A 72,089-nucleotide genomic window follows, 5' to 3' on the forward strand; every position below is an offset into this window, starting at 1 on the left:
CCCGCGAGGGCAGACAAAATTAGCAAACATATACACAGCAACTCAGAGACCAATTCTGAACCAGGCGCTGTGAGCGTGCTAAACAACACGCTTCACCGCGCTTTTTCCTGACGCCCAGGTACCACGCTAATTCTGAAGTCGGCCTGGGCGTCAGCGCAGTCCACAACTCTGCCTGCAATCCGCTGTCTTTTATACATAACGGGTGGATTGCAAGTCTCGACAGCACTTTTGTTGAATAGCGAGCTAATCGCAATTTAACTAAACTGTTGCCGAGAACACAGCATTTTTGATTCAGAAGTTTGACAAGGCTTTTGCGTTTTAAAAATATAACTTGTGATAAAAAACAAATGAAGGGTCACAAAAAATACAGGGTTTTGTGTGCTATGTAGAGAGTTATTGATGACTGTTGTGTTCTCGTGCTGCTCTCGTGTTCCCTGCCTTGCTTCAGTCACGCGGCTTTTGTTGTTGTTATGGTTTGAATGGGGGGGCCGCGTGACTGAGCGAGGGCGGTTGACAGATGGATTTGTGCGTGGCTAGTTGTTGGGTGCTCTGGGGGGGCTCTCTGAATAAAAGCTTGGTTTAAAGCTTACCAGGCCTACGAATCTCTTTATTGGCGACGGGGATTTCTTCGTTATGGAGCCCGCCATGGAGTACGAGCACCTGAGGGCACGCCCAGCCTTCGTCAGCCTCCGGGAAGCAGAGCGGACACCGAGCCGTACCACAGTTCTTGCCTCAGAGGTACACCCTCATCGCTCTGTGATCGATCGGAGTGGCGCTGACAAGAGCGCGAAGTGGCGCTGCAGGGAGAAGGTCTCCCTGATATTTCCTCGAGCTGCTGGTGCCGACTCATGGAAGTCACTGTTTGGTGCCGCCAACCCCAGCTCCCATTGGACATTCAGGTGAGGAGCATAAAGGGGGTTGGGCAGGCCTTAGCTGCAGGGGGAGGTCCACTCTGAGATTGGCAGGCTGCCTCCTTTTTGATGGACAATAGAGAAAAGAAGGAAGAAAAGCCCTATTGGCACAAACCACAGTCAAGTGCAAAGTGGAAAAGAAAGATAATCTACTGATTGGGAATCTGGATGAAACAAATGTTGTGAATACAGTGTGGGACTAGCACAAGTGTCCTACAGATTTACAGAACTGCAAAGTAGTGCATAAAGCAGAGCATATCCTAAGTATGGCTGCAGTTAGTATGTCCCCACCACCACCTTTTCTATCAGAACCAGGCACTCCACCGATTAGATGGGACAGGTGGAAGAAACTATTTGATATTTACCTGATTGCTATAGGGGGTGATAAGTTTGCTCCGGCAAGAAAGGAGGCAATTTTGCTTCACAATTTGGGGACTGAAGGAAGAAGTGTCTATGATGGTCTGCCTGAGCCTCCCCTGGAGGGCCAAGGGGATTTGGATCTATATACTGTGGATCAGAGGAAATTGGGAATTCATTTTGAAGCCAAGAGAAACATTACTTTTGAGAGACACAAATTCTTTCAGAGGGTGCAGGACCTGCAAGAGCCTGTGGAACATTTTATTGCAGCTTTAAGATCCCTTAGCCACACATGTGAGTTTGGACAGCTAACAGACTCCCTCATAAGGGATCAGTTGGTCAGGTGCACTAATAATATAAAGATACAGGAGGGACTGTTATCGAAAGATATGTCACTGGAATTAGCTGTGGAGACTGCTAGAAGCATGGAGCAGACTCATAAGTATTTGTCGTCTATGAAAAGTGACAACAAACAGGAGGGAGAAGTGGCTGCTGTGAGAGGATATTATAAAGGAGTTCAGAACAAAGAAATTAAATGCTACAAATGTTGGAGCAATAGCCATATTTCCACAAGTATGTTCTGTCCTGCAAGAAAAATTTCATGCTTGAAGTGTAAAAAGAAAGGACATTTCGCGAGGGTTTGACGAGAGTCAGGACTGGTGCAGAACATTGAGTCTGGTGGTAGAGTACCTGAACAGGAGGAGAATCCGGCAATGTTGCAAGGCAATCAAGCAAGACACGTGCTGGAGGAGTCAGAAGTCTCACACAAAGGAAGTGCACCAATGGATGTGTTCATGGTCAACGGAAGGGTGGTAACTATGAAGGTGGATAGTTGTTCACCTTGGACCCTGATATCGAGAGCAACATTTGAAGGTTGCATGCAAGGAGATGTGCAGCTATTAGAGGAGCATTCAATAGAGCCTTATGCATATGGCAACGTAAGAATTGGAGGTTTGGGGAAGTTCCGGGCTTCTATTTAGTACAAGGGGAGAAGTTGTGAGTCGGAGGTGTATGTTACTCAAAAAGGCTCATCTCTCCTTGGTTGGGGTGAACAGCGTAAATTGGGCATTAGAATACACGCAAGTGCTGAAGACCCTGTTGCAGTAGCTGAGCTGAGAGACAAGTGGGAAAAAGAGTTTCTGATGGTGTTTCAGGAAGAGTTAGGGATGTTGAGGGGGTTTGAACATGAGATCCGGTTGAAACCTGGCGCCCGCCCTAAGGTGCACAAGGTGAGGCCTGTACCTCACAATTTGAAGGAGAAACTTAAAGTGGAAGTGGAGTCATTTTTACAGAAAGGAATTATAGAGAAGAGTGAAAGCTCAGAATGGCTTTCACCTGTTGTGGTTGCTGCTAAAGGCAATGGAGACATTAGACTTTTTGTAGACCTGCGAGATCTCAATAGGAACATCTTAGTAGACAGACATCCTTTGCCAATTATTAGGGACAGCTGGTAATACTTATTGAGGCCAATGTGTTTTCCGTGGTTGATCTCTCTCAGGCATATCATCAAATACTGTTGAAAGAAGACTGTCAACATTTAACAGCTTTCATAACTGTATTTGGAACATTTAGATATTGCAGGATGCCGTTCGGGCTTGCCTCAGCGGCAGCCGTGTTCCAAAGGGCGATGGAAACTGTGTTGGAGCGAGTGGAAAATGTTCTGGTGTTTCAAGATGATATATTGATATATGCAAGCTCTATAGGAAGACATGATGAAGTTTTGAGGCAAATGTTAACTAGATTGAGTCAGGCTGGGTTGACGGTGAAAGGGAACAAATGTAAGATTGCTGTAGACAGAGTGGGGTATCTGGGACATGAGATTGATAAACATGGAGTGAGACCCAAAAGAAGTGTGGTGGAAGCTGTGAAGTGTGCTCCTGTGCCAACAGACAAGGATCAAATGAGATCATTTTTAGGATTAGCTGAATATTATCACAGATTTGTGAAGGATTTTGCAAAGGTGTCTATACCTCTGAGAATGACTCTTAAGAAGGGTGCTAAATTTGAATGGACTTCAGAGTGTAATGAGGCCTTAAAATTTATTAAACAGGCAGTGTGTGAGGCACCATCCATTGGAAGGTTTGACCCCAGAGACAGGATTGTATTAGTGGTTGATGCCAGCATGTTTGGGTTGGGTGCGACTTTAGTGCAATATGACAGAGACAACAAAGAAAGGGTTATTGCGTTCACATCTAGAACGCTAAGGGGTGCAGAGTGTGGGTATTCTGCTATTGAAAGAGAATCTTTGGCCATGTTTTGGGCAGTGAGTCATTTTAAGTACTTCTTGTGGGTGAAAAGATTTATGGTTAGATGAGACCATAAACCCCTGGCACAGCTTTTTGAGAGTGGGAGGTGGGCCATGGGTTCTCCCAGGATAAGTAGATGGGGATTGGGACTTCAAAATTTAAATTTCGATGTGTATTATCTACCAGGAAAGAAAAATGTGGTGGTGGATTACCTGTCGAGGCTGCCGGTTGAGGGTAGTCCAGTGGATAAGCCCGAGAGAGAACTAGAAGATGAGTCTGTGGTAGCGGAATTGCAAGGGACCATTAGTCATGAGAGGTGGGCACAGGAAGAGGATTTAGATGAGCATCTTAAATTGATCAAAAGGTGGACAGTCATGGGGTGGCCAGAAAAGAAACAGCTTGACAGTAAATTCAATTTGTGTTGGGAGATCAAGGAGGAATTTAATTTGTGTGAAGAGAAGTTAAGGAGGGGACGTTGTATTGTTCCTCCAGAGTCTCTGAGATCTGTATTGTTAGAACTGGCACATCAGGGACACCCAGGGGAAGGTGCTGTGAAGCGGCAATTGAGACAGAGCTATTGGTGGCCGGGGATTGACAAGAGGGCGGAGAGGTATGTCAAGGATTGTTTGGCCTGTCAAACGAGTGATAAATGCAAAGTGATAAGAGAGACTCCATTAGTACCCAATGTTATTCCTGACCAGCCTTGGAACAAGTTGGCAGTGGACATTATGGGTCCGGTGATGGCTTTAGGGGAAGGCTTGAGATTTTTGTTTGTGGTGGTGGATTTTGACTCTAAATGGATTGAGGGGGATGTTGTCAAAGAGGTCACAGCTAGAGAACTGATTAAGTTTCTTGAGAGAGTTTTCCTTAAAGGGGTGCCTGCAGAAATCGTGTCAGATAATGGTGTACAATTTGTGTTGGTGGCTATGAGAGAGTTTCTCAGGGGTTATGGTATAAAACACACTAGGACAGCATTGTATAATCCCAAGGCTAATGGTCTTGTAGAGAGAGTCAACAGATACCTGAAGGGAGGATTACAAATGGCCATGAAATTGAGACAGCCTTGGAGGGAGGTGTTGAACATGCTAACGTGGAACTATCTTGCTACGCCACATTTGGTGACCAGGGTTTCCCCATTTGTGTCCATGAAAGGTAGACAGCCCGGGACTAGGCTCTGTCCAAAATAGCTAGGAATGGCCAGGGTTGTCCAAGTTGATCGGGAGCATATTATGAGTCTCATCAAATTGAGTCAGGATAGGAACAAGGAGTTGTTTGATGCCAGGATGAGTGTAAAGGATCAGGAGTGGAGAGTTGGTGAAATCGTATATGTTAAAAATCCTAGGTTGGTGAATAAATGTGTGGAGAGTAAGTTCCTTGGTATGAGGAAGATTTGTGCAGTAAAGAAGAGTGTAGTTGTCTGTGAAGGGGGTGTCATGATCACTGCTTCCAAGGAGCCAGGACCAGCCCAACGTCCTTGGAAGCAGGCTCCTAACCCTAATCCTAGGCACCAGCCGGTCCCTACTGGGACCTTTTGGACCCTGTCCTGGCGCCGGTGGCACCAGGCTCATCAAAACCATCGGTCCCGGCACTGGAAGCGCCGGGCTCATAATTGGTGTGAAAGTGCTTGGGTGGACTTACCTGCAGCAGACCATGCTGCTTACTTACCAGCCACTTAGAAGCCCTCTGTGAACAGGAACTACTTTCTTACCTGGGTGGGGCAGCTCCACTCCCTGGATACAGCACTGGAACTCTTCTGGAAACTGGAACTCTTTTCTTACCTAGGCGGGGCCGTGGAAGAAGACGCCTCATCACTCCAAGGCTATTTAAACCACACCCGATAGATGAAACGTGCTTTGCGTTATTCTGCATCTGCAGCAGAACGCTCACCGAGTCTGTTCCAGCCTTTCTTCTTTTGATCCTGAACCTGCAAGAATTATACTTACCATTCCTGTATCCAGTCAACATCAGCACCTGCAAAAGACAAAAAACAACAGGTTAGCAAGACGAACTTTACACGCAGTGCTTACTCACCTGATCCATCGGCAGCGGCCGTGTCTCACGCTGCATCTTCGCCTGCAAAGACAACAGCATTGTTATACTGTAAGAGGATTCAATTCAACACTACAGCTAAGTCAATGCCTAGTCTGGGATACTGAATGGAAACCCTTAGTGATATATCTTTATGTCCAGTTCATGCGTTCTGGATGACTACCCCTATATAACACCACTCTCTTGGAATCCTCCTGACCCCACTGAGCCAAGAAGTAGTTCTGTTTTGCAAGTTTAAAAGGTTTATTTGATAATTTAAACAATAGATATATATATCACACTTTATAATAAATTAATAATTGGATATCACACTTAACCTGATATGATAAAGATTAACAACGGAGAATCTGGCACTAGCACACTTGTGGATAGGAACAGAAGAAGAAGGTGGTAGAGAATGCTTTATATAAGTTCAGATGGATGTAATGTTGAATGAAAATGCAATACAGAAAATACTCAATATGATTTCAACAAAACAATGTAATCACTTTTCTCTGGCAATCCCCTCCCCCCTTTATGCAATGCAAGGAAATGGAAGGAAAGCACACAGTTCTCAGAAATGCAATCAAATGTAATTCAGTTCACCCCAGCAAGCTTAGACTACAGAAGTTGGAAACACAGGCCCAAAATGCTTTTATATGTGCTGGCAATGAAGTGAAAAAATATGCTAAAATGCTTTTAATTCCCTCTAGGAGGTTCAGGGTGAGTGAAATATACTTGGGGTGAGTTCAGGCTCACTTTAGCAAGGATCTAGGAGTAACTAGCTGGTTAAACGAATTTTTGGCAAATGAAAGCAAGAAGCTTCTGTTTTCACACGTGGAGAAATTTGCAAATCGCGGCAAATTCGCGAGTGCGTTTTTCGCGATTGCGGCAAAACTATAGGGACTAGCACTATCGTTTTGGGGTCCTAGGACAGCCTAGGATCTCAGCTTCCAGATGAAAGTTACTGCAAGTCTCTAGGACAAACGGTCACGGAGATATGAGCGATTAAATAAAGGTCGTTTTTCAGATTTGAAATTTTAAAGTTCAAAAAGACAAGTGACAGCTAGCAACTAGAAAAGGACAAGTGACAGTTTTACTCAAGTTAAAATAGCTTGCATTAGATTATTTTAACTAAGAGATTGGGTTCTGCACAGTTTGCTGGGTACTCACAATATATTTTTGAAATAAATGGGCCTCGCCACGGATCTGGTCAGATTTTAGACTGGACTCTGGTCTGGTCTCTGCACTTCACAGTGATCTGGGTCAGCTCTCTCTGGTTCTGCTAACAGCGGTCTGGTCTGGGTCTGCTCTCTCTCTGGATTCTGGAGATTGATGGATTTAAAGTCTGGATCTTTCTGCACAGCTTTCTCTAGAGATTGATGGAGGTAAAGTATGGATTTTCCGGCAGAGCGTCCCGCAGCAGATGGAAATGAATGTCCCTATCTGTCCTGTCTGTCTGCTTTTATCTGTTTATAAAATGGGTGGGTGTGCAGCATCACTAGACCCTACCCCTCTACACTTGCCATTGGCCCAATTCTCCCCTCTCCCATGATTGGGGAAGGAACTGTGAGTCAGAGTGATGCTGTAGGTTTTATGGGTCAGAGGATCCTCCCCTGTCAAATTGCACACAATCTATATTTGATTAAAAAAAACATATTTGCACAGGTACACATTTGTTTAAAATTACACGCACCCATCACATATCACAGGAGGTATACCCTGTCCAAATCTGCTCTTCCTGGGGGCTTGCATTCAGAAATGGCAACATTTGCACTTTTTAACTGATTTTGCAATTTCGGACATTAACCCAAATTTACACACATGTGCGCAAGGAGTATGGACATTAGTTGATGAAGTGTCAGATTTTTCACATGCAAACATTTTGAGTAATATCCTCTTTTCCGCTAAAACCCCCCTGAACATACCACCGGGTCCTAACACATCTTAAAATGTGCACCGAAAAATCACAAGAATTATGGCATCATTTAAATAATTATGACAAGTCCGTACTATGAGTTATTCATCTTTTTCTAAACCCATATTCTTGCTGGCAGGGGTGGGTCTTCTCAGGTCACATGGTACAGAAACCAGTCTTTCCAGTTTCTGCCAAGCTCAGAGACCCTGCCCCTCCCAGCTTCTACCAAGAGGAAGCTGTTTTACGACATCTGCAATAAACCATCTGCCTGGGTGAAGGGGGTTGCATTGTTCAGAGCTCCTGTATTCTGTGGGGGCTCCCCTTAATTCAATTATCAGAGAGATGGCATATCCTTAGTGTGGCCAGCAGGAAACAGCCAGGCCTGGGAAGTTACTTGTGAATCAAGTTTCACTCCTGATGGGGGTAGTTGCCAGGCAAAATTGGAATCTCTTTAAGACAGTTTTTAGCCACATGTCATTTCTGTTCCCCAGTTTTCTGCATTCAAATAACTAACAATTTTTTACATATGCAGCTAGAATGCTGATTCTAAGTTTAAAACTATGACATTTAAACAATTGCAGCCTATGTGACACTCAAAAGTAGGTCACTCATTTATTTTAAACATTTGGATTTTTAATGTCTGTAGTTCAGTTAAACTTAAAACTGCTGACTCCATAGCTCAGCCAGTTTTGTGATGAACATTGTTTTAGGCTCATCCTCTTTCCAGATTTCGTATGCCCACAAGACTTTATTCTGCCAGATGTCCGCTGGTGTTCAGTGAGATTTTTGGATGTGTTGCAAATAAGCATTTTGAGCTGGCATTCAGAGAAACAAAAGGTGATTTTAAAGTGCGGTTTTTCCTTTGGCACACATTTCACTCATGGCACCCCGGCCCATCCTGCTCGCACTGGTGGGTGGCAAGTTAGGCAACCATTTTAGTGTGCACAACTGCGCGGTTTTCATAGATTCTGGCGCACATGTGGGCTTTTTCGGCCATCTTGGATTTCCTAAGCCCACAGCACCAAATGTTGTAGCCTAATAGTCCAAACGTGGGTCAGGACACCCAACAATACTTACCGGCACGCTGTGCATTCCGGATTTCTTCATTCTGCATCTTCGCCTGCAAAGACAAAAGCATTGTTATACTTACCGGCACGCTGTGAATTCCGGATTTCTTCATTCTGCATCGTCGCCTGTAAAGATAAAGAGAAAGACATTAAGCAGGTATTTACTCACGCCCATCATGCTCGTCGCAATAAAACGCCTGCGAATACTCCGGCGTCTCTTTAACACGAACTAAGCTGCAAGGAAAGAGACAGTTAGAGCGCTTGCCATACTTAAGAATTTCCAGGCGCTTCACTCCATCTTCCATCTCAAGAGTCCTGCAATACATAAGGGAAAAGCATTATACAGAGTCTTCAATATTAACGTGCCACGCATTTAAAAGACTATAAAGACAAAAGGTGTCCAGAAACTTACCGCTCGTGGAGATAACGACGGTAACCATCCTCTGAAGTCAAGAGGCCAATGTTTCACCAGTGAAGGAACTGGCAACGGCACCCTGCACCAGACACAGATGGAGAGCCCAGCATTCACCTATCTAAGGTGAGCACGTGACCTGGGGGGGACTCTACAGAAAAGCTGGGAAGAGAGAGAGAGAGAGAGAGAGAGAGGGACATTCAACAACCCAGACCATTAACCCCCATATTCTTTCACCTGCAGAAACCTCACCCTTCGAGTTCGACACACAGTGCGAAGAGGTTCGACCCCAGAAGCCAATCGAGTCCTGCACATCACTTTTCGAGTCACAGACACCTTCCTGCCAAGAGCCGCGCCTCCGTGGGAATCAGGTGAGCGTTACAGAACGCGGAGCCCACCACAAAACTCCTACCCAGGCGCAATGGAAACCTCAGACACTGATCAACTAGCCCCGTTGCTCGGGGAATTAAGAGCAGAAGTACATGCAGCTCGTCAGGAAACAAACTCTTTAAGAAGAGAACTGATAATTTCCAAGGAGCGAACTGAGGACCTCGCTAGGCAGTTGCTACAAACGCAGGCAGGACAGACACCCTTGCCCGGTCCAGGAGGAAGTTATCCTTCTGCATCATCTTTAAATCCAGTGCAAATCAATCTGCCCGGTAATGTGCCCTTGGCTCCGCCCGAACGCTTTTCTGGTGATCCAAAGAAATTCGCGATGTTCATCAACCAGTGCCGCTTACACTTCTTATGTCGACCAGCTGCTTTCCCAACAGACCAAGGTGGCTTTCGTGCTTTCTTATCTCAGTGGCAGCGCCGCAGATTGGTCGATCCCTTTAGTCTTGATCCGGTTTTACATGATTTCCAGGCCTTCCAGTCCAGCATGGAGAAACTGTTCGCAAGACATGCACAAGGGCAGGCCTTGGACAATGAACTTCTTTCATTACGACAGGGTAATCAAGACCTCTTGACTTATATAGCCTCATTCAACAGACTTATAGTGGAAACTCAATGGCCCGAGGATAAGAGAATACCGCTTTTCTACAGAGACCTGCGTGGAGAGCTCAAGGATGTGTTAGCTCAAGTTGTGAATGCTCCACAAGAATGCTCAGACTATATTGACTTAGTTGTCCAATTGGACCACAGACTACAGAACAGGAAGGCAGATCGTTCCAAATTTGATACCCGAGTGTTTTCTAAACCACCAACCTCTACTAGGGGAGCTGACACGGTGGAACCCATGCAAATAGGGGGCATGAAAAGACCTTTAACCCAGAAAGAGCGGGAAAGAAGAAGGCAGCTGCAATTATGCCTCTATTGCGGAAGCCCAGGACACTTTCTTCAGGACTGTCCAGTGAAACCAGCTAAGAAGGCTGTAGGAGCCGCAGATACCTGTACCACAAATTCTGAGCAGGGAAACGACCTAGCCCGACAAGAGTAGAGGTCCTCTTGCCGAGCGTTAAGATCTGTCTCGTGACCTCGCATTTCGTGGTACCCATGGTCCTCATTAGTCCTGACCGTCCGGATCGTTTGCATGCAATTGAAGCTTACATCGACAGTGGAGCAATCGGTAATTATGTGGACCGTGAAATGGTATCAAGGATGAATCTACCCCTTGTCCCTAAGGCTGTAAAAGACGTCATTACTACTGTGGATGGCACGGAGATAGCCTCCGGACCAGTAACGCATGCCACCCAAGAAGTGACGCTAGTGAGTCAAGATGGACACCGGGAGAGAATCGTGTTTGATGCGATCAAGGCTCCTCAGTTCCAGATCATTCTGGGAATCCCTTGGTTAGAGAAACACAATCCTCAGATCGATTGGCGAGCAAAGAAGGTTCAGTTTCCAGAATGTTTTACCACTTGTTATCCTAGGCCTGATGTTTCACTGGCAGCAATCTCTTCTGAGGAGGTTCCTAAATTACCTCCCGAATACCAGGAATTCCAAGACGTCTTCCGGAAGGATCAAGCTAACACCCTGCCTCCTCATAGGTCTTACGACTGTCAAATAGATTTGATACCCGGAACAACTCCTCCTTGCAGCAGGATTTATGCCCTCACCGAGCCAGAGAATCTTCACCTCAGACAATATTTGGACCAATACCTAGCTAACGGGTTTATCCGTCCTTCAAAATCTCCAGCTTCATCGGCTTTGTTCTTCGTTCCAAAAAGGAAGGAGACCTTAGGACTTGCATAGATTATTGCGCCCTGAATCAAATCACCGTTAAAAACAGATACCCGTTACCTTTGATCCCTGAACTCCTGGACCAAGTCAAAGACGCATGTATATATACAAAATTGGACCTCAGAGGAGCCTACCACTTGGTACGGATAAAAGAGGGCGATGAATGGAAAACGGCCTTCCGCACCAAGTACGGGCTATTCGAATATCAAGTGATGCCCTTTGGGCTTTGTAACGCTCCTGCCGCGTTCCAATATTTTATGAACGATGTCCTTAGAGAACTCATAGACGTGTGTGTTGTTGTCTATATTGATGACATCCTTGTCTATTCATCATCCGAAAAGGAACACCAGAGACACGTTAAAGAAGTTCTCGAGAGATTGCGTCAACATAATCTTTTTGCTAAGCTTGAAAAATGCGTTTTCAACGTAACGGAAGTCGAGTTCCTGGGATTCATATTGTCACCTAACGGAGTCCATATGGATTCAAAGAAAGTTGATGCAATCATCAAGTGGCCATCACCAACCTCAGTAAAAGGAGTTCAAAGCATGTTAGGCTTCGCTAACTTTTACCGCAGATTTATTCCTGAATTTTCTCTGATAGTCCAGCCCATCACCGCTCTGTTAAAAAAGAACAAACGTTTTGAGTGGTCTTCTGAAGCAGAACAAGCTTTTCAGGACTTAAAAGCTAAATTAATTTCTGCACCTGTTCTAAAACATCCTCGCCCAGAACTCCCCTACATCTTGGAAACGGATGCTTCTAGTCTTGCTATGGGGGCAGTTTTATCACAAAGAGATCCGGTCACACACCAGTTACACCCTGTAGCCTTTTGGTCCCGCAAGTTTTCGGCTCCCGAGATCAACTATTCAATTACCGACAAGGAACTTTTAGCTATCAGGTCGGCCTTTAAAGCATGGCGGCATTATCTTTTAGGAGCCAGACATACAGTCACCGTAATGACTACTGACCACCGCAATTTACAATATCTAAAGACGGCCAAAACTCAGTCTTCCAGACAGCTTCGCTGGGCTCTATTTCTGGCTGAATTTGACTTTATAATTACTTATCGTCCAGGCAGTAAGAACGGAAAAGCAGATGCCCTCTCCAGGATGGGAGTAGATGAACATTTGACCAATCCAGAACCAATACATATAATCCCAGAACAAAGGATTTTGGGTTTGGTCAGCACTCAATCTTTTGAAGACATCAAGACCACAGTTAAATCACTCCTAACTCCGGCCGATTTGCAGGACTGGCAATTAAAGGGAAAAGAATTCTCAGTGGATCAAGACCTACCATATTTCCGAGGACGATTGCACTTGCCCTGTGAGAAAATACAAAAACAAGTAATCTCCTGTTATCACGACTCTCTAATGGAGGGGCACCCTGGCATTACCAAAACCATGGAAAAGATTAAAAGACATTTCTGGTGGCCATCGTGGAAAAAGGATATTAGAAACTTTGTAATCTCCTGCGGTGTGTGTGCCCAGAATAAAAGTCAGAAGCAGAAACCAGCCGGCCTATTACAGCCACTAGACATCCCTCCCTGTCCATGGCATACCCTGTCCATGGATTTTATCACAGACTTACCTCCATGCTTGGGGTATACTACCATTTTAGTAGTCGTGGATCTATTCTCCAAGATGGCTCACTTCATTCCCCTGAAGGGTCTACCTTCAGCCTCAGTATTGGCCCGAGAATTCTTGGAAAACATCGTTCGCTTACACGGTTTTCCCTCGGTTTTAGTCTCCGATAGGGGAAGTCAATTCATCTCCCACTTCTGGCGCAGTTGCTGTCGTCTAGCCCAAATTGATGTAAGACTTTCGACCAGTCACCATCCCCAAACTGACGGACAAACCGAAAGGACAAATCAGACACTAGAACAATATCTACGTTGCATGCTCCAACAAACAGAAAACCCTTGGAAGAATATTCTTTGGATCGCTGAATACGCCTACAACAATTCGACTCATTCTGGAACCGGGAAGACTCCTTTTTTCCTATTATACGGACACCATCCTAGAACCTCCAACCTGGATCCTCCCCAAGAATTTGAAGCACCTGCTGTGGATCACTTGCACTCGGAGATCACCCGTGCTTTTAAGGAAGCCATTGCCCATCTGCAAAGAGCTAAAGCTCAATTCAAAAAAGGAGCAGATCGGCACCGTAAAGAGGCCCCTCACTACGCTGTAGGAGATCAGGTCTGGTTATCCACTAAGCACCTGCCTTTAAAAGGACCCCGCACCTTTATCCCGAGATACCTTCCTCATATCGGCCATAATTAATCCGGTGGCTGTCAAATTGGAATTACCTACGCATATGAAAATACATCCAGTATTCCATGTCTCCTTATTAAAACCAGTACAACCAGAAACCCGATTGACTGAACTTCCAGAACCGGTTTTAGTCGATGGAGAAATTGAATTCGAAGTGAAGAACATCCTAGATTCCAAAATCTCCAAATCTAAGTTATATTATCTGGTTGATTGGAAAGGATACGGCCCCCAGGAGAGGTCTTGGGAACCCTCAGAATATGTCCACGCACCTCGTCTGGTCAAGAAATTCCATCTGAATCACCCCAACAAGCCAAAACCCCCGGAGAATACACGCTTAGGAGGGGCATTGAGGGGGATGCTGTCATGATCACTGCTTCCAAGGAGCCAGGACCAGCCCAACGTCCTTGGAAGCAGGCCCCTAACCCTAATCCTAGGCACCAGCCGGTCCCTACTGGGACCTTTTGGACCCTGTCCTGGCGCCGGTGGCACCAGGCTCATCAAAACCATCGGTCCCGGCACTGGAAGCGCCGGGCTCATAATTGGTGTGAAAGTGCTTGGGTGGACTTACCTGCAGCAGACCATGCTGCTTACTTACCAGCCACTTAGAAGCCCTCTGTGAACAGGAACTACTTTCTTACCTGGGTGGGGCAGCTCCACTCCCTGGATACAGCACTGGAACTCTTCTGGAAACTGGAACTCTTTTCTTACCTAGGCGGGGCCGTGGAAGAAGACGCCTCATCACTCCAAGGCTATTTAAACCACACCCGATAGATGAAACGTGCTTCGCGTTATTCTGCATCTGCAGCAGAACGCTCACCGAGTCTGTTCCAGCCTTTCTTCTTTTGATCCTGAACCTGCAAGAATTATACTTACCATTCCTGTATCCAGTCAACATCAGCACCTGCAAAAGACAAGAAACAACAGGTTAGCAAGACGAACTTTACACGCAGTGCTTACTCACCTGATCCATCGGCAGCGGCCGTGTCTCACGCTGCATCTTCTCCTGCAAAGACAACAGCATTGTTATACTTACCGGCACGCTGTGCATTCCGGATTTCTTCATTCTGCATCTTCGCCTGCAAAGACAAAAGCATTGTTATACTTACCGGCACGCTGTGAATTCCGGATTTCTTCATTCTGCATCGTCGCCTGTAAAGATAAAGAGAAAGACATTAAGCAGGTATTTACTCACGCCCATCAAGCTCGTCGCAATAAAACGCCTGCGAATACTCCGGCGTCTCTTTAACACGAACTAAGCTGCAAGGAAAGAGACAGTTAGAGCGCTTGCCATACTTACGAATTTCCAGGCGCTTCACTCCATCTTCCATCTCAAGAGTCCTGCAATACATAAGGGAAAAGCATTATACAGAGTCTTCAATATTAACGTGCCACGCATTTAAAAGACTATAAAGACAAAAGGTGTCCAGAAACTTATCGCTCGTGCAGATAACGACGGTAACCATCCTCTGAAGTCAAGAGGCCAATGTTTCACCAGTGAAGGAACTGGCAACGGCACCCTGCACCAGACGCAGATGGAGAGCCCAGCATTCACCTATCTAAGGTGAGCACGTGACCTGGGGGGGACTCTACAGAAAAGCTGGGAAGAGAGAGAGAGAGAGGGACATTCAACAACCCAGACCATTAACCCCCATATTCTTTCACCTGCAGAAACCTCACCCTTCGAGTTCGACACACAGTGCGAAGAGGTTCGACCCCAGAAGCCAATCGAGTCCTGCACATCACTTTTCGAGTCACAGACACCTTCCTGCCAAGACCCGCGCCTCCGTGGGAATCAGGTGAGCGTTACAGGGGGAGAAGTGTGGTCAAAAGGAAGATTGGCAAGAGCTGGAAACTTGGAAAGAGAACCTATGACAAGAGCAGTGCGAGTGGGTAATGGTGGTGCCGAGGATGAGAGTGACATGGATTTGAATGAAGGGAGTTCTTTGTATGAAGGAAATTACCACTCTCAGAGGACAAGGTCAAAACCTGTGTGGATGGAAGACTATGGGCCTCATTACAAATCGCCCGGTATGGAAACAACGGTGGCGGTAAACCCGCCGCCACCGTTGTTTCCATGCCGGGTGATCACAACTCCTGCAGGCGGAGGCGTCCTGCAGGCGGAGGCGTCCTGCAGGCGGACGTGGAAACACCAGCACCATCACGAGATGGTGCCGGTGTTTCCATGATCCCCGTTCCCATTGAGTCCTATGGGACTCAATGGGAACGGGGATTAACACCATTCTGCCTCCGGAATTCCCGGGACACCAGGGTTGTAATGCCCTGGTATTTCCGGGAGTCACAGAGGCGGAATGGTAAAACGAGTCCGGCGGTTACCGCCAGACTCGTAATGAGGCCCTATGAGTGTTAGAGATTGGTCTAGAGTGATATTAACTCACATTCTGAGATTTTGTTATTCTGAACCACTTTCTACTTATGTTGTATTGATTTCTAATGCTTTACTGGTTATTAAGGTGGATTAATTATTTATTATAATTTTATCAGATTTGTTTATGTTGTAATGTAATGTATATAGTTTATAGTTCTTGGCTGTGAGAGGGTAACATTGTTCTTTATTTTCTTAAAGGGGTAAGATATGTAGAGAGTTATTGGTGACTGTAGTGTTCTCGTGCTGCTCTCGTGTTCCCTGCCTTGCTTCAGTCATGCAGCTTTTTCTGTTGTTATGGTTCGAATGGGGGGGGGCGCGTGACTGAGCGAGGACGGTTGACAGATGGAGTTGTGCGGGGCTAGTTGTTGGGTGCTCTATGGGGGCTCCGTGAATAAAAGCTTGTTTTAAAGCTTACCTGGCCTCCGAATCTCTTTATACTACTCTGACAAAAATAGACATTTCAAAGAAAACTAGTGACTGCTAGTTTAAGCAGCATTTTTGATTTTATATTTCAATGAAAGTGCAGGATGCACATTTCACAGTATACAGATATACCAGTCATAACAGTGTTATACGTGGCATTCATCCACAACAGCAAACCGAGCGCCACATGAGAGGTTCCGTATATGACCGTCACTTTTTGGCATTCACTAAAGTGGACGAGTGGCATAAGAATCGGCTTGGTAGTTCACTGAAAATGAAAGTGCCCATTGCTAGGTTGGTGCACCGCCCTTCCTAGTAAACAGGGCATTAAATACCGAAAAGGTCAAACGCTTTCTACGACAGGTTTGGTACTTAACACCATTTTGAGAATCCGGCCTTCAAGGCCCTATTCTCAACTTCACGCAGTGAAGGTGCTAAACAGCACGATTCACTGCACCAAAAGTATTCTCAAGTGGGCCTGGGTGTCCTTGTAGAGCACGACAGCGATCGGTGAGGATTGCGCCTGTTTTTAGTTCTAACGGGCGCAATCCAATCTCGGCAGCATTTGAAGCTGCTCGCTTTGGTGCACATGAAAGTGTCCATATACAACACACGGGTGTATATGAACACTTTCATTTACACCAAACAGGGCTTCTTGTGGTACTCCCTCAGTTTAACGGCACCAAAAGGGTACCGAATATGTTTAGCGCACATATTAAACTGGCGGAGTGCCACAAGAATAGGCTTCGATCCCAGCATCCGCCACATGTATTCCAAAAGTGGCACATTCCTTCCGAAGGAATGCACCACCTTCAGAATAGGTCTTAAGTACCTAAAAGGTTGTTAAGCCTTTTAACGCCCTTTTTGATACTTAACACCTGGATGAGAATAGGGCCCTCAGTAGTGAACACTTCCCTGTAAGGCATTAGTGTGTGCCCGGCATAGAGATCCACTTTTAAATGCATCAGGCTTCTAGCACAAATGATTGAGAACTTTTGGAGCTAGGCCTCCCACAGAGTACTTGGGTAGGTGCAACTGAACCAGGGAAGAGTCACTTGAATAAAAATACAGCTTTTAGTCCACATACTTCCAGAGGTGCTGAAAAGGGTACAGAACCCATTTAAAAATGTTAAAAAAATGGGGAAATACACACGGGGAAATTGCATCTTTCACATGCCTGCTATTTTAACTCCAGGCTAGCCAACATGGTCCATCAGTTCTCATTGCCTCAAGTAATGGGACCGCCATAGTTGAAAATTATACCAAAACCAAATAAATTTTTAGGCAAAAAGTGGTGCCTTCGTTTGCGTGCACATTCTTTTTTGTAGTAAAAACATGTTGACTAATTTCTTACAAGATTCTACTCTTGATGTATCGAAGTTAGGACATAACTGGCCAAAAAACAAAGGGCCTCATTACGAGTGAGGCGGCTCAGTAAATACACGGTAATGCAGCAGTAATTCCAGTAGCATCACGTTACCGCAACACCATACTATGAGCTTGTTGCTGAGTTGGAGGATAAACCTCCAGCAAAAAGCTTTATGTAAATTCTCCACCTTACCACAAAAAATCAGCAAAATCAGCAGAATTACAGCCTTCAGATTATCCACCGAAATATCCCTGGAGTCCGATTGACTACAAAAACCTGGACTTACGCTGCCCTGCCACCAATTGTTATCCTGCAGTAAATCCACAGGATCAAGTGGCGGCAACATTAATTGAATTTGGCGGTATTTCAGCGTATTTATCACTGAAATACTGCCAAATTCGTATCGAGGCCCAAAGTCTTGCTAGCAGGTGTTGGTCGATGGATGTGACCCTATTAAAAACAATTCAGAACATTGAAAAGGAAAAGCCCAAACTATTGATACACCTTTATTTACAATCCATGTTGATATAATATCTTTTTGGGTATTTTGTAAAGTGTGGATTTTCCAGGTGGAAGTGTGCATCTTGGCTCTAATTGATGGCGCCAATATGACTCAGCATGTGTGTTTTCATTGCTTTCCTAAGTAACAGATGATTTCTCTGGTTGTTGGTTACTGTTTGTAGGCCAAACCAAAGCTGAAATTCCTTATCTCAGAAGGATTTTCCACCACAATAGCTGGAAACTACTAAATGGAAAATAAATCAACATTATAATTACCTACGTTTTGACATAGTTTGGAGATTGCTATGGGTTAAGTTGTTGCAAATCCACCAATTGGCCGGGGTTGCACAATAAGTGAAATGTGAAATGCGCATGCAGCCAGTTGATGATAATTGCAATATGTATGTGTTTTATTCCCTTACAGTATGTTTATGTTAACACACAAGTGTCCAAGTTACACCATTCGAAACTGAACGTGTTAACTGTAGAATGTTAAGCAGTTAAGGAAATGCATATACGGCTGCTTGCACCAGATACATTCATTCCAATTAAACATCGGGCTCCTGTGGTGGCTGCCCTGGTTCTGAGCACCACCGATTACTGTACTGTAAATCTCTTTACCTGGGTCAGCTGAGCTACCTCACTAAACGCCTTCAACTGCTCTAAAACTCAGCCGCTCGGGCGGTGTTTCACGCTCCTCCCTGTGCTCACATGACTCTTTAAATCTTTGTGTCTGGTACACCACACTTTCTGTAATCAAGGCACCAAATACATACAGGAAAAATGTTCCTTTTATGTGCCATCCAGGCCTCTGCTCTCTCAGTCGGCTCGACTGTTCACTGTTCCCAGAGTTAGGCTGTCCCGGATGGGCGGTCGCACTTTTTCTGTGATGGCCGCTATAATCTGGAACAGCCTTCCCTTCCATCTCCGTGCCAGCGAAAACCATCTGGTCTTCCGCCGTGACCTCAAGACCCATCTGTTCTAGTTCTTTGCTGCTGCACCTCTCTGCCTACCCTAGCGCCAAGATACCTTAGGGTGGACGTGCGCTTTAGAAATGTACTTAACATATATATATTATGCAATCAGCATTCAGTAAGTATAATAGGTATGTAATGCACACATTATCTGAAACTAAAAAAGGATACTGACTTTCCAAAGTAAAGTGTCCAGAATCAACAAAAGAGTACACATTCTCAACCCCAGTATCATTATAATGATGATGATCATCATCGTCATCATCGTCATCATCATCATCATTATTCTTCTTGGCATAGACAGGGTAAGGCCTGACCAGGAAAGGCCCACCCAAAATCTGTAAATGCCCACTCAGCAGCACTGTGTGGGCATTTACAGATATTCATTAATGTGTGGTTATGAGGATAGCAACATGCTTGTCTTGAAAGCAAGAGAATGTTGAGCTGCATGGGTTGGATACCTGGTCCGCGCTTAGAGGCTTGACTCCAGCATGAAGCACTATATACGAGCTCAATGTCACTGAGACGGCCCAACTACATGATCTTCAGGCCCCACCTGTTAGACAATCCTGGCTTAGCCTCCCAGACATTACCTTTGTACAGTACTAGAAGAAGTGTGATAGGGAATAATTTAAAGTTGAGTGAACACTTTATATAAACCAAGGACTGTCAGATTATCCTTAGTTCTGTCCATGCACACACTAATTTATTTTAATTTAGCATAGTCATATGTTAATTTATATCTACATTATGTTTATATATTTAGGTTTATGTGCATACCAATCAAAATGTGCTTTTAAAAATATTGGTCTAAATATTTGGCAATCAGTGTTCTCCTGGGTTGTTTGCGTGTGAATTCACCATGGGGGTAATTGTTTAATTTCAATTTTGGCTTGCGTTTAAAGGATGTAAATTAAATATCAGTGAGCTACTTTTCCTAAATAATTTAGTAGATCTGTGAAATTCCTACTTTCATCTGCTTTCTTCTGAGCAGAGCGTTAATGGTGAGGTTTCTGAATGAGGTTTTCAGAAAATGCTTTTCAATTTACTGAAGGTAATGTCCAAAAATATGTGGTCAGCCCATAAAAAAATAAATGCTCTTATAGCTGATTGCTTGCGTGAGTTTACGTGTCCGTTCATTGTTCCTGACAGAGGCATGAATGATTTGCACATCCACAAATGTAAGCCTGTGAAAGGCTTCTCAAATAGGAACGTAAAACTGTGTAGCCTATACTTAAAAATATGAAAGAATACAGACATTCCTTCGCACTCATTAACAATTACATATCTACACATCAGCAATAGTGGTAGTTCAACATATCTATTAAACTGTATCAGTAATGAAAATGCAGATAAAAAAATATCTACATCTACTTTATTCCTCCTGTTCTTGTTTACATTTGTGTTGGAATGTGTCTGCTGTTCCTTTTATTCTCTTGGTTCTAGTGGTTATGCTAACATTATATTACAGGATTGTATTGTATTGTTTTTTTTATATAGCGCCCATACACAGGAAAGTGTTTCAAAGCACTCAATGAATGATAATGGACATCATTACAATGTTGCCGGTCTGGAAACAACGGTGCCGGTAAGCCTACCAGCATCGTTGTTTCCGGACAGTCTGGTGGGCGATTGACCTCCTGCCCGGCAGGGCTTACTTGCCGGGTGGACCGGGACCTGCCTAAAAACTTTCACGGAAGCACCGGCACCATTATTAGCGGTGCCAGTGTTTCCGTGGTCCCGATTCCCATAGAGTCATATTACTGGCACCTAGCTCCTTGTCTGCTGGGACTTGTAATGTCCCGTTGTTAAAAGAAAGCTAGGTGCCGATAACTGTTTACGGGTCCGGCAGCTACCTGCCAGTTTTACCGGCATGGTTACCGCCGGACCCGTAATGAAGCCCAATGTCTTCCTCCCACAGGCTGAATATCTGCATTTTTTTATATATCTGCCACATCAGCCACCTCACTAACACAGTATCGTTACCCCATGTGTCTGCAATACATGCACTAGAAAGCCGTTTTTGATGTTTTGTATCATTTCACCAGTTGGCTCCTCCTTGTTCTTCAATGGGGATTAAAACACCTGTACATATACGTGTTGGCTTTGGCCACAAGTGCACTGTGAGAAGGCCGAGAGTGTGGACTGTATATCATTTTAATTATATGGGGATTTAGGAGTCACTCATTTGGTGTAACAGTGATGGCAGGTTTGAGCGCCAACCTAGGGTATCCATGATAGATTGGGTGCATGGTACAAATGTGGAGTGACACCTCATCAACTTGGTGGACCCCTAAATCAACTGAGCTACGGCCTCACAAGGTACTCGCTCTACTACCCACAAGCCCACTCTCACTCTGTTATTCCATGTCTTTCCACATGATTCTACATAAGGGAACTTCTGTAATTTTCTCTCCCTACTCCTCTCTATTCTCTTTCTTCATCTGCACATTGTGGACACCTGCCCTCATGATCAATCCTTCACCTTTCATAGGTCCATGTTGGCAGACAGGGTTTTCCAAATTCCACACTTCTAACTCGGGCCTCTCCAGGCCAGATGACCCGTTGTGTTTAGTCACTTGCACTTTCTTCTTTGCTACTCCTCTCACTGTGCTCCTTTCTAAAGAAGATGTTCCTCCTTTCATTATTTCCTTCCATTTTACTCTCCTCCCTTATTGGTTTCTCCTCTTTCCCTCTCCTCTATGTTCACACTCCTTCTCTCCAGTACGAGTGTTCCTCCTCTACTCTGCTTTGAACCCCTGATCTTCCCAACATGTTAAGTGAAAATTCAATTTTCATTAAAATAGACATTTACGATGTCCAGACTTTGCGTCACTTGAATATTAATATGGCACATCGTCATTCATCAAGCATAAAATTGAATGAATATTATGTAAAGGAGTCCTTATATTATTTGCTGATTTTCCTTTCAAGCAATGTAAAGTTGAATCACTGTCACGCTCATCAGCTCCTATGAATAGAAACGTAACTTTCGTACATTATGTCTCATTGTAGTGAATCTTATCACTTATTTGTGGTTACTCGCAACATAGTGTCCTTGACATTTTTTGTATGGGAGATTCAGGGGCAAAGAGACCTTGTGTCGTGTGGTCATATTGCCAAATAAACGTTTTGTTTTTGGGAACAAAACAACAAAAATGAATAATATTATCTTCCAGTTTCAATTGCAATCTGTGCAGTGAAAATAAGAACATTATTTTCCACTTCAAAAGAAGCAAATGTTTACTTTACGTTACTGTAAATAGACACATTCTTAATCAGACTTTGTTTAATTATTTTAATAATTTAGACATGCAAGACTGCATGCACACAAGAGAGAGTGTTCTTCTGGTCAGCAAATTTTACAATGCACATAGGTTCTAACTTGCCTTCAAAATCACATTTAATTTGGTACAATCAATAACAACTAACTTCTTTCAACTCAATTCAAACAGTGTCCTAAAGTAACAATGACAATTATATTCACGGTTTTATGTGAGTTTGATACAATAGTAACCTGTGGCATCATGAGTGGGCCGCTGCAGGGCTGCTTGGTGTCCCTCTGCCAGAAATAGGTGTCCATGTTATGTTATGTTATTTTGATTTATACCATGCACCACTGCCATTTTAGTGGTCTCCAGGTGCCCTGTCCCACGCCGCTCTGGGCCACTGCAGCAGCTGCAGCCTGGAGTGTTGTGGGACACGGACACCACACAGTACTGTGTGATCAGGGGTGCGCCAAGGCATGGGCAGTCTGTCAGGCTGACCAATGCCCCTTGGCCATATTGGCCCAGCAGGCACTAGTTGCCTGCTGCCAGATTCTTGCCTGCCTGCTTACTGTGCCAGGACTGACCCTGCTGGGTGCAGTAGCCATGGTAGGCAGACCTGTTACGCGAGCACCGGCATGACTTTTCTTTGGGCATGTATCATAAGCTTTGTCATAGATGACCAGAAGGGAGGCATTGTGCAGCAGTGAGGGGTGGGAGGGTGGCTGGACTGTCTGCCCCTAATGTTATGGTCTGGCTAAGTGGTGACTCATACCATGCTCCCATGTCCCCACTCCCCTAGAGTCCCACAGGACTCTATGGGAATGGGGATCAACAAATGTACGGCACCTGACTTCCCGATCGCAGGACTTGTAATAGCCCAGTGGCACTGGGATGTCAGGCGGAAGTAAATTATTACGGGTATGGCGGCAACCCGCCGGTAGCGCAGGCAGGGTTACTGCTGGACCCGTAATGAGTCCCACTGTCTTTTGATTTTCATGTATTCATTTTAAGTTCCTTTATTTCACAGAATCACTTTATTTCAATAAGTATTGTATGTAGGCTGATAGACAAGTGTGCCAGTATGACAGCATCATCTGTCTACTGTGTGATCGGGATGCTTATGTTAGTTGTTTTTTTTTTGTTTTCTCTGATAAATGCTTAGACGCCTGAAACACCTCATCCCAATAATTAATAGAGATGGTAAACAGAGGTGGGACAAGTACAGAGTATGCACAGTATGGAAAGCATTCACAACACAACTTTTGAAACAGTCAAAACTAATCCTAATGTTCTAAGAAACTTCACAAAATGGTGTTTGATGCTAGCCAAAGGGACTATGGCCCTCATTACGACCCTGGCGGAAAGTGACTGACCTGACCGCCATAGCGTAAATAGCGTTTCCGCCATCGCACGACAGAGCAAAGTGCGGCCAATTCCGACCCATCGGGCACGAGCACTACGCCATGGCGGAAGTGCAAAGTCTGCGATGGCGGAAATGTCCCCAAAACGCCCCTCACCGCTGTCGTAAGGCGCCCTAGGTGCAATTCCGCCACCCATCTTAGCGGTCACCGTAATGAGCGGCAACCGGAAAGTACGGTGACCGTAAACATACGGAAACGGAAGTAAAAACATGGGCCCGGAACGGGAAACAGCACGCCGTACACCTATAAAATCAGAATTCCCACACAACCATTAAAAATACTACCCTGAGACACATCCCAACCCGTCATCCACCCCAGTGAAAGCAATAGAAATGGGAAAAGTAGCGAAAAAAGCGTGCGACCGCAAGCGGCAGGTCCACTTCTCCCGTGAGGAACTCACCGTGCTCACAGAGACCCTCCAGGAGAATGCTGCCGTCGTCTTCTCCACGCAAATGACCAGGACGGCACTTGCGAACAAGAAGGCCATATGGGCCCTGGTGGCACAGCGGGTAAGTGCGGTGGGGACCGCACCCCGCAACCCACAGCAATGCAGAAAGCGATGGGACGACCTGCGGATACGCGTACGGAGCATACTATCCGCCAATCGCAACATTGCCACAGCTACCGGGGGAGGATCGGAATCACCCATCAAGTTGACCCCCTGGGAAGAAATCTGTGCCTCCACCATTGGAATGGAGAGTATAGAGGGAGTCGGAGGGATGGAGAAAGGAGTGCAGACATCCGAAGAATCCGGTAGGTGGGCCAACTAATACAATGCCAAATCCACAATGTCCAATCATGTGAAGTACCATGTGTCCACATAGTGCAACAGTAACACATGTCCAGGAGAACGTCCACATACATTGGCCTGACAGCGCACTTTAAAACTCACATTAAATACATAAATAATTAAAAACCCTAAAAACACCCTCTACACGTGCAGCAGGCACACCCTAACTGCAGGCTGCAAAACAACTGCATCCTCAATCCACACAAAAATGAAACCACCTCCAAGGCCCCGACCCAAATCACCCTCAGGTACCACCCCAATGCATGTGATACATTGCCATTCCAATTTCAACAGACCCATTAATAACGCTCGCCCTCCTTTACTCCACCACAGGGTCCGATTCAAACGACGAGCTCCAGGACACCCCTACCAGCACACCTGCAAAGAGGGCCAAGACCAACGGCCAAAGACCCTCCACCTCAGCTGCACGGATCAAGACACGGCAGCAGCACAAATCAAGTGGCAGCACACAGGAGGGAACATCAACAGGCACCCCAGCAGCCAGTATGCCCACAACAGCACCACCACAGGTCCCCCCAATGGATGCCACAGAAGGCACTGCCTCTGGTGGCAGCAGCACCATAGGTGACACTCCATTAATGGCAGCATGCTCCGACACAGAAGACGGGGATGTCGAAGTAAGATCCATCCATGACCTGTCTCAATCCCCTTGTTTGTTTCATCCCGTACACCATGAGGATACCACGCAGGGGCACCCACAAGACGACGACTGGCCATCCCCCACAAGCCCTGTGGCAAGGCAACATGAGGTGACCAGCCCCTCTGTGACACCACCGCAAATGGCCATGGCACAGCAGAGGCAACAGTCCCTCGACCAGGTCATCGTGCAACAGCAGCAACTGGCCACGCTCCTCAAGGACCATGCTGATGAATGTGGGGGTACTAAGGCAGCCATAGAAACAGCAACTGAGATGCTTAGGGCAGAAATGGAGAGAAGCACCGAGAGCCTGAGAGTACAAATGGAGAGAAGCACCGAGAGCCTGAGGGGGGAACTGCATGCGACGTCCAAAGACGTATGTGCTGAACTTGCCGCTGTGCGCCGTGTGCTCACTGAGCTCTCACAAACCCTTAGGGACATGCATGGACGTGAGCAGGCAGAGACATCATCCGTTGCAAGTTCCGTCCAGGGCAGCCCCCAACGTAGATCTGGGAGGAACCTGCGCTCCACAGGCAGGGGTGCCCCTGATACCCGGAGAGGGGGCTTGCAATAGCGTCTGCCCACTGACAATGAGCATCTTTGGACACTGGTGTTCGGGGGGGAGGTAGGAGGGTGGAGGGGGGGTGTTGGGCTCACTTGGGTGGCGGGTCGATGGGGTGTGTAACATAATTTCACATATGCTATAAACATTGCACAATCATCCAATGAGATGTGTGGACATTGATCTTTGTGTACGAGGCCTTTATAGGCGTACAGTCCATATTGTGCATGTTCCAGACACACACAGTGCCACAAGTCCCGTGTCCATGTAACAGCCACCAGGCGTGAGTGCTAGAAGCATGCATCTATGAGATCCTGACGAATTTCACGGCCCTCCTGTGCCTCGCGGACTCCTTGAGGTGCTGCCACATCCCCACCCTCATCATGACCATCTTCAGGTGCTTGCAGTTCTGCGTCAGGGGGCATGGGCACATTTCTACGTACGCACATGTTGTGTAGCATGACACATGCCATGACCATCTTTGCCACCTTCACATGGCGGTACAGGAGTGCCCCGCCAGACCTGCTGAGGCAGCGGAAACGAGTCTTCAGTAGGCCGAATGCCTGTTCTATGACTACACGGGTACGTGAGTGGGCATGGTTGTAGTCCTCCTCATGCTGGTTCTGTGGGTTCCGGAGTGGTGTAAGGAGCCATCTCTTCAGTGGATACCCGGCATCACCTGTATGTGGACAATAAAGGATGTTTGTGGAATGACATTGCTACGTACGCACCCCCCCCCCTTCCTGCCAGGTCATTGCCGCATCACATACCCCACATTATCATGCATGAAATGAGACTCACCGAGTAGCCAGGATCTGTTCCCTGCGTGTCGCTCCATGTAGCGTGGTATTGTAGAGTTCCTCAAGACCATAGAATCATGGGTTGATCCAGGAAATCGGGCACAACAATGTGTAATGATCCTGTTGGAGTCACACACCATTTGTACATTAAGAGAATGAAATTGTTTTCGGTTGCGGTACTGGGCCTCCATGGCATGTGGGACGACTAATTCCACATGGGTGCAGTCGATGGCACCAATGCAACCCGGTATGCCGCCAAGTGCATGGAATCCCACTTTTGTGTTCGTAATTTCCTGCTCCCAGCGTGGTAGAGAGATGTAGTCGTCTGCGTGCTTCAGGAGGGCATCGAGCACTTGCAATAGTGTCCGTGAGAACAGTGGCTGTGAAATGCCATGCAACTGTCCGACTGTGTGCTGGTAGGTGCCTGTGGCCAGGAAGTGGAGTACAGACACCACCTTCAGTAGGGGTGGGATGGCGGTTGGGCTATCTATCATGCTGACAAGGTCAGCCTGTGTCATGTCCACAATGGCGGTTATGGTGTCCCGGTCCAAACGGTAGAGGGTGTGGATCTGCTCATCAGTGAGGTTGAACGGATGAGCTCGGAGGCGTGGGATTGCGGGCTGCCTGCGTGGTGGTAGTGGCTGTGCTGGTGGGCCTTGCTGGCCCTGCCTTGCCCTCCTCCTCCTCCTGCGTCTCCTCTGTGCGGCCGGTTGTTGTAGTAGTTGGTGTTCGTCTTCTTCTTGAAGTTGGAGTACTTGCAGTGCTATCAGGTCCCCCAGGGCCAACATCGCTAGTCCTGCCGGTAGCATTTTGGAGTGGGTGTGGTTGTGGGAGGGGGTTGGGTGTGCAATTTATGTGTTTTCAGGCTGTATTGCCTCCACCTGTGGTGATTCATTCCACCTGTGCCAGCTGCAATCCCCTTTGGGCGAGCACCGTACCGAGGTTCACCGACGGGCGGGGCGTCCCATTTGTGAGTGAAGCCAGTTGCCATTTTCACACACTGCCGCACTACATGGATGAATTTGTGATTTCAAGTGGTCACAGATGCCTTTTCGACGTGATGTTGCAAATGTGGAATTCGAAGGACAGCGCTTTCGGTTTTCAGCTAGCGGCGAGGAGACGCCCACAGGTCTGACTGCAAATATAACGTTCTATTGTTTAATGTCCTTGGGACAGGGGCCATGGCGAGAATGCTATGACTGATATGAATAGTATGGGATGCGCAATAGCGTAGTGGACAAAAAGGCAGGACGTTCCCAAATACATGTTACTTCACAACACTAGAATTCCGGGCTGGAGAACAGTGGATTTTGCAGACTGCATTACACACAGACTCCATGGAAGTTTCGAATGTGATGTGAGTGAATAATCAGGCGTTTTCATACCGGGATGAGGGAATGATGTATGGATGCATGGATGCATGGACAGATGATTTGATGGAGAGTTTGCCATGTACAGGGCTTTTTGGAATCTATCCACCTCCCCTGCGCTATGTCATGCAGAGCTGCCATAGTGGGACCATCGTCTTTCTGCCCTTGTTGAACCCTCCCTGTCTCGACGCCCCTTCAGGCACTTGTGTCTATGCACGTTACTAATCCCATCTAATGGATTCTGTCTTCACAGACGCATGCACACAAACACTCGTTTGTAATGGTGTTTTCACCTCGATTTTTATGGTTGTGATTCGCAAGTGATTTTTGGGTGGGTATAATCCTTTTGAGTGGGCTAGCATGCATATGGCTGTGGATTTAGTGTGATCATTGAAGTGAGTTATACAAATGTAGTTCTGATGGCCATACTATTCTTTTTCATTTCATTTGGGTGACAGGTATCTCCTCCCCTTTTGCCGCTGCCATCTGTACGCCACTCCTGCAGATGGCTTTTACTCCCGACACCTGCTGCTTCGTGTCAATCAGTGGAGCACCATTACGATCTTATGGGACGATCGCCAATGGGCCACATGCCCTTACGCAGTGCTAGTGGCTAGGAGCAACATATCGTCCTTTCTGCTGGACTAGTGCCTACCTAATGGGACGGCCCTGCGGTTCTAGGCGCTTCCGTGTTGCCTTTTTGGACGTGAATGTAGCCCCTGTGCACCATGAAGGAACAGGGCGTCACACAAGAAGAAGCTGGTCATTTATTGCGGATGCAGCCCACAATACTGGAATGTATTTTGGAGTCATGAACTAATGGCTGTATGGCCCTTGGTGGTTTTGTGGTGCAGTAAATTTCGATTCTGTTTTTGTTTGTCTCATTTTTCTGCTCATGTTGCTGTACTTGGACCTTCACATGCCTGTGCTGCATCAGTGCGGCAATGGTGCCATGGCAGATATGGATGCCCACTCACAAGGCACTTGGAGCCCCTGGATTCATTTGTTCGTTGGCATGCATGGGTGACTTGTACATTTCACTGGTTGCATTGTGTGACTTCATTGCACCTACGAGGAGTTGTGCAATGTGGCCAGGGAGTGGTGTACAGGCACTCAGTAGGGCCGTTTACGGTTGATTCGCGATGCCGTACTTCTCACCATGGCGGAATGGTACTTTCCTCCATGCTTGATGGCGTTAGGTACATGTCCGCTAGGGTCGGAATTCGCGTACCGTTGCGCCATGGTGGTAATTACGGTTTGGCATGGCACGCGTGCGCGTACTTGGTGCAGTTAGCGTTGGCGTTCACTACGGTGTCGCTAATGGCATCGTACTTTACGGTGACGGGTCATAATCGCACCGAGCGCTATTCGATGGCGGTATTGCATTTCCGCCATCGTTTTTCGATTTCCGCCAGGGTCGTAATGAGGGCCTATGTAATGCAATTCCGTAGGTGGACATTAATAAAGTGTTTATACATTTAAGTGCTGATAGCATCCTTATATTTAACATGAATGTTATGGAGGACATTTAGTCCCTGAAAACTACGTTGATTTATGATATTTGTTTTATTTTTTAATGATCATTGTGTACAATGAGTTATGCTAGACATGACACGGTCATTTCAGACACTGTACTCTTTTTTCAGTTGATTTTGTAAATTTGTATGACACGTATCATTGTATTTCACCAATGTATATGATTGGAAACACCACAACCACGATAGCTTTGCTCGAGTAGAATTTAGATACATTTATTGCAAATTATGCAAATCATTATGTATTGATGATGATGTAACATGAATGTTACACTATCCGTGTTTAAAGATTTATAGAATAGGTACCCATTCCTTTGTGAATTATGTTGTTCACTGTTAAGCTTTAGCCTACTAATGCATAGATGATGTAATTTATTTATTATTTATTATTTATTTTGTGATTATTATTTTTGATTGTCGCTTTTCTGTTATTTATCTGATTGACAAGTTTTATTCTATTTTATTCCCCGCAGATGTGCTCTTTCTGGTCTTATTTTATGACAAGCTGAACGTAATTTGTAACATTTGTTGTTTTTAATGTTGGACATACATCACTACTGTGACATACTATCACCTATGATGATGTCACACACAATGAATGTTACCCACAAGTTCTGTTCTTTATATATATACAGACCAGAGACATCTTCCAATATGTTGCATAACGTTTTACGCTCAACGTTTGGGTGACAAGCAGGCCCTGTGCTTACTATGGTGAGGGACCATTATTTTACAGTTGCATAGGATGGTTCACGCATGCTTTAGGATTTGGCTGTTACAATTGGGGCAGTAATGTTTCATATTTATTTCAGCGACTAATTTCCTGTAAGCAATATTTTTTCTACAAGGGCATTCAATGATTTTTAAGAAGACAAGGTAGTACGTAACATGGTGTTCTTGTGTCTTTTGTCTAGATCATTCACAATACTTTTTTAGCACTATATTCTCTGTTTTTGATTATTGTACATGCTATTTTCTAAATAGGTCCTATGTGTCTATACTTTGCATCAATCATGACCAGGTGTGTACCATTGGTATAATACTGATAGTACAGACACAGATGCCATGGCATAGCATTATCATTTGGACTGATATAATACTTTGCATTTTTCATAGAGGCGGCCATGAAGATGGACATGTGGTCCAAAATGCATTGGGCACACACTCTGCCTCTGAAGTACTAAGGGGGTAATTCATAGAATCCAGCGCACAAGTGGCTGCGACAGTCTGCGACAGTCTGCGCCAGCCGCGTGCGCTAAAATACATTTCCGCGCACAGCGTATTCATGGATTTTAACACCCAAAACCAGCCGTGGCACAGCGACCCTGCAGCAGTGCCAGTTACGCCCCCAACCCCTCCCCGTGCGCCATGCACAGAGCACAAATCCCGTACATGGCGCACAGGCCCCCAACCACAAAAACACCTGTAAAACTCCCCGCGCACCCCTTTGAATACATGTACAACCCGGCGCGGGAAGTGCGGTTGTACGTGTATTACTGGGGTTCGCAGGACGTTTCACACGCGATTGGCCCTATGCGAGCGGGGTACGTGTATTACTGGGGTTCGCTGGAAGTTTCACATGCGATTGGCCCTGTACGAGCAGGGTACGTGTATTACTGGAGTTCACAGGAAGTTTCACATGCGATTGGCCCTGTGCGAGCGGGGTACGTGTATTACTGGGGTTTGCGGGAAGTTTCACACGTGATTGGCCCTGTGCGCGCGGGGTACGTGTATTACTGGGGTTCGCGGGAAGTTTCACACGCGATTGGCCCTGTGCGAGCGGGGTACGTGTATTACTGGGGTTCGCGGGAAGTTTCACACGCGATTGGCCCTGTGCGAGCGGGGTACATGTATTACTGGGGTTCGCGGGAAGTTTCACACGCGATTGGCCCTGTGCGAGCGGGGTACGTGTATTACTGGGGTTCGCGGGAAGTGTCACAGGCGATTGACCCTGTGCGAGTGGGGTACGTTTATTTCTAGGGTGCGCGGGAAGTTTCACACGCGATTGGCCTTATGCGAGCGGGGTACGTGTATTACTGGGGTTCGCGGGACATTACACACACGATTTTGCTGTCAGAGCGGGATACGTGTATTTCGGGGGTGCGCGTGAAGTTTCTCACGCGATTTTGCTGTCAGAGCGGGGTACATGTATTTCGGGTGTGCGCGTGAAGTTTCACATGCGTTTTTGCTGTCAGTGCAGGCTGCGTGAATTTCGGGGGTGCGCGTGAAGTTTCACACGCGATTTTGCTGTCAGAGCGGGGTACGTGTATTTTGGGGGTGTGCGTGAAGTTTCACACGCGATTTCGCTGTCAGAGCACGGCACGTGTATCCAGTGTGGTGCACGGGGAGTCCTACACGTGAATTGGCAGTGTGGGTCTTCCCAAGTGTCCCAACTACCCCCTCCAAGGCCCCTGCAGGCAGCCCCCACCACAGGGGACTACCCTGCACCCCTGCCCATGTCCCGCAGGCAGCCCATCCACCATGGGCATGCCCCCCAGCCAAGCACATGTCACGTTGCAATATGATCACCAACTCATGTCCCTCTGCAGCCCCAACCCTAGCAGTGAGGGGCACCTGCCAGCAGGCCCCCACTCATGTCCCTCTAAACCCCCACCCCCCAGCAGTGAGGGGCACCTGCCAGCAGGCCCCCACTCATGTCCCCCAGCACCCCCATCCCCCAGCAGTGAGGGGCACCTGCCAGCAGGCCCCCACGCATGTCCCCCCTACATGAAATAAAGATGCACACTCATGGCCCACTTCTACACCAAAATACCACAGCACGCCATCCCATTCTTGAGACGCAATGATTTCCCAATCCACCCCACACGGACATGCCAATCTCAAGGCACAAACCAAAAGTCAACTATGTACATCAACACATGTCCGTCACACACACACACTGGTTGGCATTAATTGTGTAAACCCACATTTTCACATGCATTAACCCAATGAGCGAATCCCACACATGGAACTAAAATATGAAAATGCATTATGTACAGAAATTAAGCAATGAAATGAAAGCATAACAAAATAGCAAACATGAAATGAAAAGCATGTGCAAAAGATGAGTAAATGAAAAGTATAACCAATCCAAAGAAATCCGAAAGAAAAATAGTCCAAACTCTCCATCCACCAACGCAAATCCAAAGGAAACGTAAAAAGAAAAATCAATTGATCCATGGTGAAATCAAAAGAAAAAGTTCAAAATAATCCATTGTCCAACTATGTACAATCCATTGTCCAAAAGAAAAATCCATATACCATGTTCAAAATTAAATAAAAAGTTCAAATAAATCCATTTCCAACTATGTACAATCCATTGTCAAGGGTCCATGAGCCCAACGAAAGAAATGAAACCTACCTAAGAAACTACCTAATAAAAAAACTATATAAAAATGTGTGAGGCATAGTCCATTCACCACAAATCAATGGAAAAGGAAAAGGAAACCTAACTCTAAAAACTATATACAATGGTAGCGGGCTAGTCCAACGGCTCACTTCCTGATTTCCCGGGCCAGGGCATCATCGAACTCCTGCTCGATGTCCCGGAGGCGGGTCTCTTCCATGGCCTCGATGGTTCGCAGGGACGATGACATGTGGACATCCAACTCCCTGCGAATTGCCTCGAGGCACTCGGCCGGCCTCAGAGCCCTCCGCATGGAGTTCTCCGCCCTGACCATTGTGAGCCGTGCCTCTTCCGCCCGCTGCCGCTCCGCATGTATGGCCTGGCCCAACTGCTGCCACACGGAAGACACTTCCAATCCTGGGTACTCCTGCCCTCTGGCCGATGCCTGCCCCTCCGATGTTGAAGGCCCCGAGCCATCATGGCTCCCACCTTGTTGCTGCTACTGCTGTGCCTGTGCCCTGGCTCTTGCTGCCTGCACGTCCTCCTCCGGCTGGGGTGCAGTTGTTGAGGCGGTCACCCCTGCTGGATGTCTGACTCCCGACTGTGGCAGGGATGTGTCCTCCACCAGCCTGGCCTCATGGTCAGAGGCAGCTCCACAGGGTACCCAGGTGATACATGGGTGGGAAGATGGCATGGAGAACGACTGGCGCATAGGGGGTTCAGGTGAGGAGGGGGGCAGAACAAGGTCCAGCAAACGGAGGAATCCGGCCCTGGTGACCCGTCCCAGTAGGTCAACGCGGTCAACGAGGCATTCAAGATGACGTGCAGTGTCCTCACGAAAACACTGCAGGTCACCATGCATGCCCTGTTGACGCAACGCCATCCCACTCAGGACAGGCTCAACCCGGTCCCGGATAGCCACATCCGCAGGGAGAGGGAGGCCAGTTGTTGTAAGCGGACCCCCTCCCTGAAAACGGGTCTGGATGTAGGCATCCCTGCTGGTGCAGGATGATGCAGTCACAGGATCAGGGACAGGATTACACACAGGCACCTCTGTGGCGGCCTGTGCTGCCTCCTGTCCCTGCCACTGCACTGCACCACTAGCACCATTGGAATCCCCACCTCCAGACCCCGTGTCTGTACCTTCCGCGGCCTCCTCCTCCACCAACCCCCCACCAACCTTGATGACTCCGTGCCATCTTCCTCTGTCGGACCCTGTGGGGTCTCAGCTGCCTCTTCTGCTGCCGAGGAGTCCAACTCCGACCTCCGCCTCTTGGACCTACCCTCGGCAGCTGCGGCCTGGGACGCGGCACCGGACTCTTCACTCCCTGATGAGATGACAACCTGGGAGGGGAGCCGGGCCTTGCATCTCCATCTGGCGGTGCGATCCCTGCCGCCTTGCTCCACAGCACCCTCTCCGCCCTCTTCATCAGTTGACGCTGCAGACAGGGAGAGATAGGACACAGGGATCAGGGCACTGTACAATGGACTGATACACACATGACAGTTGCACATAAGTGGCAGTGTCAAACTTCAGACATGGCATCACAATCCCCAACACACATGTCATTTCAACTCACACACATGAGCAATTCCACAGCAATATCGCACCAGGCAGCACCATCCATACACATAGAACAGCATGAGCAGCCGAAGCATGAAACACAGGGAGTGCACTAGACATGCACACACGCCACCACACTTACATGCATGTGTACATCTCCACCAACTGTCACAGTGATGAGATCGCCATCCATGTCACATCTGGCATTCAGCCTTCTACATATCAGTGTCACATGCATCCATGTTGCATCACAGTTGCACACTTGTCAAATACACACACATGCACATGTACACAGTGCAGATACATGCAGCTGGAACCAACATCCATAAATGTTGACACCACAACCATGCCAACGTACATACACAGTAATTCAAACGTGTGCTCCCATATCTGCATTTGGCCTGCATGCTTACCCACACATGCACCATCCATGTGTCTCACACACGAGAGGATTGGCATGTGTCAGCCTCACGCCCCTGTACATACACATCCTAACATGGCCCTACAAAAACACATGTGCAACCTGCACACTACTGGCACACCACGACACGCACAGCATCCAATCAGTATGCATGTGCACTTACCACTCGACTCCAGACGGGTCTGCCTCTCAAAGACCTGGACGTGGAGCACTGGGCATATGCATTCCAGGACCCTCATTTGGTGGTCGGACAGGTTGCCTCGACGCCCCTTGGAATCCGCTGCCTTGAAGAGGTGCTGGGGCTTGTCGAGGATCCTGGACCTGAAGTCCTCCCAGCGCTCCTTGACATGTTTGATGTCATGGACTGCCACCCCCTCCTCGTTGATGGCAGTCACGATGTCCATCCAGATCCTGGTCCATCCTTCATATTCGGCGCAAGAACCTCCAAAGAGGGCATCATACTGCCCCAGGACTTTCTCCACCAGGACACCAACTTCCCTGGCACTGAAGCTGGTGGCCCTCTGCCTCTCTGGCTGGGGGTTGCCAGTAGTGCCAGATGGTGGTGTGCCTGACATGGCAACCCCAGAGGCAGGTGTGGGTGGGCAACTGGGTTCTGGGGCTGGGCTGTGGAGCGATGGTATCCCAGTCGGGAGTCTTCTGTTCCAGCAGGGGTGGTCACAACAACTGCACCCCTGCAGATGGATGATGTGCAGGCAGCAAATAGCAGGGCATGTGGGCAGCAGGCAGGCAGCAGCAGATGGCAGGTGAGAGCGTGCTCGGGGCTCTGGGGTGCAGTAATTCGGCCTACTAGGCAGGAACATGGTCTTCTGGGTGTTGTTGCGTGGCCAGCTTGATACGGAGTGATTTGGCATGTGAAAATCTTGCGCGTCTTCATGTAATTTAAGGAAAGGCCCTTAGCGCGTAAGCGCGTCTGTTGCGTTATGCGCACGGGAGTTACCCTCGTGACGTGGGCTTAGTGGTTCAGGGCGCGTGAAAAAACTGCACGTCTGCATGTGAATGCGTGTAATCCGAGGAAAGGGCCTACGCGTCTGTGACGTGACGCGCAAGGGTGTTTCCCTCAACACGGGTGCATGTTCATTGTACACGTGCAAAAACTGCACGTCCGAGTGTCAGCTCGTGTAATTGGAGGAAAGGGCCTTAGCGCGTAAACGCGTAAGTGACGCTGTACGTGTGGGCCGGTTTAAAAGGTGCGTGTAGGATGCCATTTCCTTGTACATGCTTTTCGTGGAGAGCGAGTGGGTGAATTCTGTACTTCTTGTCGGTTCACACGCGATTACTTCACAGTGTTTCAAGTTCGTACTCCCTGTTACCTCTGACAGCGTTCATTTTTTTTGTTGGGCCTTTTTCCTCAAACAGCGTTCACTTCTTCTTTTGTCCTGTCTCCTCAGACAGCGTACAATTCTTCTTTTGGCGGGAGTGTTGCCAACGCGCACACGCGCGTCTTTTTTACATTCTTTTTCCAGGCAGACGGTGAGTCGCGCATGTATTTACCAACTGTGCTTGCCCCGTGTGTCGCGTACCCCTTCAGAGGTCATTGTAGGCTGCGTGTAACAAGCGTACGCTTATTTTTGTGTTTCTGGGTGCCACAGCGTAGTGCAAGTTCATTTTTCCACGCACGTGGTCTATGAGGGGTTGCTTGCATGTTATTTTTTGTTTTTTTGGGGTGCCTGTGCATTGCGTGACCCGTCATCTTCCCCCAGGGGTCACAGACAGCCTTGCTAGAGCACTAGGGTACGAATTCCATCTAGTACCCTACCCCTTTCACCCCCAATTGCCCAGGACAATAGTTTACTGCTACTCCCATACGCACAACAACATCAGTGCCATGGTTGGGAGGCAACCAAGCGGTAAGGGAGGCAAAGCTGGCTGACCTCCAAAAGTTGGGCATGGTGGGCGCAGTAAGGGACGTGGCCAGGATTTGCAGGGTGCCCCTAGACCCCCATGTGTGGAGGAGCAATCAGGGACACCCATGCCCCCCCCATGGTTGTGGGAAACGTAGCTGACACCATCCCAGCTCAGCCCTTGTTGGACCAGCCCATTGTGGTACCTGAACCAGCACAGGATGACTCCCAGGCTGACTTCCAAGTCAGCAAGTCCACACCACATGTGCAAGTTGGTGTCACCAGGCCACATGGATCTGGGGCAGCTATGTCATCGCACACTCCTAGTACCCAGTCCACAGGCGCTTCTGCCCCTACTGACCAGAGTGGCGTAAGCCACTCAGGATCCACACCACCTTTGAAAAAGAGGAAGTAGGGTGCTCTGGCACTACAGGCTGAGACCCCAGACATGGCTACACACTCCGGCACGTCAAGGAAGCCTAGCTTTAATGACGCCGAACTTGATGCACTAGTGGCCTATGTGTCGGCACATAGCCGTGAAATGGTGGTGATTGCAGGGTGCAAGACCACACCTGGTCAACGTAAGGCACACTGGCAGACCATCGTGGACATCATTAGTGCCCTTGGATTTGTGAGGAGCTCAGCTGATGATTGCTACAGGCGGCGGAATGACCTGAAACACAGAGCAAAGAACAAGCTGGCTTCAAATCATGCTTCTACTCTGGTGACTGGCGGTGGGTCTCCACAAGAGGACAACCAACTCACTGAACATGAGTCTGTTGCCGGAACCTTCATCACAGAGGAACAGATCCAAGGCGTGGGAGACCTACCAGATTACGACGCATTGTCCGGTGAGTGCCCATGCATGTGTGTGTAATCCATGTGTATGTTGTGTGGGTGACGGGTTCTGATTGAGTGCCAGGTGAGGGTGTGTGCACCTGAGTGGTATGGGTCACCCATGTGCTTCCTCCAAAACATTCACCGGCCTTATATTTGGGTATGACAGTATCCCTTCTGCCCACAGTAGCCATTTAGCGCCACATTACTGCAGTTGCCCTTGAACTGTCATCTTGCAACAACATTGTTCAGAATTTTTCAGTGTTCATTCAGGCTGATTGTTTCAATTCTCCCATTTTTGCAACGCATTTTTCAGCCCTATTGTCACATATGTGACATGCTTCTGTCATTGATTACACCCCACATTGGCCAACATGTGTTACCTTGTTATGTGAATGATTAGACCATTCAGGCTGATTGAGTATTGGCCTGCTCACATTGATTTTTGGTGCCTGTTTGTATGTGGTACATGATAGTTGTTTCCTGTCAAGTTTAAGTGACCAACCATTGATGTGTACATATGCCTGCAATCACTGTATTATTGTACACTGGATGTGTTGCAGTGAGTGGCACATGCATATTTTGTCACACTATTTTGCATTTTTCATCTCAACATGTCCATCTAACATGGATGGCTGACAGTACTCATTCACTGACATATGGCTGTACTTGTGAAATGTACCATGGCTATGCTACATGCCATCTGTGTGCTGGCATGTGTCATGTATGTGTATTGGACATGCCACTCACAGGCTAATGTGTGATGCCAGTGCTACCCAGCATGCAGCAAATGTGTTACTTTTCCATATTGGTGTCATCAGTGTCTGCTTTTTGCCTCCCCTTCCAACTCAGTGACAGTGCATGCATACCAGGGTTATAGTCATGTGGGACATGTGTAAATCATGTACTGGATCTCTGGCTTGTCAGGCCTATGTGTGTGCTATGGTGCTAATGCCTGTTTCCATTTTTTGTCTTTCATGTTTTTGCAGGTGATGACGCACTTGATGCTGTTGAGGTTGAGGAGATGGTGCAGACCCAGGAGGAATCTCAGGCACAACCGGGAACCAGTGGGGGACGTGGTGTGGTGGTGGGTGAAAACCCATTCTTACTGCAGACCATACTGCCCAGGGGTGTGTCTGGGTGCAGATCCCCAGACCTCTATTCAGGTGCTGAATTGGATGATGAGACTTATGTGCCGTCGCAGGTGAGTGTTTCTGGCAGGGATTCTGTTCTGTCCAACCCACCTGCACCAGGGGTAGAACCCTCTATGGGGATGTCAGTGTTGGTAAGTCCACCTTTGGCGGTTATGGATGCAGGGTCACACTCCACAACATCTGATCCTGTTCCTGGGCCAGCAGATCAGAGGGGGAATGCAGTCCTGCAGCCTCAGGCAGTGCCAGCACAGCAAGGTGCAGATCGCCTTGCCCCGAACAGGTGTGGTGCCCGCCGACACGGTGGCCGTACGCCACCAGGCAATACTGTATGGGAAAACTCCATGTACGGTATGGCAACCCAACAGGCAGCATCAGTTGAAATAATGGCTCAGGCAATGGAGAGGGTGGCCACTTCCATTATCCCCCCTGAAAGGCAGATGGAGCAACAGCAGCAGGCAACAGACTCCATTTGCCAATCACACAGGGAAGACATGTTGGGGTCCAACAGGGACCGACGGGCGGCACTGGAGACTCTGCAGGGAAGCCATTTCTATAGAGTCACAGGGCCACAGGGAAGCCCTGATGGTAGAACTCCATAACCTCAGGGAGACTCGTGTTGAACTTGAGGCTTCCACAAATTTGAGGACAGAACAGAAGCTGGAGCGGCTCAGACGTTCGCTCTCAGCTGAGCTGCAGGCAACTCGGGAGGAGGTCCGGTCATCACGGGAGGCCATGCGTGCAGAAATGCAGGCAACCTGTCAGGTGCTGCATGGGGATCTCCGTACTATCATCCTCCAGAACGAGACCTTCAACACCCGCATGCTTGCTGCCATGGAGGACCATACCAGGGCTTTGCGTGGGCTGGCTCCCATAGCACCACCACCTCCTGATGGAGCAGCAGAGGGTGATGAGAGCGACAGCAGCACTTCTCCCACAGTAGCTTAGCCGTGCAGGCCATGAACCCATGGAGGTGTTTTTTTTTCTGCAACATCCACACAGGTGGGTGTTGGTGTGCACCCTGTCCTCGGACCTCCTGGATGCCCCCCCTGCCCCCAACATGGCATTTTTTGATTATTTTTTTTTTACAATGTGTTGCCTTGTGTGTCTCCTGTGGGCATCCACTGTGTATTCCGGCTAGTCACATGCAGGCTTGTCCTGTGTTTGAGTTAGATGCTTGGGTTCCTGACACACACACCCCTCCTGCTTCCCGTTTCCATGGGCTTGCAAAGGGTGTGACCAAGTGACAGTGACTTACACAGTGACATTGGGCTCCCATGAGCTGTGTGGGCAGTCTGTAGTCATAACTGTGTGGACATCCCTAGTGGGGTTTGTTTTTGTATTGAACACTGCATGGTGTATTGATATGTGCTTGTGCATCCATGTCTTCCTCCTTATCCGCAGGTACCTTCTTCATGTCTTCACAAGGCCCTCTCCTTTGCAGATGCAGTTCATGTTGTATGTAGTACACTGACACATTTGACTGACAGCAACACTCTGGAGTTGGAAGGGGTCGGTGTGCTGGCTTATTGAGGTTGTATGACTTACATTACTTTGAGTTTGTACTGTCATATTTTGGCAATGTTTCATGCTGTGTTGCTGTATTGTGTTGCTGGTAAGTATTTTGTCATGTGTGCTGTTTGTTATTGATTACTGGGAGCATATTGTCTGTGGCCTGTTTCCATTTGGGACAGTGCACTTTGTGACACTTGTGTCATGTGTTGTGCATTCCTTTGTTTGCTTTCACATTGCAGGACATGCCATGGTGTGTTGGGTGGTGGAGATGTGGAGGGGTTGGGTGACATGGCGCTATTTTCATGTTGTATTTTGCAAGTGGGTAGTCATTTATGCAGCATAAATGTGTGTCTTTTTGTGACACAGCATTGGTTGTCTTTGGGTAGGTAGGGATGCACGCAATGTAACACTTCCAGGTGACCAATCTCAGGCTGGTATGGTTGTGACAGTTGACTGTCCCTTATGTCATCATTATTGATTGTCAGCTGGTATGTGCCAGGGTTATATGCACTCCACAGGGGTGTGATTTTAGGTGATGTAATTAGCCACCAGCTGTGTATGGGCTGCCGCACCACGTGCCCTTTCCCCTCCCATGCGCAGCGGCCGTGCACGTGGTTGGGGATGTGGGGGCACCACCATGTCCACCGGCGGGCCCCGGCGTGTTGCAACGTTTTGCAGGACACATGCTGCCACTATGATCCTGCACACTACTGGGGGCGCGTATAGCAGCTGCCCACCAGAGCGGTCAAGGGAGCGAAAGCATGACTTGAGCACTCCGAATGTGCGCTCCACTATGCCCCGGGTTGCAATATGGGCTGTGTTGTATCTTACCTCGGGTGGTGTGGTGGGGTTCCGAATCGGCGTCATCATGTGGGTGCTCAGAGGGTAGGCACTGTCCCCTGGGGAGGTGATGATGGGTATCATTAGTGGGGTTGTGACATTACTCAGTATCTGAAATGCATGCATGTGCAGGGGCATTTATACTCACCAAGCAGCCATGTATCGCCATGCCGCCCAGCTTCTAGGTCCCGGTTTAGGGTTGACATTCTGTAAATGAAACTGTCATGGGTGGAACCTGGATAGTTGGCATATACTGAGGTGATGATTCCCTTGGCATCACATACTACCTGCACGTTGATGGAATGCCAGTGCTTACGGTTTCTGTAGATGTGCTCAGTTGCCCTAGGAGGACGTAGAGCCAGATGGGTGCAGTCAATGGCACCTAGCACTTTGGGGAAGTGTGCCACCCTGTAAAAATCCTGGACGACAGCCTGCCTTTCTACAGGTGTTCTGGGCAGGTATATTTGCCTGCGGACTGATGGGCGTGCAGTCATGATGGCCAACACCTGGTGCAGGCAGCGTGACTGTGTGGCCTGTGACACCCCCCCCACAATGGCACTTGTCTGTTGAAATGAACCAGTGGCCAAGAAGTGCAGTTCATTGAGCACCTTTTCCAAGGGGCTCAGTGCTTGGGAGCACCGGGTGGGTGATGTGAGGTCATCCTCCCACTCACTCACCAGGTCGAGTATTATGTGAGGTGGAAACCTGTACCTCCCATACACCTGGTCATCAGGCATCCCAAAAAGGCTGGTTCTGGATGTAAAAATTCTGGCCCTGACTATCCTCCTCCTCCTCCTGCGGTATCTCACGACCACTGCTGCGAGGAACGGTATATTCATCTTAGCGTCTGAGTTTCTTTGTTGTTTGCGCGCACTTTTATGCTGCGCGGGTCCACGTACGCCTGCTTCCTGCTGGCATACGTGTTTCCGGATTAGCGCGCCTTTTTTTGGCGCACGCGTTAGCCCCGTTCGAGTCCATGAATACGTGTAGTAGGCGCGCGTTTGGGCGTTCCGCGCATTTGCCTCCTGTACTTCCCCCGTGACGCCCACATTTACACGCGTTGTTCCCCATTTCGTGTGTTACGCCCCGTGTTATGCCTACTTTTGTTGTGTCCGCTGGCTATGTGCGCTTTGACTGAGCGCGTAGCGCACGCTGTTTGGAGACGTGTGCACCAGCGTGCGCCACGCAGGTTTTTAACACACATCCATGGATTTACATGTGCACAGACTTCCATGAATCGCTTTGCGCAGGGTTCACTGTGATTTTCGCACTTGCGCTGCGATTCACAGGCTTTCGCACTCTTGTGTGGAAATTTTCAGCGCACATTAATTCCATGAATCGGCCTGTTTATAGGAAGCATTACGAATAAAAGACAATACACATTTTTACTGTTGACATCAAGTTGCTTTATTTGTTTATTTAATCATTATTACTGTGTAATGAAACTATAGCGTTCACTACTAGGTTGCTGCTGGATGGAGAATCCCCTGTCTTTTTGGATGGGATAAATACAGAGCCCTGAATTGATCAACAATCAATTTTCAAATGTGCTGCCCACTTACCATAGCTGTCCTTCTGTGAGCGAACTCTGGATTTATTTCATTCGTGCAGAATCCATTCCAGCTAAGGCTAATGGTTGCCAAAGTTTAAATCAGTCATCACGATCCAATACAAGAGCTCACATACAATGGATTTTCAGTTAATACAAACAATTTTGCACATTGCTCTGATCAAGCCCATGCCTTTTACACCTCCTGTCTGGGCTGAAGATAGACATGTTCAATCCTCAAGCCAAGGGTCCACCAATTTAGTCAAATTTGCCACACATTTTGGAGAGAAGAATTAAGCAAGGTGATAAATAAATAATTGGCAGAAACTAATTAACTGCTTTTTTATTAAAACTGGAATGATATATGCTTCAGACTAGAACACCATGGCTAGTGGCATTCACAAACATCAAAAGATATGCATCCTAGGCGACAGTTCCAGACGTACATTCTGTTGGATAGCCTCTCTATGCACCCCTGGTGCTTTTTCCATGGACTGTGCATCCAGTTATAATATTATTTATGCTATTTTGAAAGATGGGAGGTACTCAATGGGATCCCCAAGATAACAACAGCAACAATTTTTACAATGTCTATTAACACACAGGGCGGGGGAGCAAATCAATTAGGTTTCTCTGAACACAGGCAGACACTGCTAATGCAAGCCCACGTTCCAAGCAGCCTGCTGGCTGCTTCCTCTTCCCGCACCGCCATCTTGCACCACCATCCCTTCCCTTACGTTTTTTTTGTTACTTCATCCCCCACTTACCTTTTGTTTCAGCGGTGGCAGGAAGCTAACGCCCCTGCTGCTGCTGCTGCTCTCCCTCCAGGCTGCCACAGAAATGGAAGAGGGATTCCTTAAGGAGCCCTGACTTCCATCTCCATGGCAGCCATCTTAGTACAGTACTTTCAGACAAAATACACCACTGCTCTAAATACCCTGGGTTAACGGATTTACAACCTGGTGCGTGAATAGCATTAACACCCTATGCAGTGTGCCGGATTGGGTATTATCTGTCCCAGGACCTTTGTAAAAAACCCTCACTTCAATCGGGCCCTTTACTTAAATATGGGCCCGGTGTGAATGCAGTTGCATGACATGTTTGTACCAGTCCTGTTCACTCACACAAAAAAATATGTTAGAAATTGCCATTATTAAATTTTGAGATTGTTGCCATAGCAGTCATTAGCTATAGAGGTGGCAATGATTAGAGTTCTTTGACATCTGTCACAGCTATAGGAGCAAGACAACAGAAGACTAAACTATAGACTAAAACTAAGTAGGAATTCACAAGCAGGTTCATTTTATTCACACCAAACTGGGTTAGGATCAGGGTACATCACAATCTGAGGGCTATCTGATCCCCCTTAAAACCATGAACCTTACACCTTCCCTTTCTTACTCCACTCATTGAGTTCTTGATCAGCTTAAATAGTTATTCACTGTATATGTGATTTGCATAATTCCATGTTTCTTTCGTGGATGCAACCGATGTTTTATATTGAAATGTTTCGGTCTCCTAAATTCTTCTACCCAGTACCTCCACATGAGCCCCATTAGAACACCTAAGGGTACCAAGTGATGCCTGGCCAGGGTACTTTCACCTTTTCACTTCTGAATGAGCTATGTAGGCCTGCCACAATAGCTAACCTATCATCTGGTGCTTCTCATTCACCACATGAAGAATCTAAGGGATATCTTTCCTTTTTTCCAAACCTTTTGGGCCTGGCTTCCTCGTCCCTCAACCCTTTTCTTCCACATCCCTAGGCCATGGCTTGCTTCTCCTCCTTTTTTCCATCCTCTCTCCCGACACTGCTTGTTTCTCTCTTCACGCCACCTTCTATGTTCTCAACTCAGTCACCTCTTCTCCAATATTTCTCCTCTCCACAACTTCCACTCCTCTGTATAATCTCACCACCCCCTTGTTAATCTGCAGGGCTCTACTCTGCATTTGTAACTCCCACGTCACTCATCTGTTGTGTCCAGTTTATATAGTCCTGCTTGACTGAGTCTGGGCTGAGAAATTGTGTGAACCATGGCAGGTGTGAAGACGATCCATAGCTAGTCACCAGGTGAGTTGGCCCACTGAGCGCACCACGCCACTTCTCTCTCTGATCTTGAAAAGTGTGCATCTGCCATGTTGAAAGCATCATGACATTTTCTCTCACACTGATGATTTACCATGAAAGCTGGTGCAAGTTCCCTTTGAATTCCCTCCAGATTGGGTTGATTATTTACTGAGCTCTGATCACTATACAAATAGAAGTGGGTCAAGGGGCATTTAGCTGACACAAAGATGGTAAACCATGATCTTTTATCTGTAAAATGCACCTCATTCTCTCTGGAGTGGCTTGTTTCTTTTGTGCAAGAATTGTTACATCATCATGGCAATATATTCTACAGGAAAAGGAGGTGTGTAGGGCCTAGTGAAATCTCATGCACATCCCTTTCATACCACCACTGGAGACTGCATCACAGAGTGGGTGCTGCATTCCGAATCCCTGTGTCACTTCACTTCTATCCTTAAGCATGTGACTTTGTCATACTTGTCATTTGTCCTTTCTGCTCTCATCTCAGCCATCAGTTGACATACACAGATCATCTCTAAATAGTATTGTTGGATGCTCATGCACGACAATGAACTGCTATTGTATTTGCATGATGACTGCATTATTGCTCATGGCTATGTAATACCACTGTAATGATTGGCAAAAAGGCGATCAGTATGGCATGTATGTTTGGTTGTTATGGCATTCCGGAGGTTTAAGATTAATTCATGTATATATTTAATTTTACATTCATAAAGTGCACAAAAACAACAGGCACCAACGCTCTGGGTGCATAGACAAGTAGGAAGGGGAGGGTGAGAGAATGGGTTGGGAAAGGGGGAGAGGGTTGAGCTCAGATGGAAAGACTGGTTTTAGATTACTCCTTGAGTGGTCCGCTGTCAGTTGAACCATCTGGTTTGCAGTTGTTTCCTTTATGGCCAGTTAGCAGGTTCAGTGTGCAGTGTGTAGAGCCAGAGCATTCCACAGATAAGCGGCAGTTGCTGGAACGCTAGAGCCCCCAGCTCTAGTTCACCTAATGCATGAGGTGGTCCACCTGAGGCTGTTGATTGGTCTTGTAGGTTTGGAGGAAGAGTTTTTGGTGATCCTCTAAGAAAGGTACGGTGGAGTGGAGTTGGAGTGATATATGTGTGTGATGGAAAAGATTTTAAAGTCGATTAATTCCCTCACAGTGTGCAGCTTTTCTATGGGCTGATACATGATCTCGCTTGGTTAGGGTCATGGTGGCCCAGATGGCATTTGTATGGATAGTCTGGACTTTGCTGAGGTTGCGCTCTGAGGTGCCGGCAAGAAGAGAGTTGGAGTAGTGAAGCCGGGAGCCGATTACTGCTCTTGCTTTGGTTAGTTGGTCTTGTGTATAAAGGAATGGTTTGGTTGCATTCAAGAAATCAGTGGTGTGGGCCACTAATAAGACGATGACGTTGACATGGCGGGTCATGCTAAGGCTGCAGTCCAGGTGGGCTCCTAGGGTTTTGGTGGAGGAGGATACCGGGATGGAGAAGGCATCAATGTTGAAGGAGCAAAAGGCGGTTTGAGTTTGCATAAGCATGAGGGGGGCCCACTATGAGGATTTCCATCTTGTCATCATTGAGACAAAGATGGTGTGCAGCCATGCAGACTTCTATAGTGTCACAGATTTTGTTGATAGCGCTTGAGCCTTATTCATAGTTGCCTGTGAGGGGATGAGGATTTGTGTGTTATCAGCATAGTTGGTGTAGGAAATGCAGAGGGAGCCGAGGTGGTCAAAGAGAGGTTTGGTGTAGATGTTGTATAGAATGAGAGAGCTACAGGAGCCTTCTGGGACCCCAAAGGGAGCCTGAGTTGGGTGGGCAATGACGCTTCTGGCAAATGTGAGTGGTTCTGTCAACAAGGAATGATGTAATCCAACTGGTAGCCCTGGGGGGAAAGTTGGTGGTTGTGGTGCGGTGTTGGCAGAGTGTTTGGTGGTTGGCCATGTAAAATGCTGCCAACAGGTCTAGCAGTAGAAGGATGGCCAGGTTTTTGGAGTTGCAGATGTTGTCAGTTTGATTTTTTAGGTTGAGGAGGGCTGTTTGGGTGCCAGAACCCAGTCAGAAACTTGATTGGCATGGGCTGAAGATGTTATTGATTTCTAGGTAGGTTTGTATTTCATTGTAGGCGTCCCGGTCCAACATATTTTGTAGGAATGGCATGGTAGTGATGGGGGTTAGTTGGTGGGAGTCGACGGTTCAAGGGAGGCCTTTTTGATAAGGGGGAGATCCAGGCTTCCTTGAGAATGGGTGGGATGGATCTGGTGCTGAAGGAAGAGTTGACAAATGTGGTGATGATTGGTTTAACAGCTTGACCACAGTTCTTGATGAGTGGGACAGGGCAGATATCCCCTTGGTAGCATGAGGGTTTGAGACCAGCGATGAGATTGGACATTTCAGATTATGTGACTGGAAGGAAAGCAATGGTGAGAGTAGGGGGTGAGGGGTTTACATGGGGTGAGACATGGACGATTTTGGCACTGATAGCTTCTTGCTTCTTGTTGATTTTTATCTAAATGGTGGCTATTTTGCTAGTGAGGACATCTTGGATATGTTGCCACCAGACTTCGTCTTTGGTGAAATTGGCTGTGGGTGTGGTGGGGTTTTCCAGTTTATGCAGGATGGAAAATTGTTCCTGTGACTGGGATTCGGCATTGGAGATTCTGTTGGAGAGTTCAATGGCTTTGAGGATGGCCTCATTGTACCCTTTGTAAAACATGAGGAAGCAGGTTGTGTTGCCTGTTGAGGGGGGATTTGTGCCACTTGGCTTCAACGGATAGCTTCTTGCCATGCATGGATTGGAGACTAGGCATGAACAAGGAGTTTACATGAGTAGATGGTTTGGCCTTGCAGAGTTTGAGCGGAGTGATGGAGTGGACTGCTGACAGAATGGCAGCATTGTAGGTGTCTAGCAGGTCAGTGGGATTAGAAGGTAGATTGGCACAGGCAAGGGTGTGATATGTCACCACCACAGGGAGTTGACACTCTTTGGTGAAGTTGCAGGACCATTGTGTATTTGTGGGGGGGTGGGTAGAAGTTGATTGAAGATGATCGAGTGGTGGTCAGTCCAGAGATTGGGAGGATGGTAGTGTTGGTTGCATTGCAGTACAGGTCGGCAAGCCTGTCCAATTACCTTGGGATAGATACATGTTGTGTAACACCTTGAGAAACCAAGGAATTGGCAAGTGAGAGGGCATCTTTGTCTGATGGATCAGCAAGACCTAAGTTTTGGTCCCCCATGAGGGGTTATTTGGAGGTTGATTTGATGCTGGTCTAAGGAGCTGTGAGAGCTCATCATCAAATGATTTGGCAGGGGCAGGAAGGCGGTAGATATCATAAAGGGTGAAGGTGGAGGTAGGCAATAGTTTCTCATTTAGTGATAGGTTGGCAGGAGGTAGGAGCGATAGTAGAGATGATCTTGAAGATCAGCGTGTCTCTATGAATGAGGGTGACTCTGCCGCCTCTTTGTGACGGGCGGTCACAGCGGATGATGGTGTGGCCAAAAGGGATGGCGATTGAGAGTGTTGGGCCTGCATCTGGATGAAGTCATGTTTCTTTCATTGCCAGGATGTCCAGCTAATGGTAGGTGATCAGGTCTCATTTTTCTGTGGCGTGGGTGATGAAAGAACGTGCATTGATGAGTGTATACAATAGTTGTTGGGGAGTGGAGGTGGGTGGGCGGGATGCTTGGGTGGAGAGTGTGGGTAAGGCCACTGTGGCATGAGTGGAAATGGTGTGCGTGTGGAGGAGTTTGTAGTGGTAGCCAGAAGGTGGTGGAATAGAGTCTGGAGTAGGCAGTGTCGTAGTGCGGGTGGAGCTCTATCAATACCTGTGCATGGGCAGGAGGGGATGGGCAAGAGTGGAGAGCGAGTTCATGCACCTGCATGGTGAGGGGTGGTACAGGAGACCCTGGCAATATTAGGTACAGTTGCATGTTGTGCGGTAGTTTGTGTGTGGAGGATGGGCTTCGTGCATATCGTTGGGAGCTCAGTGCAAGTATGGCTGGCCGATTTGAGTGATGATGATGGGAGGAATGGCGAGGATTGTATGTACCTCATAGCATAGGGACAGTTGGAGGAGGAGGAAAAGGGAGCACATGGAGAGGTGTTTTCGATTAATTTCTTGCCTTGGCCTGTGCAGCAGAAAGCAGGAGGGAGGGATGGTTGTAGACAACACAGACCTGGGGCTACAGACTTTTCTGCTGTTAAGGTGAGGTATGGCATGAGGGTGGCCATGAGGCCTGTCTGCCGCTGGAGCTACGATAGAGGGATCAGGGATCCAGGGGGCGTATCTTGCCATAGAGGCCTGAATTAGAGCTTGAGAGCAGTGTAGGGTAATGCTGTAGGAGCTCTTGTGTGGTGCCTCCAAACACAGTAGGGTGTGGTGCCAGTGTTGCAGTGCTTGTCATGCGTGGACAGGAGCAAAGCTCCAGCCTTGCCTGTAGGCCTTTACTGTAGGGCACGTCCGCCTTCGCCTGCCGGCTCAGTGATGCTGTGGGGGCTTGGCTTGACGGTGTCCAATCAATGGTGTGGGGAGGATGGACTTCAGTCCGGCCCTCAACGAAGTGTTGCCTGGAAAAGATGGCGGTGGCCATCTTCAAGTACAATGCTGTCTCCTAGGTGGTAATGGAAGATGCTTCCTTTGTGCTGCATGCATGTTGCCGGTGCAGAAGATTAAAAGTGTGGGCCTTGGCAATAGGTGGGCTATGCAGGATGGTGGATGGCCAGGCGCAGACAGGCACTAATCTTACCTGTATGCCTTTACTGTGGGCATTGCTGGATGCATCTGCCCAGTCAATAATGCCGGAGGGGCTTGGCTCAACGGCAGTCAATCAGTGGTGCAGAGAGGTGGGACTCCAGTCCGGCCCTCAAGGCAGTGATGCCTGAAACAGATGTCAGCAACCATCTTCTAGCGGAGCGCCGGCTCCTTGGTGGTAATGGAGGAGGCTTTCTTTGTGCTGCATGCATGTTCCCAGTGCAGCGGATTCAACATGGGGTCCTTAGCAATATGTGGGCTATGGAGGGTGGTGGATGGCCAGGCATAGAAAGCCTCCAACCTTGCGTGTAGACCTTTACTGTAGTGCACTGCCAGCTTTCCCTGCTTGCTCAGTGATGCTGCAGGTACTTGGCTCAACAGCAGTCAATTGGTGGTGCAGGGAGGTGGGAATCTAGTTCGACCTTCAAGGCAGTGTTGCCTAAAACAGATGGCGGCAGCCAATTTCGAGTGGAGCGCCAGCTCCTTGTTCGCAATGGAGGATGCTTCCTGTGTGCTGCATTCAAATTCCCAGGGCATCAGATTCAACGCGGGGTCCTTAGCCTCAGGTGGGCAATGCAGGATGGTGGATGGCAAGGCGCAGGCATGCTCCAGCCATGCTGATAGGCCTTACATAGACCTCGTTATGTTTCAAATACAAGCTAAGTGACATGGGCAGAACCAGAGCTCGGTTTCCTGGTTTCTGTGGTTAAGATACATATGTACACATCAGTGACAAAGCCAGGGTAAAATCACAGCTCTGGGACTTGTTCTTTTCTTTGCCAGAAGGGCTGTGGCTATCAGCATGGAGCCCAAGACTGATTTGATAATCTTCCTACCGTTCTGTTGTTATACAGAGAGGCTAGAAATCAATGGCATGTAAACACCCGCAGACAGATTCTTAGTGGTCATAAATAATTCAAAGATATCATCCATCAAAGTTGACCTTATTGGCAGGTGCAGATCCAGGCATAGGTTCCAGCTGCAACACATTAATAAACCCAAATGATAATGGGGAATGTGTTGTTATGCCTGATATAATACACAGGACAGATAACAATGAGTGGTTCTTTTGTGAGGGTATCTCCACGATTGGTTTACATATATGAGAGTTCCCATTGTGTCAGAGCATATATGTCTTGAAATGCATTACTGGAAAGCCACCCAGAATAGGTTCATGTGGCTATTATTAGGAAACAAAATGTTTCATATCCATATGTATTGCTTGTTTCAAGATTTCCACATACAAAATGGATGTGACTTAACAGTTCAGGCTGGCCTACCTAGGTGTGCGACCAAAAGAAATTGCTTTTCCTCTTCGCCGTTGCTACAAAAGTGGAATCGAAAGATTTCAAGAGGAATTTCCAATGTATAGTTCTATATAAACACCACTTTTCATCAATCATTTTTTTGTTTTTGTTTATGTTTGGAGGTGTTTGCCATTTGTTGTGTTAATCAGACTTGCCTTTTCTGTGTGTTTGTTTCATATGTTCACTGAGAAATGTTACTTTCATGAACTGTGGTAGTGTGCTTTGGTGCTGCACCTCTGCACATTGATTTTGCCACTGTCGGTACTGGTGACATCTGAGTTATTTTTTTTTTTTGGTATGTGCATGCATATCGAGATTCACAGAAAAAACGTATTTAAGGTGTAGTTAAGTGATTTAACACAACAAAACCCTTGAAATTCAGCAGATGTGGTTAGTCATGACCAGCTTAACATGACTTTTGGATCCACCAACCAGGGCCTTTGGCCCTTGCCAGTGAGCACAGGTATCGGCCATGTCCACTTTTCATATTCCACTATTTGATTCCTTTAAGTAGCAAAGTACCCATATTCTTTGGCCTCACCCATTACCCCACATGTCCTTCTAGCTGTAAAATTCCTATTTTGTGTATTAATCTCATTTTTTTAACTCGCTCTTTTTTAAAAGAAAAATGTTTCCCATAACCGCAGTTATATTTGCAATGTACTAGAAATAACACTGGTCATCCGTAAATACCCACAAATAATCGCAGTTATTTTTGTGTGACACACTATAATTCACAATACCATTTTCTCATATTACCCCGGTTATCCACAGTATAACCCTGGTTATGTTAAAATGTTTGAGCTCTGAACTTGGTCCACAGACCCCTCCCAATTCCTCCAGTTATGATGGTGTCCTCTTCCCCCTCCTTACCTTTAGCCTGTGTATTTTTCCTTTTTCCTCCTCCAGAAGGACTTTTTTCCACTTTGTGTTTTCAGCTTGCCCCGGCTATGCCCATTACAACCGCAGTTACCTCTCGCATCGAGCAAAAAAAAGAAAAAAATGCAGCTTTTTCATTTCTCAAAAGCTTGCATTTAGGGACAAATAAATAGATATAATTTTTTGAGAAGGAGGCACCCCCTTCTCCATCAAATATTTTAACAGGAGGACAGTGTTCACACAAAATGGTCTGCCTATACATTTCAGACCTAGTCTGTCTTCAGGGTGACCTTATTAGAAAACAACACCATCATCAAGTGACAAAATGTTGAGAGATAGATGGATACTGTAAGCGGCTTCAATTCAACACTACAGCTAAGTCAATGCCTAGTCTGGGATGCTGATGGAAACCCTTATTGATGTATTTTTATGACAAGTTATAATCTGGATGATGAACCCTTGTATAACACCCCTCTCTTAGAATCCCCCTAACCCCACTGAGCCAAGAAGTAGGTTTGTTTTGCAAATTAAAGAGGTTTATTTGAAAAATTAAACAATAGATATATATCACACGTTTATAATAAATTAATATTTGATATCACACTTAGACATTTGACAGTGATCAACAATGGATGATGTTATACTAGAACACTGGCTTAATTACTTAGGAGTAGTATAGAGGATAAGGTAGCTGAGAATGCTTTATGGTTTCAAGGAGATGCAAAGATGAATAAAAGGCAGTACAGAAATAAACTTGATATGATTTCAGCAAAAGATAATATGATCACTTTTTCTCTGACAATTCACTCCTCCCCTATGCAATGTAAGGAGATGGAAGTAACACACCCAGTCTTCAGGAATACAATCACAGTACAATATGAATTCAGTTCCCCCCTAGCAAGCTTATAGCACCAGGGATGATTTTGAAACACAGGCGAAAGACTTTCAGGTGATTTGCAAGGGAGTGAAATATGCTAAAATTGATTTTAATTCCCTCTAGAGGTTCAGGGTGAGTTAGAGATACTTTACATCAGTTCAGGTCCACACTAACAATGATTAATGAGGGATTATCAGGTTGAAAACAGATTTCAGTAATGGAAGCAAAATACAGATGTTTCTACACCTGGTTGAAATGAAGCAAAATGTGAAATCGTGGCACTTTTTTTCGAGTGCGTCAAGCGCAATTACGGAGGCGCTATAAGGACTAGCAAGTCAACAATAAAAGTTAAATGTCGTTCCTAGGATGCACAGTTACAAAGATACGGGCGATTTTGTGAAGGTAGTTTTTCAGAAATGAAATTACAGTTTCACAATGACACATGCGCTTTGGAAGGTTTGAATCAACAGGATGGCCACACGAGTTCTTATGATGCAGTTCTAAATAGGTTCAAATGTTTTGAATCAGATTATTTTAAGCTAAGAGATGGGTTCTGCACAGTTCTAGCTGCGTACTCACACTATAAATTTGAAAGGAATGGCCTCGTCACGGATCTGGTCAACAAGTTTAGCTGTGGTTCTCTCTGCTCGGCGGGTCAATCAGGCACCGGTTCTGTTCACAGCGATCTGGTCTGGGTCTGCTATCGGCACTTCACAGCGGTCTGGTCTGGGTCTCTGGTTCTGCTGGTCTGAATCAAGTGGATTCTGGATACCGCACTGCTTTCTGGTTACTGGTTCGGTTCTGGGTACACAGGACTCTTAGCAAGCAGCAAACTGCACAGCCCGGCGGTTGAATAGTTTGCAAAAGATTTTGAGGCCTGCTGAAGAGTTCAGCTCTTTGGAGTTTTTTTTCTGGAGTTAGGGCCTCATCACGACCTCGGCGGTAGCGGTAGCGCTAATAGCGTGGGATCAGGAGTTGGGCGGACTTGGAAGTCCCCATTCCCCATTGAGCCCATTCGGGAATGCCCCATTCCCCATTGGCTCAATGGGTAAATTTCGTGCTCATACCGCCGGCGGAATTCCCGCCGGCGGTATTAGCGCGAATTCTCGGCGGATTTCACACCAGCTCAGAGCTGGTTTGAAATCCGCCGAAGCCCTGATCCGGTGGACCCTTAAATCTGGCGGTAATAGCGCTACCGCCGGATTTAAGGGTTACCGCCGAGGTCGTGATGTGGCCCTTAGTCTGGATCTCTGGAGTTCTGGCTTCTGGAGTTCTCCGTCAGGAATTCAGTTGAAGGTTGGATAATGAATGTCCCTGTCTGGCTTCCAGTGGCTCTTTTTATGTCTTTTGAAAATGGGTGTGGATGCTAACTTTCTATGCCCAACCCACTCATGATTTGATAGGTCAAGGATTTCTCTTTGACCTGATTTGAGAAGGGAGCAGTGAGTCATCCTATGTCATCAGGTGTCATGTTTATGGCTCCAAAGAAAGAACACTCCCCTTTGCTTTTACCTTAGACAATCATTTCCATAACTAAACATATTTCCCAAATACACAAGTGGTTGACATTACATGTACATATCAAATATTACTTCGGGTAGGTCTCTGTTCCAACTCTGATGTTTCTAAGAGCCAGGGTTCAAAAATGGCAACTTATTTTCGTTTTTAGTTGTTTTACCAATATTGGATTTTTACCAAAAATTACACAGATGTACACCGCCTTTCTACACATATTCCAGTAAATTTTCATTTTTCTAGCGTGAACCCTGTGCCTGCAATCTCCATAATTCATGGGGTTTTGCCTCAGAACATGGTACAGAGTCCTAACACCTTTTTAAAATGTGCACAGAAAAATCACAAGAATAATGATATTAATTATATAATTTTGACAAGTCCGTACTATGAATTATCCATCTTTTTAAAATTAGGCTCTGGCCCAGAGGGGTGTGGTTTCCCAAAGCACATGGTGGAATTTCTGGTTTGTCCACTTCCTCCAACTCAAGTTGCTCACAGAGGCACTGCCCCTCCCCTTTTCTCTCAAGAGGAAGCCATTTACGACCCCCCAATTTAACACTTGCCTGAGCCAAGGAAGGCTCATTGTTCTGTTTCCCTCCAGTCCTAGGTGCTCCTCCCCTGATTCAATCAGGGAGGTATCATCTCCTTTTGGTGGGGGCAGCAGGATGCAGCCAGGCCTGGGAAGAGTGGCTGAGCAAGTTTCAACTCCTGTCGGGGGTAGTTGCCGGGCAGAATTCACTCTCTTCAAGCCAGGCTTCAGCCAAATGTCACTTTTGTTCCCAGTTTTTCTTCATACAATGTTTACACATGCAGCTAGAAGGCTGATTCTAAGTTCAAAACTATGGGCCTCATTCCGAGGCTGGCGGTAAGGGTTAACAGTCACCGTTAATGGCAACGGTGACCGTTAACACTTACCACCATATTCCGAGTTCCCTTTTGCGGGTTGGCATTTAATGCCTGCTTTTAGCAGCCGTTAAAAATCCAACCCGCAAAGGGACCTTGGAGTAAATTACGGCACCGTAATTTACGGTGCCGTAATTTACTCCTTCCCCATTCCCATTGAGCCCTATGGGGGCAGGAATGGGGATGGGGAACCGGTATGGTGAATGGGGAATTACCGGTCCCTCCAACCTTGGAATGGACCGGTAATTACTCCATTCACCATGCCGGATTTCCATGGAGTAAATAGCTCCATGGTTGCTTACCATGGTGCTATTTACTCCATGGATAGCGCCAGCCTCGGAATGAGGCCCTATGACATTTAACAGTTGCAAACTATGTGTCACTCAACATTAGGTCACTCATTTATTTTAAACATTTAGATTTTAGTGGTTTTCAGTCCAATTTAACTTAAGCTGCTGACATCCACAGCTCTGCCAGTTTCATTATGAACATTATTCTAGGCTCTTTCTTTTCCCAGATTTTGTATGCAGACAAGACTACATTTTGCCAAATGTCTGCTGGTGTTCAGTGAGATTTTTGAATATCTTGCAATGTTTAAAATAGGCATTTTGAGCTTGCATTCAGAGAAACAAAGGTGATTTCAAAGTGTTTTTTGAGCTAACAGGCACTGCTGTTTTTCCTTTGGCACACATTCCACTCATGGCACTCCTGGCCCATCACGCTTGCACTGGTGGGTGGCAGGTTCGGCGACCATTTTGGTGTGCCCAAAACTGCACGTTTCTCCTGGATTCTGGCGCAAATGTGGGCTTTTTCGGCCATCTTGGATTTTCTGAGCCCACAGCCCCAAATGTTGCAGCATAATAACTCGAACATGGGTCAAAACCCCTGACAATACATCATCTATGACCATGGCCTGACCTAACATCGTAAAGGCGAGAAACGTTATTCTTTAAGTCAACCATACCATCCTTATCCCAGGCAGGTACAGCAATGGATCAATATGATGTAAGCTGAAAAAGACGAGAATAACAAAAAACTGATCTTAGAATCATGCATATATATCCATTAGACATACAGCACATATGCACACACCATGAACAAGGCGCACTAGGTCAAATACGCATGTACACATGAAGAATATTAACATTGCACCAATAAAGACATGAAGAATACTAACAAATGCAATATATAAGCTGAGAGCAACATGAACGATACACGAGTGTAGTTCACTAACATAGAAATCAACAGTAATGGTCAGCCATCTGATACAAAATGGAAAGTTTAATGTGCTTCAAGTAAACAAAAGGTCTTAACCCTTCACAAGAACTCAAAATGCTGAATTTGCTGAAATACAAGTCTATGCAGGGCTCACACGGTCACTATGCTGACCAACCCAAGGGTACTAAGAAATTAGGGAGTGCCTGACTTCCACAGAGAAGGCACAAGATACATTTTTCTGGGATGTAGATGGAATACTCCCAAATTAATTAAAGTATGGAAAAGTACAACACACCATTGTGAGCCAGGTGCAGGGTAATTTTAAATCCAAAGACACTGTGAAGAATAATCTCAAAAGAGTCCCTAGAGTTAGAGGAGAGCAGAACATCCTCATTAACATAAGCTAAAACCTTCATAAATACATGGTGAATTAAATCCAAATGTGGTCCTCTACACGTGACCCATAATTGAAAAATAATGTTTATTTCTTAGCAAGAAACACAGATAGGGCACCTTCCTCACTCCATATGCATATTCCAAGACATAAGACATTGCAGAAAGCCAACTATAAAGGCGATCACTGAGACTCCTGACCTTGAAGATGAGGGATGGTATTTGTTATTGAATTAAGACAAGCAGCCTCTGGAACTCTCTTCCCCCGATCCTTTTCGTCTCATATGTTGATGGCCTGTCAGTTGCCCATGGTTGATAATTGCACTGACAACCACTTAAAACATCTGGTGATGTTCTACCCATTATGTATTGAATTAACCAATAGTTCAACATATACATTATGTATTCTTGTTATCAATTTAGAGGTGGTTTTAGGAGTAGCCATCAGAAAAGCATTATCCAATCAAAATTTTAACCCATGTAGAACATGTATGTAGTCTATTTGCCTAAACAATCCCCTCGCCCCTTTAGGTTTTGTATTACTATGTTATCATTCTGACATGTTTTTGTTATAAAATATTTTGTTTTGTATGAAGAGGACTGAGAACAACAATCTTTTGTTTGTATGCTATCCCAACTTTATTTTGGATGTTAATAATCTGGGTTTTACCTTTCACTTTGTATATTCCCATTACTGAGTCCAAGTTTTTCTGGCCCCTGATCCTCTGTATAAATCTGGGGTTTTCCACGCCATTGTTACAGATGGTCGCAAAGGTGATGGTTGGCTAGGGCTGCTGGATTGACGAAGACTGACATGGCCCAAAGACTACATGGTGACCTGTGGATAATGGTATCACGCCTGAACAAAGAGAGTTTAACAGAAGCCCCCTTGGAGACTATTCCTGTTCAGTCCCCGCAGGACACCCATATGGTGGAGGGCAATTGGTGGAGACTCGATACCGAAAATCCTCATTCACAGAAGTAAGTTTAGCATTGGCCTGGCAAAAACAACAAAGGGGAGGGGACTTGTTGTATATTCAGGGAATTGTGATGAAGATGATGATATAGACTCTGACAAAGTTAGAGAAGACTTTGCAGTAAACCTTGTGTGAGGTACTGATCTTGTAAACTCAAAAACCTACCTAAACTTCATGATGTTCCGGCAACACAGTCTAGAAAAAATTGGACTGTATGCTGATGAAATATAAAAATAATGTCGATTTATTACAAAATGTACCACAAATGGTTAAAACATCAATGGACCCACAAACACCAAACACAGTGGAAGAATATTAACAAATAACCTAATACCTAGACCTATCGTCTAAACAAACTTCTTACGTAATTGCACAAAACACAACAAGACTCAAAAATAAAACAATAAACATTCTACATGTGTTTAAAAAAAGAAATTCCCGACATGTTTCTGTTCATCAACGACTCAAACGGTTGAACATTCATCAGGGGAAAGCTTCTGTAAATATGCTGTAGACTGCTTCAACACTGTGCACAATGGGTCAGTTTTCACATCTCAAAAATGGATGTAATCTTAACTGTATAATTGCTAGTACAGTGTGCCAATAATCAGAGCTACACGACACACCAATCGATGGGTGCATCTATTGTTTCAAAAAGCGCAAGTAAATTGCCGTAAAACTTGATCCGGAGCGCTTTAGTCAAAAACCAGGTTAAATCCGGAGGTCGAATCTCAAGAAAAGGATCAACAACACTATTTCAATCCGATCTTCAAAGTGTTAATATCCACACTACCCTCTCTGGTGCAACCGTGCAATTCCGCTCCGGTCCACAATGTACCCCTCCCCTCACCGGGGCGGAGGTGAGCTACAAAGTCCCAGCCTTCCTTGTTCCATGCTGGAGATTCGACCTCCGGATTTAACCTGGTTTTTGACTAAAGCGCTCCGAATCAAGTGTTGAAGCAGTCTACAGCATATTTACAGAAGCTTTCCCCTGATGAATGTTCAACCGTTTGAGTCGTTGATGAACAGAAACATGTCGGGAATTTCTTTTTTTAAACACATGTAGAATGTTTATTGTTTTATTTTTGAGTCTTGTTGTGTTTTGTGCAATTACGTAAGAAGTTTGTTTAGACGATAGGTCTAGGTATTAGGTTATTTGTTAATATTCTTCCACTGTGTTTGGTGTTTGTGGGTCCATTGATGTTTTAACCATTTGTGGTACATTTTGTAATAAATCGACATTATTTTTATATTTCATCAGCATACAGTCCAATTGTTTCTAGACTGTGTTGCCGGAACATCATGAAGTTTAGGTAGGTTTTTGAGGTCCATAATAATTAGTTACTTTCTCTGTCATTTCTCCTTGTTACAAACACATTATTTTCCCTACTGGTGGAGATAGACTTTGTGTTAAGTAGGGTTGACCCATTTATAACACACTGATCTTGTAAACTCCAGCTGCAAGGTAATAATGAATAAAAGAGAAGAATACCTCTCCAGGATTTGGGCAGAAGGTCTTATTGTATTCTGCTGTATTGTATTTTATTTATTTGTACAGTGATTGCTGGAGCCAGCTCCAGGTTGTAACGAGGCTTAGATGTTGTATACAGTAGATTACTTGTGTATAATGATTTAGATTGTGGAGGGCATGAAGTTGTGGTGTGGATAAAAAAGTGTGGTCTGGTGCTGGGGCAGTGAAGTGATGTTCCTTGCAGTGCGGTCGGCGTATGTGGTATCGCTCGGGAACTTTGTTGTTTTGGACGTAAACGCAAGATATTAAGAGTAAGACAAATATTGTTGGAGGTGAGTGTGAGAAAAATAGATAAGAGAGTGAGTTAGAATTTGAAATAGAGGTCTGGTAAATATAGATAAAATGTAACTGTGATGTATCATCATGGGAGACACTGCTTTAATCATTTGTGTAAAGCATTACCCAGATCCAAGGACAACATCCTTAAGTACCACACCCAATGGGTGAAAGACACCGCTGGCAAGATGTTTATTATGCCCTGGCCACAGGAAGGCACTCACTGGAAGTCAGTACTTCAACACATGATGCCATAGTTACATGCATCACATAAAGGGAAACATTTGCAGAATCGACTAGCCATTCTGGAACTGTGGAAAGTTTATGAAGAGGAGACAGAAGAACCAGCTGAAAAGAATGGATGATTAATCAGCATGATGGGGGGACACAGCGCCCACGGATCCTCAACTCCTCATCAGAATGGCGATCAATCTTCCGAAGTGCAGGGAGCATACCCATTACAAGGATTAAAAGCAGCGACAGGATACACTAACCCCATATATGATCCCCGGCATATGGCAGTGAATATGTTAAAAATAAGGAGAAAAAAAGTAGGCAGGGGCAAGTGTCCACACGTGATGAATATATTGAACAATGTGATCTGCAGTCAAGGTTGACATAGTTCAAGGGGGAGTCCTTTCTCTTTCCCTTATTATTCCCTTATTTAACTCATTACAGGTTTCTATAACGTCTCAAAACTTGACTGTTTGAAACTATCTCAGCATCATAGAATGCCTTGTGATAAAGGAAACTACCAACCAAACCAGCACCATTGTGACACAGGCTCAATCCCACACCGTATGTCAATAGGTTGAGGAATTTACTGGTGCAAAAGAAAATTAATATGACAGACGTGGTTGCAAAAACAGAGGCTGCAACTGCACTTGGACAAGGGGTGGGAATTACACATTTACCTTTATTAGAGAAAGGAGGAGGACAGACACAATATACTTCATGGCCACAGATGGACAAGAACAATCTAGTTTATAAACTGCAATCCTGGACATCAGGATCGGGCAAATGGATTCATGAATTAGAAAGAATGACATCGGGAATAACGTTAGGAGTGGGGGACATAACAAGCTTGCTCACTGAGCAAGAGAGGGCAGATGACATTTGGAAGTGGGCAGGCTATCCTGGAGTGACAGTCCAGAACACCAATCAATATGGAGCACCATTTATTAATTGTTGAGCTGATTCATGGAGAGCACTTAGGGTGCAGTACCAGGAATCATCAGATATGCATGCAATTATGACACCTAAGATGTATGACGATGATGATGTGGCTGCTTATATTCGAGAAAAGTGATGGCTAGAAAAGACAGAGAACTGTCAGAAAAAACATAACTATTTTTTAACACATATTATGCCGGGGGCTGCCCGATGCTGTGCAGGGTCAAACAGTTTGTGGGGATGGAAGCAAAGCCATGGGCAGAGATTCAACTGACCATAGTTCAACATTGTTGGTTAAAACAAGAGGAAGATAGAAAGAAAATTGATGACAGGTAGAAGAAGAAAGCAGAATTAGTACAGAACAAATTGTCAAAGTTCTCAGTGGAAAGGGTAATATTGATAAGTGGAGGATACGGGTTTGCCATGCAAGGGGAACCACAGGTACAACAATGAGCCAAAGGGAATTTTGAAGGAAGGGGAGAATATAATTATTTCCTGCAAGGATGAGGGGGTGCACCCAGAGGTACAGGGTTGGCATTTCAGGCTCCACAAGGAAGGGGATTTAATGGAGGGCAACCCAAGTTTGGAAGACAGACACAACAATGTTGGACATGAGGTATGATGTGGTACATTTCAGGTGTATGAAGAGGCAGAGGAGGGAAGCATCAGGATTGGCCGTCAGCTGATCCGAGAGGTGGGAATGCACATCCTCCACCATATAGCAGAGAACAACCTGAATATTATGCCCCTTTTCACACGCAGCATCAAACACAAGCAACACAAATGCAATTTACACAGCAAGGAAGGCCAATGTAAATGCAACAAGCACTGATACAAACATGACAAGTTACAATGCAGACACAGCAAGTGCTGATACAACGCAAGCACCTACACAACAGAATGCAATGGTGCCATGAAACGCAACATTATTAACACAGGCACCCACACCTAGGATAGGGGTTGTGACAATAGTGAGAGGGAATCCTTTTACCCGCACAGGACTGTATTTATCCTCACAATAGTACAGCCCACAGAAATACTTAATGTGTTCCATCCTATCAGTTATACCAGACCCACATGCTTAACAATAGGTGACAAAACATTTTCCTTCCCTGTAGATATGGGGTGACTTGATTTTGTGCTAGAAAAGGGAGATTCCCAATGTCAGCATTGCCATGAATGCACAGGGCCTTGCTCGGGTGACATCAACGGTTCCTTTTACTAATGAATTACCCATCATCATTGGAAAACATGACATGTCTATGCCAATATTGTATTCCTGCAAGACACCAGTTAACATAGCAGGGAGAGATTTGATGAGTAAATTGAACTTGACAATCTCATTCAATGACCAGGGCATAATGGTCCACCCCAGGAATTCATTATGTAAAGCCACAATCATTCTATGGCCAGAAAACACAAAGAGGCATGCCATTATACACACATGTTTTCCTTTATGGAGTACACATACTGTTAGCATGGCTCCTAAGAATACAGGGTAGAATAGTATGATCGCCTATGGAATCTATATTCAGTCCAGTAGAACCCATGGATGAGGAGGAAGGACAAGTGATCACAATAGTAAGAGAAGAGAGAGTGATTTTACATGGATGAGTTTTTGGAGGGAATATATTGGAGGAATGTGACAGCCCTTGATGAGCGAAACAGACTGACTGATTTTACAGATGAAGACTTGTTTATAGATAATGATTCAGATGACAAATTGATATCCACACAGCAAACTCACATCGAGTCACAGAATATAAAACTGCTGTTATAGTACCTCATTTTTCCAGTCCTTTGGGCAAACACAACAACAGGATGAAGCCATAATAGAATGTGAAGTGATCCACCAGCAGTACCCATTGTCATCAGCTCATTCACCATTTTTGGAAAAATAATAAAATTTGATTTGAACAAACACAAGAGGGGTGCATGAGTTATTGAGGACGACACATCAGTGTAGTACAGGTCAGCTTCAATCAAGTGGCTGGTTATGTTAACATGGTGTAAGTCTGAACGAAAGGGGAACATTAAAGCCAAGCCATACAATAAATAGGCTGGCATGGTTTAAATAAAGATCATAAGTGGGAAAAGTGGGAAACCTTGGTGGGTGCATTAGATAGGTCTGACCACTAAAATGGGTAAATAGATTGTAAGGCTCAAAGTAGCAGAGAGCTTGAGGAGATTGGTAAACAACAGGTTGCTAACAAGAGTAATCGCTATAGCATATAATTAGGAGCCTAAGTTTGAATGATTTTGACCCCCTGACGAAGTTCCCGAGATAAAGGCTGTCTCTTGGACAGAGTAATTGTTTATTTATAAAGCGGTTATACACAGGTGGATTGCTTCAAAGCGATTCAAGGCAGGAAAGGAACAAGGGAATACAGTAATCATTCTTAGGCCTTGATGTTACTGTATTATCTAAACAGAAAAACTAGCATGCTAGGCCTGACAGCATTTCTCCTAATGTAAGTGCATGAAGTGTTACAGTTTCGACCCAGCTAAGGAGAGGGGACAGAAAAAGCTGGGGGGACAGGTCAGAAAAACGTACTAGTCCTGGTACATTTAGGTAATGCATGCGTACAGACTGGGTTGCGAGGAGGAGGGGTTGAGGGGAACAAACATGTCCAGTCCAACAGGGTGCTGGGTTAAGTGCAGAGAGGTTGCTTGGCTCATGGAGCGTAAGCTGAATGTGCAGGAATGCTGAACATAGTGCATTGGCCCGGAGGCAAGTGCAAAGACTGGCAGGGGGCTCTGTGACCTGTAAGGCATTGGAATTGAACCAGGTAACCATTCACAAAAACTGAGCAGAGTTAGAAAGGAGGAAGGAGCGTGGAGAAAAATAATATAGTTTTGCAGGTTAGAGGGCGAGAGAAGGAGGAAGAGGAAGGTCGTGAGGCATTCCCAGAACATAAGGTGCTTCGGTTCAATATGGAGAGAGGCAGGGAGGCTGTTCCAGAGGGAGGCATTTATAGAGGATAAAGACCTACCCTGCTAATCTCTGTTTGTGTAGAGGCTCACCCGCAGACAGTTGGAGGAGGACGAGTAGAGGACTCCAGAGGGAGAGTAATTAGAAAGAGAGCGTTGTAGATAGTGTGAGCCCCAGCCTCAGAAATCCTTGAGGATTATTCAGAGGATCTTGATCCTTGCAGCCACGTGGTGCCAGTGGAGGGATTTCAGTGCCAGAGATATGCAGTCCCTGAGCATGAGGCTAAGGATAAGTCTCACGGTTCTTTTCTGGAGGAGTTGTAGAGGACGGAGAGTAGAAATAGGAAGGTTGTGAAAGAGGCTGTTGCAGTACTCCAGCTTAGAAAGAAACACAGCTCTTGAGGTTCTGAGCCTCTTTGGAAAAGTGAGAAAAGGTGGAATAACTCTGAGGAGGTGCAGTTGGTAGTGGGACTTTTTGGAGCTGTCTGAGATGTGTGAAGAGAAGGAGAGAGTGGATTTGAACCAATAAACAAATATCTACTTTTGCTGAAATTCAGGGAAATGGTTAGGGTGTTCAAATGTCATGTAGCTAGTAATGTCCATAGGGTCCTCACAGGTAACTATTCAAATTTTGTGCAAATTGGTGAAACAGTATGGATTTGTATAAGGAACAATGCTTCGCCAAGCCACAAACCCACAAAGACATTTGTACCTGTGTTGAAATCATTGGAACCGGTTGGGGTGTCCAAATGTCATGCAGCCAGTAATGATGGAGAGTCCTAACAGGTAACTATGCCAAATGTGGTGCACATTGGTGAAACATTGTGCAATTGTATAAGGAACAACACTTTGCTATACACCCACAAACAAATGTAGACTTGCACAGATATTCAGGGAATGGGTTGAGGTGTCCGAATGTCTTGTAGCCAGTAATGTCCAGAGGGTCCTAACAGTAACTATGCAATATGTGGTGCAGATTGATGAAATAGTGTGGAATTGTATAAGGAACAACACTTTGCCACCAATCCCACCACAAACAGACAAATGTTCACTTTTATATATAAAGAGATTTGTACCGGGGTTAGCCCTCCTGCTGCGTTATCAAAATTCCCTGGAGTCTCTCATAGTGTGTTTGTGTAGAATATTATGATTGCCTATGGAATTTAAATTCAGACCAGAAGTACATATGGACAATGAGGAATTTCAAGTGATCACAATAGAACTAGAGGCAGCAATAGTAGGAGAATATAGGGTGATTTTGCCTGGAGTTGATGAGAAAGGAATACATTGGAGTACATAGATTCCCCTTGATGAGGGGAACAAACAGACTGATTTGACAGACAAAGACTTGTTTATAGAAGATGATTCAGATGATGAAGTCATGTTTAATATAAGCCTTAGAATCAGCTACAAATTGAGAACGTCACCACTAAAAAAGATACATACTAGCCTTCCTCCAGGAAGAATTGGCATAGGCACAAAGCACAATGTGGACTAGCAGTCCATATGGCGTTGCCCTATTGAAAGGAGTATGTGCAGTCAGAATTAAATTGAAGCAAGGAGCTATTTTACCGTGGGTGAGACAATACCCAATGTCAAACGAGGCAGACTAAGGCATTCATGACACTATGACTTAATGTGACATGGGAAATTAGTGCCATCAGAATCCCCATGTAACACAGCTGTGTCCCTATTGAAAAAAGTGACAGGAGGGTGTAATCAATCCAATCGATTCATCACTGGGAGTGTCTATATGAGGGAGGATTACATGGGAGGAGACAGCCTCCCGGGAGACGTCATGGCTTCATTGGATGAGACATGGTAGCCCTCATTTAACATTAATGGACTTAATTTCCCACAAACACCCAAGTACTGGGACGAGGAAGAAGAAGGTAACTATACAGAGCAGAAGGAGCTTCAATATTAATAAACATGCTCGTTGTTTTCTGAATGCTCCAGTGTGTGGGACATGTAAAGATCAAAAACAAACTCTAGGAGGCTGCTGTTTGGGAGAAGTACCCATCTGTGAGGTGTGTGGATGCTTGAAACATGCATCGGTGTGGCAGAGCCAAAGGAGCTTGCCATGAGTAGGACGTGTCCAGATAAGCCAGGAACTAAAGAACGATACTTGGGCATTTGGCAACTGGAGAAAGTAACATTTCACCAACTGGGAACTGAAGGAAGTTAGGATGCTGAAGCAAAAGCCGCAATAGGAACCGAACGACGTGAAAGCAGTCGAGAGTGGAAACCAGGTGGCAAAGCGTTGCCTCATAAGCACAAACGTGACTGAGAAAGCCACACAGAGACGGCGAGTCCACCCAAGCAAAGTGGGGAACCCAGGGCGTTTCGATCACCACACCTAATTTGTAAACGTTAAAGCCACAGACAAAAGAGACCTTGAGGAGATTGTTTACAAACCAAGAATGAATATTGCAAATACGAACCCCAGCCATATATGCATGTATAAAATGCAGATATGGGGGAAGCCCAGGGCAAATGTTGAAACAGCCAGATATACAAAACCAAAGAAGATATATGCAATTGTGGATGAATATAAGATTGATTGTGGCAGGGGAGTAAACCAGGAAATTACCAGTGCATAAGAAGTTGTGGCAGGGGAGTTTACCAGGTAATTGCAAATCTACAGGAAGTCCCAAGAAAGGACTGTGTTTGTTGAACAAAAGAAGGAACTTTTGAAAGAAGGAACAACTATGCTAAGTATCTTTGGAACTAACATTATTGTTGTGTGTGAAGAAAGACACAAAAAACTGTTAGATCAAGAATCGTTGGCATAGTGTTGAAGAATCTAAATAGAATTATTGTGAGGCAAGAAAGACACCAAGAACTGCTAGACCAAGAATCATTTATGTTAAGGAAGAATCCAGGGGAAGTGACTAAACGTCTGGAACCAATGCTTGCTATTCTTGGTGAATGTTTTTTTTTAAAGGATCAATTAAACTGAAAGAAAATCCAGGAGAACGGAATTCCCCTGGAACTAAGATTCTTTTTTTTTACCTTGGAATACTTTTGTATTTGAATCGAGAAAGAACTCAAAGAAGGGAATCACCCTCTAGAACCAAGGCTCTTTTATCTGGGAGAACTTTTATGTTGGAGTTGTTCTATTTCTATTTTTTTTCATGAACTCTTTTTGCAATCACCAGGATAAAGACATTTCCCTTGTCACCTTATAAATTAGATTGTAGTGTGAGGGTCAGGATAGAATGTTTGGACACAAGGACAATTTTGATTTTGACATCCTGACATGGACAGAGCCTCAGTTTTTGATAGGGAAATTCCTCTTAGAGCAGGGTCAGAGAGGCATTTTCCCAACCCATTTTATGTTAATTAAAGTTTTTAAACAAAAACATGACAACTTTGGATCCGGCTTTCATTTCTGACTCCTCACAGGGGTCATGGAGATTTATTCAGGATTTGCGCACCTTGAAGAATATTGTTGAGGCCGAGTTTCCCTTAGTCCCGAACCCAGTCATAATATTGTGCAACATTCCATCCAAAGCTAAATATTTCACAGTGATTGTTTCAAAGAATGCCTTCTTTTCAATCCCACTCCATGAATAGTCCCAAGATTTGACCTTGTTCACCTACTGCAGGATAAAGCTGAACCATATCTGTTTGTCCCAGGGGTACTCCAAGTCCCACTCAGTCTTTAACCAGGTACTTAACATGGACCTGGGAAATGTGCAGCTCGACAGCACAGTGATACAATATGTAGACACAATTTTGGTGTGCAGCAAGACAGAAGAAGGGTGTAGGAGATACAGTTGATGACAATATTGGGCAGAGAAGGGATATAAGGTTGGCAAAGAGAAAATGCAATATTGGCAGGAAGATGTTATATACATATGTCAGATAATATCACAGGAAGGAAGGGGGTTAAACCTGAAAGGGCAGTAGCGATTATGAAAACACCCAGGCCACATACTGTTAAAGGATTACAGTAAATCGTAGGCCTTTGTGATTATTGCAGCACATGGGTCATTGGCACTTACGTGAGGCCACTTTTAAAAGCATGCAAGGAAGCACAGAAAGAAAACAGTGACAATGCCTGGAAAGGCGAGATGATAGATGCTTTTGACAAAATAAAATGAGCTATCAGCACAGCATTCCTGATTATAATGAAGAAACATTTTTATGTTCCCATTCAAATGGAGTAGAAATGGCAGCTGTCCTTGCACACAAAACTACCAAGGGGTACATGCCAGTATCCTTTTACAGTGGGATCCTAGATCCAGTGATGAGAGGCCATTACCCATGTGAACAAATGTTTCGATGGGCTGCACAGTAACAGATATGGGCTGTACAGTAACATGATATGCTGAGCATTCAGAGTTTTCTATCCTCGAGCCTCTGGTTATGAGGTAATTATATCAAACACATTGACCAATCGAAATTGTCAGCCTTATTTGTAGCAGAATATTTGAAGGAAGGGGACAACGTTCATTATGTAACCAAGTATACTGAATACTACTATGAGATACCACATTTTAAAGAAAATGCCTTAGAAGGGAGGACAATTCTATCATTTATGGGTCATCATCGATAAACCAGAACATGGGCAAGAGACATACTGGGACAGCAGTCGTGAAAGCAAAATTGAATGATAGCTTTCAGACAATGATACGTGTGAGATTGCCATTGCATTTCTCAGCACAAGCAGCAGAATTGGTAGTGCTCATGTTGGCACTTAAAGCGCATGAATATCAGTCGGTAATGGTGTACTCTGACTCCGCCTACGTGATATCAACAGTGCATGCAGGACTGTAACGTTGCAATATGGGTGGCTTCTTATGCACAGACGGCATGCCAGTGCAGCATGCACAACTATTGGATGGACTCATGAATGCACTTCAACTTCCAATGGCCATCACACACTAAAGGTGCAGATTTGATTTCATGCAGCAACAAGGCATATTTTCACAAAATATCTGTATTTGAGACTGTACCGAATAAACATACATGTTCATGCAATATGGTAATGAAGGAGGGCTTCAGTACACTGCCCACAGATCAAAAGGCAGAACTACAGGGATGGGCACGACCAGACCAATTGCACCTCCCAGCACATAAATCAAGAGAGTGTCTTGCAGTAATGCTTCCAGAGGACTGGTTCATTTCTAATCTGGCTGAACACATGACAAACTGCTTAACTTGCTAGCGGTTCACTGCTGGACATACATTGCGAACAGTGAGAGGAGCAATACCCCGCCCTATATGCCCATTTAATCATTTGCATATCGACTATGTAGATGTGCTCCAAATTTATAACGGCTACAGGTATATGTTAGTAGTCATATGTCCCTTTTTCTGATTAATTGAAGCAAGCCCATGCACACGGCCATAAACCACATGTGCTGCAAGTTTCTCGTACATGAGGTATTTCCAAGTTGGGGAGTGCTCAGATCTGATAATGGCCACATTTTGTAAATGAAGAATTTGAGCACATCACTCTCTTGTTGGGTAGTAGACACACATTTTCATCTGCCTTTCACCCACAAACAAACAGAATTTAAAAACACCTCAATGGTCACCTCAAGGAGAAAACTGCAGAACTAAAACATTTCCTAAAATAGAGCTGACTCCATCGCCTTCCTCTAGTCCTATTTGCATTATGAAATCAGCCCGTCTCTGACCTTCACCTGACTCCACATGAGCTGGTGAAAGAATCCTGTATGCACAGTCCCCTTGCTCCTCCTGCTTGAGTTCAAACTGATGCACATAATGTCACAAGTATATTGGGATTTGAAATGCATGATTATTTGGTTGGTATGACAGTCTATTAAATGTGTCTAGACAGCTTTTGAGTGCAGTAAGGAAGTGGAAGAAGACTAGTGAAGAAAACAAACAAGTTGATCCAGCAGTGGCACTTCAGCCCCTAACTCTGTTCCTTTGGGATACAGTCCTTTACAGGAATTTTACACACCGCTTGAAAAAGCCACGGTTTGGCGGCCCCTACATCATAGAATACGTTACCTTAAGTATGGTAAAAGTGCACCGAAGGCTGGTTGCACCTCGGCAATGTCAAGCTCTACAGAGGAGAGACACCCTGCCAGACCATCCTGATCCTGAAGGTGAAGAAGAAACAAGATGAGATCCATGGGAAGGACTAATAAGCAGCAAGAAGAATAATACATTATTTCCTTTAGAGACACACCATTGTATAAACATTGTTATAAGGACAACTGCAATGAACAGAAAGTGACATTCACATTTTGAAAAAAGAGTAACCCATGCTTCCGATAACACTCATATTTTTTATTGTTCTATCCTATTTAATGAGCACCTATCTTCTTTTAGGAGTTTTGAATATTAGTTTTGCATTTCTCATGTTTAATAGTAATGCCTACTTTGCGATATTAACACAATTTTTCCTGTGAACATTTATTCTTTGAAGAACCTGTGAAAGAACTCCTGTGAGTGGAAAGAATGGGATTTTTCAATATTGTTAGATATTTGCTTTTGGCACATAGAAGGAATAACACTCCCAGTTATTTGCAATAGGCAGACACATTAGCAACAATGCGTATAGCAACACTGTTTTACATTTTGTGGCCTTTATTTTATTTTCCTTTTGTCACTAAGAGAATTTGTCCTTTATAATGTAGCCATAACATTATACAGCAATACAACTCCTATTACGATGATACATGGATTGGTAACCCAAGAATCTCCTGTACTAGCAATGTAGATAAAGAAACCAAAAATAAGTTTGATGGATGACTTTGAGCACATAAATATTACCAATTCTGCTCAAGTCAATAATAACTTGTGGTATCAGCACATGAGTCGAGTGTTAAGAGAGACCTCTGAAGAGAGTTGTTATATGTGCTTTCTTAAACCCTATGAGATGAACACTTCCAGAATTTGTATAGCAACAGAAGTACCCACAGACACAGCACATTGTTTAACACACCTTGCACTTTGTATTACTAGAGGACGATTTCAGGGTCAGACAGCCTCACTCATATGGGTGAACAAAGTAAAGTACCTATGGCAGGATAATGACATACAAGAATTTAAAACAATGTAGAAGGTCAAAACACAGCATAAAGTGATAAAATATATGTCATCTGACATAAGTGGAGTAGGGATTAGAATAGAAGAAAACAAAATGTTGAGTACAACAATAAGGAAGGGAAATACATACCCAGATGTTTGGGAAGGGGCCAGTTAGAAATAGAAGGTACTGTACTTACACCTAAGGGATACTCCAGATTGGTGGTATGCAAAGCACACGCACTCCTGAAGCAGTGGGAAGAAGTTGTGCAAAATTCAACCAGGGCATGCCTCGACAAATGGCCTTAAGTTACACAGTTGCTCACATGAGTCAACAATGAGGGGGGACCAGTACAAATAATACCCCTGAAAAATGCTACCCTATGCTTCTGAAATAATTGCACAGTACAAGTTGAAAAGAACACTGGGTTCAGGCACATTTTGGATGCACCAGGAATGAAAGTAGGAACAGCAGTACTGATGGAGCACACCTAAGAAACAAAAGCTCCCTTACCCGTCAGCGAAGTATAAGCAAAAACTATTTTTCTACTAAATCAGCAGTGGCTGTTGATGACCTACCAGATCAACACACAGTATTTAATAGGGAAACAACATTCTTCACGTCTTTTATTGCTCCTGGGTTGCAAGCCTACACAAATGCCAAATGGTTACAAATAACCAGATGGGAGTTGTTGCAAATGATAACTGCGACTGTGAAGGTTTTTAAATCCATAAGATAAGAGCTCAGAGCATTACAGTGCATGACACTCCAGAACAGGTATGTGTGCAGAAATTGGGCCCTCTTGCTGCACATATCTAACCTCCTAGGGTGGGGAGAATGGAACCCTCACAAAGACCATAGCCACCTTAACATAATGACACACAATGGTGGAAGAGGGGGATAAGCCTGAAAATGATGATTGGTTCAGCTATCTGTTCTCATGGATACCTACCTGGCTGGCTAATGTGTTCAACATATTAATAACAATAGTACTATTGATACTACTGGCCATATGTGTTCTAAGATTAGCAATAAACATTTGCACAAATGCTTCCAAGGGAACAGTTAGGATGGAAATAGTGATAAACGTGGATACTCATGTGCATGAGCACACCCAAACTGATGATCTACCTCATATCCACATAAGAGAAAGCCCCATTGCTCCTTCAGGATCAAAATATCCCCAAGACCCTTGTAACTACATCGGGCGATGGGATTATTACACCGCCAATGGGGAGTGCTGCTATATTGCCTGGAGCATGGACAAACGCATAAGATGTGCAGGTACCTTGATGGGGGTAACTAAGATTTGAATCCACAAAATATCTTAAGTGGGGGAGGGCAAAAAGGAGGGTGTGGTCAAGGACTCGACCAAAGAGGGAATGTTCAGAGACAGATGAATACGTCATCTGTGACTATGGCCCCTCCCCGGCCCAATATCAAAAAGTTGAGAAAAGTTATTCTTTAAGGCAACCATACTGCCCTTATACCAGGCCGGTAAAGCAAGGCATGAATATGATGTAAGCTGAAGATGGCAAGAACAACTACAAAATGATCTTAGAATCAGGTATATGCATCCATTAGACATGAAACACATATGTAATCACCATGAAGAACATACACTAGGTAAAATATGCATGCCATAAAGACATGAATAATACTAACATAAGCAATATACAAACTAAATGCAATACAGAAGACATGCAAGTATAGTTCACAAACATAGAAAC

This window comes from Ambystoma mexicanum, chromosome 2q, assembly GCF_040938575.1.
Source record: "Ambystoma mexicanum isolate Mex_15411 chromosome 2q, UKY_AmexF1_1, whole genome shotgun sequence".
Classification (NCBI taxonomy): domain Eukaryota; kingdom Metazoa; phylum Chordata; class Amphibia; order Caudata; family Ambystomatidae; genus Ambystoma; species Ambystoma mexicanum.